The sequence below is a fragment of the Carcharodon carcharias genome, chromosome 2 (assembly GCF_017639515.1).
Source record: "Carcharodon carcharias isolate sCarCar2 chromosome 2, sCarCar2.pri, whole genome shotgun sequence".
In the NCBI taxonomy this organism is placed as follows: domain Eukaryota; kingdom Metazoa; phylum Chordata; class Chondrichthyes; order Lamniformes; family Lamnidae; genus Carcharodon; species Carcharodon carcharias.
Window position 1 is genome coordinate 12,379,099 of NC_054468.1, and position 72,089 is coordinate 12,451,187.

At 42.8% G+C, this 72,089-nt stretch overlaps 2 protein-coding genes and 1 pseudogene across 2 annotated transcripts in view; 1 reads left to right on the plus strand and 2 right to left on the minus strand.

Moving 5' to 3' along the window:
• The first annotated feature begins 1,109 nt into the window (after positions 1-1,109).
• On the plus strand, positions 1,110-25,243 carry mmp23bb (matrix metallopeptidase 23bb). Its single transcript, XM_041204275.1, has 8 exons — positions 1,110-1,472; positions 8,805-8,947; positions 11,089-11,225; positions 13,870-14,037; positions 16,135-16,299; positions 17,276-17,386; positions 20,209-20,338; positions 23,277-25,243. The coding sequence occupies exons 1-8, from the start codon at positions 1,323-1,325 to the stop codon at positions 23,488-23,490; spliced, it is 1,218 nt and encodes a 405-aa protein (XP_041060209.1). The 5' UTR covers positions 1,110-1,322; the 3' UTR covers positions 23,491-25,243.
• Positions 25,244-38,659: 13,416 nt separating this feature from the next.
• Positions 38,660-55,114, minus strand: LOC121274396 (annotated as a pseudogene).
• A 16,925-nt stretch (positions 55,115-72,039) lies between these two features.
• LOC121274431 (extracellular calcium-sensing receptor-like) overlaps positions 72,040-72,089 on the minus strand; it is a 16,366-nt gene continuing 16,316 nt past the window's right edge. Inside the window, exon 6 of the mRNA XM_041181764.1 lies at positions 72,040-72,089. This exon is cut by the window's right edge and continues 864 nt beyond it. Within this exon, the coding sequence (XP_041037698.1) occupies positions 72,040-72,089 (50 nt within the window).

Sequence of the window (72,089 nt, forward strand, 5' to 3'; positions counted from 1 at the left end):
CACCTTCTCAAGGGCAATTAGGGATGGCAATAAATGCTGCCCCAACCAGTGAAGCCCACATCCCATGAATGAATAAGTTAAAAAAAATAACCTTACTTGGTTGTTGTTTTCCAGATACATTCCAGCTTCCAACTTGATTGAGAAACCTCTGCAGCCACCGACTGGATTGTAGAGTAACAGATCTCCCTCTTCTAGCTTTTATTTATTTTACACATAAACAGAACCTATGCCCTGCCTCGTGTTTCAGATTAAATGAAATAATAAACTCCTGGGTTAACTGAAATGTATGGATTTCCCTAAATCAGTTCAAACGAGTATTCCCATACACATTCATCCTATCAGTTACATTTAAACAGGTCTTCCATTTCGAAAGCTCCATGACCTTGGCTAATAAAGGGACTTGAATACAATTAGGAGGAAGTTATGGTTATGGTGTTATGCACCACCTGCCCAATACAGCTTTTGACGTTCACCTCAACAGAACTTTAAATGAATGTTTCACCCACTCAACAGTGAGCACACTCATAATTGGAGTGATTGCAGATTCCAGGTTTGCACATAACGAGGCCCCACAAGGTAATGTGTTTCAGTGATGGTTGAGGCATAAATTTTGGCCAGGACACCAGGTGAACATCTTCTCCTTTTCTTCAAATAGTGCCATGAGAGGAGAAGCGGGACCTTGGTTTAGCATCTTGCCCAAAAAAAAAGCACCCCTGACAGTACAGTGCTCCCTTTGTGCTGCACTGGAGTGTCAGCCTGGATTATGTACTCTAGAGTGGGGCTTGAACCTGTAACCTTCTGACTCAAAGGCAAAAGTGATGCCCGCTTAGCCATGACTGAGTTACTTAAACAGTAAGTGCATTTGCAGAGTTAACACTAGTAACAATCGCAGAATCCAAAGCAATAAAAGTAAAATTTCACTTATTCAGTCACGGTAAAGCCCTTGTAATACAAATCACAGACAGTCACTGCTGTGCACTTTCACCACAAGGAGCAACAATTACCATATAAAATAAGAAGACAGAAGTGCTGTGCTGGCAGGAGTCTTCCCTTGGCGTCCTCTCCAGTTTCTTACAGCTGGTTTCAATCTGGGGAGGTGAGACTGAGAGGGAGACTGCCTTAGAGGGCTACCATCCACTCCTGACATTTTTGTGAATGTTACCCCTTTGTAACAAGGCTCAGAACAGAAATGTGCAAGAACTTGTTCCTAACTCACTGCTAATACAGACCCAACTGAGCATAGTCTCAGCAACTTGTGTAACATTTCTCTTTATGTTTACTTAAGGTCACTTTCCAGCTGTTCAGTGAGTAAAAAAAAAGAAATGTACAGGAAATCTTTAGGAACGAGTTATTGGTGCAAAGGGTCTGATTATGAAATATTTTCTTGGAGTTTCCCTTTGTTCCTGTTGCTCTGGATGTCCTCGCCGTTCCTCAGAGCCGCTGAAGCTTTTCCAACGTGGAAGATTGAGCTGGTAAGAACGAATTTTACAAACGTTTGCAAAAGAGATCCTTTGTTCACCCAGAAAAATAAACTATCAATCAATTCTGAGATAGAGAAATGTTAACATTTTATTGAGAGAAAGCTGCCACGTCAAGATGAAAGAATTAACCAAAATATTTTTTCAGAAATCTTAAAACCAGTTTGATATATTTCTTCCTTCTTATGAAAAATTGTTTTTATGGAATAATAAAGATCTCGCCTGGCCATGAAAGCTGGTTGAGTACTCTGCCCCTATTTCCAACTGCAACTTCAACTCCTGCTCATTTAAGATACAAAATAGGGAAATTTTACTGAGATGGTTCGATTCTGGCTCTGATAGTGACCAGAATAAATCTCTCCCTTCCGAAGTTTATGTCATTTCTCTCATTGGTTTCCACCAGTCTTCCATCAATAGCATTGTCAACCCTTCAGGGCTCTGCTCAAATTTCTCGAAATTAAATATTAATCTGCTGAACGCTGTTGTCAGCAAAGGGCAGAAGAAAAATTGTCAGGGCATTAAAAACTGTGTTCATTTTCAGTTATCTTTGAACACTTTTGTTTATTTGTTACAAAAAATATTGGAGATTGAAAGGAAGACTTGCATTTGTGCAACGCTTTCCACAACCTCCAGACATCTCAAAGCTCTCTACAGCTGATGAAGTACTCCTGAAGCTGTCACTGTTGTAATGTAGGAAATGCAGCAGCTAATTTGCATACAGCAAACTCCCACAAACAGCAATGAGATAATGACCAGATAATCTGATTGTTTGTTTTTATCTCTGATTATGTGATGTTGACTGGAGAATAATTATTGGCCCAGAACACTCCTCAGTTATCATTCAAAATAATACAATGGGCCCTTTTACCTCCATTTGAGCAGGCAGATGGGGCCTCAGTTTAACATCACATCCAAAAGACAGTGCAGCACTCCCTCAGTACTGCACTGGAGCGTCAGCCTGGATTTTTATGTTTACTCCTTGGAGTGGGATTTGAAGCTTAAACCATGTGACTCAGATTGGGGAAATGTTTAACAATCAAGAATCATTCAGTTGGGTAATGAAATGTCTGGACATTTTCTAATTAACTGGGTAGCTGAGTTGCTGTGACCACGGGCATATTGGGTGACTAGTGCTGGGAGTATGGAGATGGGATGGTTGGACGCAGGAGATTATGTGATGAAACCTCCAAGAATCCAGAGTTAGTAACCCCACCAAGGACATCGTGGCAAGGCCTTAGTTAAATCCCTGCAGCATTTCCACCCAAACTTTTAATGAAGGGCTCTAAATGCACAGGGAGGGCCGATACAGTTGGCTTGGAATTCAATATCCTGAAAACCAATTTTTAAACTTCAGCGGATGCAAGAAGCTGATGTTGATGGATCCCTTGTTTGTGCCAGAGAGGTACATCATGGTGCATAACAGCTGATCTGCTATCACCTATTTTTGTGTCCCTGCCATTTCATCCATCTAAGTCCTGGAAACTTTAAGTTATCAACAGAAAAGCTGGAAAACTATCAAGGGGAAGGGGGAGTCCATCATATGAGAACTATTTCACATTGAGACCCTTCGTTGGAGATTGGGTACTTAGATATCAGTGCCACATCAAAGGTTATTGCAGAAAATATAAGCTCATGAAGCAGGGGGTAATATGTTGGCATGGATAGAAGATTGGCCAGCTAACAGGAAGCAGAGAGTTGGCATAATTGGGTCTTTTCTGGTAGACAGGATGTGACAAGTGATGTGCCACAGGGATCAGTGCTGAGACCTCAACTTTTTACAATTTATATAAATGAATTGGATGAAGGGACCAAAGGAATGGTGGCTAAATTTGCTGATGCACAAAGATAGGTAGGAAAGTAAATTGTGAAGAGGACGTAAGGAAGCTACAAAGTGACATAGGCAGGTTAAGTGAGTGGGCAAAGATCTGGCAGATGGAGTATAATGTTGGCAAATGTGAAATCGTTCATTTTGGCAGGAAGAATAAAGAAGAAGCTTATTATCTAAATGGCGAGAGATTGCAGAGCTCTGAGATTCAGAGGGATCTGGGTGTGTTAGTGCCTGAATCACAAAAGGTTAGTATGCAGGTACAGCAGGTAATTAGGAAAGCTAATAGAATGTTATCATTTATTGTGAGGGGGATTGATTACAAAAGTAGGGAGGTTTTGCTTCACTTGTACAGGGCGTTGGTGAGACCACATCTAGAGTATTATGTACAGTATGGCTCTCCATATTTAAAGAAAGATGTAAATGTGTTAGAAGCTGTTCCGAGCAGGTTTACTAGGCTAATACTAGGAATGGTTGCGTTGTCTAATGAGGAAAGGCTGGACAGGTTAGGCTTGTATCCACTGGAATTTAGAAGAGTAAGAAGTGACTTAATTGAAACCTTTAAGATCCTGAGGGGTCTTGACAGGGTGGATGTGGAGAGGATGTTTCCTCTTGTGGGAGAATCTAGAACTAGGGGTCACTGTTTAAAAATAAGGGGTCGCTCATTTAAGACAGAGACGAGGAATATTTTTTTCTCTGAAGGTTATGAGTCTTTGGAACTCTCTTCCTCAAAAGGTGGTGGAAGCAAGCCTTTGAATATTTTTAAGGCAGAGCTAGACAGATTCTTGATTAACAAGGGGATTAAAGGTTATAAGGGGTAGGCAGGAATGTTGGGTTGAGGTTACATTCAGATCAGCCATGATCTTATTGAATGGGGAAGTAGGCTTGAGGGGCTGAGTGGCCAACACCTGCTCCTAATTCGTATATTCATATGTATGTTTGTACGTATATCAGCAATCGTGAGGCATTCCTTTGTACAGTGTTTCTTTAAGCTGAAGAAAGACATTTTGTTAAAGCTTTTCATCTTGCACTCAGCAGGGCGTTCGCAAGAACACCAATGTCAGGGGAAGCAACGACCCTATACTGTATGAGAAGAGATTGCTGATTGGTTGGCATGTGGATTCTAATTGGAAGAAGCATTGTCATGGACAATGCACCAATTAATGGTGACTGACAGTTAACTGCCAAGCATTGTTTGAAATTTAAACCAGGCAGTTTGACTTTGATTGCCCTGATGAAGGCAATGCCGTGACTTGACAGTACCACTACGCCACTGCCTCCCTTTTGAAATGGGTTATTGGTCTGTCATGAGAAGGCTTAAAGATTTGGTTGCTAATGTTGCCCATACCAGATGAATAGGTGCAGCCTGTTCCTATGTAACCCAGTTTACCTGACTAACCCACTTTCCTGGCCAGTTTCCCATCTTTTTTTTCCACCTTTCCCATCTACGGGCTGGTCAGATGGGCAGAGCAGAGTGGCAAATGGAATTTAATCCAGAAAAGTGTGAGGTGGTGCATTTTGGGAGGACTAACAAGACAAGGGAGTACACAATGAATGGTAGGGCCCTAGGAAATACAAAGGATCAGAGGGACCTTGGCGTCCATGTTCATAGATCCTTGAAGGCAGCGGGGCAGGTAGATAAGGTGATTAAGAAGGCATATGGGATACTTGCCTTTCTTAGTCGAGACATTGAATACAAGAGCAGGGAGGTTATGTTGGAGCTGTACCAGGTGTTAGTTAGGTCACAACAGGAGTATTGTGTGAAGTTCAGGTCGCCACACTATAGGAAGGACGTGATTGCACCAGAGAGGGTGCAGAGGAGATTCACCAGGATGTTGCCTGGGCTGGAGTGTTTCAACTATGAAGAGAGACTAGATAGGCTGGGGTTGTTTTCTTTTGAACAGACAAGGCTGAAGGGGATCTGATTGAGATGTACAAAATTATGAGGGGCATAGATAGGGTAGAGAGAAAGAAACTTTTCCCCTTAGTGAAGGGGTCAATAACCAGTGGGCATAGATTTAAGGTAAGGGGCAGGAGATTTAGAGAGGATTTGGGGAAATATATTTTCACCCAGAGGTGGGGAGGGGTTGGGGGGGGTTGTTGGTTGGTATCTGGAACTCACTGCCTGAAAGGGCGGTAGAAGCAGGAGCCCTCAGAACATTTAAGAAGCATTTAGATGAACACTTGAAATGCCACAGCATACAGGGCTACGAGCCAAGTGCTGGAAAATGGGATTAGATAGGGGCTTGGTGACTGGCGCAGACACGATGGGCCAAAGGGCCTCGTTCCATGCTGTAAAACTCTATGACTCTATGAATCAAATTGGCTGAAGAGTGGCATCTGTGATGCTGGGAACCTCTGGAGGAGGCTGAGATGAATCATCCACTCGGCACTTCTGGCTGAAGATTGTTGCGAATCCTTCAGCCTTATCTTTTGCACTGACGTGCTGGGCATCCTCATCATTGAGGATGGAGATATCTGTGAAACCTTCTCCTCCAGTGAGTTATTTATTTGTCCACCACCATTCACAACTGGATGTGGCTGGACTGCAGAGCTTAGATCTGATCCTTTGGTTGTGGAATCGCTTAGCCCTGTCTATCACTTGCTGCTTATGCTATTTGGCACGCAAGTAGTCCTGTGTTGTAGTTTCGCCAGGCTGACACCTCATTTCAGGGTGTGCCTGGTGCTGCTCCTGGCATGCCCTCCTGCACTCTACATTGAACCAGGGTTAATCCCCTGGCTTGGTAGCAATGGTAGAGTGGGGGATATGCCAGGCCATGAGTTTACAGATTGTGGTTGAGTACAATTCTGCTGCTGCTGATGCCCCACAGAGCCTCATGGATGCCCAGTTTTGAGTTGCTAGATCTGTTTGAAATCTATCCCATTTAGCACGATGGTAGTGCCACACAACACAATGGAGGGTATCCTCAATGTGAAGGCAGAACTTAGTCTTCACAAGGACTGTGCAATGGTCACTCTGTGTGGAGACTTCATGTGGTCCAGACTCAATTTTGAGGACTCCCAGGCGAATTCTGTCCTGACTGTATAGCACTGTGCCACCATCTCTGCTGGGTCTGTCCTGTTGGTGGGACAGGACATACCTAAAATGGTGATGGTGGCGTCCGGGACATTATCTGTAAGGTATGATTCCGTGACAATGACTATTTTAGGCTGTTGCTTAACTAGTCTGTGAGACAGCTCTCCCAATTTTGGTACAAACCCCCAGTTGTTAGTAAAGAGGATTTTGCCAGGGTCGACAGGGCTGGGTTTGCTCTTGTTGTTTCTGGTGCCTAGGTCAATGCCAGGTGGTCAGTCCAGTTTTATTCCTTTTAGGCTTTTTAGCCATTTGATGCAACTGAGTGGCTTGCTAGGCCATTTCAGAGGGCATTTAAGAGTCAACCACATTGCTGTGGGTCTGGAGTCACATGTAGGCCAGACCAGGTAAGGACGGCAGATTTCCTTCCCTAAAGGACATTAGTGAACCATTTGGGCTTTTGCTCGACAATCAGCAATGGTTTCATAATCATCATTAGACTTCTAATTCCTGATTTTTATTGAATTCAAATTCCACCCAGAACATTACCCTGTGCCTCTGGATTACTAGTCTGGTGACAGTACCACTACGCCACTGCCTTCCCTTTTGAAATGGCTTACTAGTCTGTCATGAGAAGGCTTGAAGATTTGGTTGCTAATGTTGCCCATACTAGCTGAATGGGTGCAGCCTGTTCCTATGTAACTGGTTACCAGACTAACCAACTTTCCTGGCTGGTTTCCCATCTTCCATCGTCCAAAACTTCGTGCTCATCCAAAACTCCACTCCCACTGCCCTAACCCACACCAAGTCCCATTCATTCATCACCCTTTTGTTCCCTGACCCACACAAGGACACTAACTCAAACTGCATGTGCATTTTAAATTGCTGGAGCAGGGGAGGAATCAAAATAGGAGCAACCCCCTGGAAAAGGGTCAACATCAGGTTTGGTGATCCTAACTAGTAGGTGTTGGAATGTAAGGACAATGCCTGGGGCTTGTTTAGCTAATCCACAGCACCAGGGTTGTTGTTATTCAACCTCATCTCCTAAACGACGGTGTTTTGTGCAAAGAAGAGTAGAACCAGTGAAGATGACCTTGCGCTTGAAGGGGGTAAGTTCAAAGTCAATCCGGAATGTACTGCTTGAGTGTATGATAGAATCAGATTCCTCAGTCACTCGGATGGATGGCTGATGGAGTATAATCTAAGGAAATGTGAGGTTGTCCACTTTGGTGGGAAGAATGGAAAAGCAGAATATTATTTAAATGAAGAGAATGGTGCGGTACAGAGGGACCTGGGTGTCCTCATACATGAATCACAAAAAGTTAGCATGCAGCTACAGCAAGTAATTCAGAAAGTGAATGAAACATTGGACTTCACTGTGCGGGGTTGGAGTAGATATGTAAGGAAGTCATTTTACAACTGTATAGGGTGTTGGTGAGACTGCGCCTAGAGCACAGTGCACGTTTCTGACCCCCTTATTTAAGAAACAATATGCTTGTGTTGGAGGCCGGTCAGAGAAGGTTCACAAGCTTGATTCCTGTGACAAAGTGGTTGCCTTATGTGGAACGTCTGAGGTGATTGGCGTTTCGAAGAACAAGAGATGACCTTATTGAAACATATAAGGTTCTGAGGGAGCTTGACAGGGGAGATGCTGAGAGGATATTTCCCTTTGTGAAGGAATCTAGAACAATGGGCACAGTTTCAAAATAAGGGGTCTCCCATTTAAGACAGAGATAAGGAGGAATTTCTTCCCTTAGAGGGCAGTTCATCTTTGGGGTTGTCTACTCCAGCGAGCAGTGGAGGTCAGTTATAGAATATATTCATCGCTGAGTTAGACAGAATTTAATAGACAAGGGAGTGAAGGATTATTGGGGCAGGCAGGAAAGTGGAGTTGAGGCCACATTCAGATCAGCCATGATCTTACTGAGGGCAGAGCAGGCTTGATGGGCTGAATGGCCTACTCCTGCTCTTATCTCTTATGTTGTTATGAAAAGGGATTTGGATAAATACTTGTAGGTGAGAAATTTTCTGGGTTATTGGGAAGAACAGGGGAGTAGATCTAATTATCTAGCTCTATCAATGAGACAGCATAGGCATGATGGACTGAATAGTGCTGTAAGAATTTTTAATCCAGAGAGCGGTTAGAATGTGAAGTTTGCTACAATATGCAGCAGCTGAGGTGAATAGCATAGATGCATTTAAGGAAAGCTAGATAAACATATGAGGGAGAAAGAAATAGAAGGTTGTGCTGATGGAGTGAGATGAAGTAGAATGGGAGGAGACTTGCATGGAACATAAACACCACAGTGAGCCTATTGGCAGAATGACCAGTTTCTGTGCTGTAAATTCTATAATTCTATGATTCAAACATTTCCATTTTTTCTCTTGTGGTCTGTCAGATTGACACGTTTCTTTCTTCACCACCTTTAATGGTTATTGAACTGAATCCTTTTGATTGTGTTTCTAGGAAGAAGGCAGAACTGCATTAAGAAAATCATACCAGATTCCTACTTCACCAGAGGAGCTGCCCAACACATTCCTGTCACGCCAGAAGCGTTACGCCATTAACCCCTTGCTGCACAAATGGGACCACTTCAACATCACATATAAGTGAGTGAACACAAGGCAGTAGCTAGACCTTACCAAAGATACAGATAAATTTATTCCTGGGTCAGTTCAGCAAATTAGCATCTGAACACTTTAGGAAAGATCAAATATTAAGCAGATGAACAATAATGGTGCACCAATACTGTCCTTCCATAATTGTGTTCATTAATATCCTCAAATTGCTCTCAGCAGTACAGCACTCATCAATACTGCACTGAATCCCAGTGTTACACATTGACAGTCTTGTCCCCACCAATACTGTATCCCAGCGTTACACAGTGACACACATGTTCCCACCAGAATTGTACCCCATTGTTATACAGTGACAGACCTGTACATGCCAGTAATGTACCCCAATGTTGTAGAGTAACAAACTTTTTTTATTCTTTCACATGTTGTGGGCATCGCTGGCTAGGCCAGCATTTATTGCCCATCCCTAATTGCCCTTGAGAAGTTGGTGGTGAGCTGCCTTCTTGAACCACTGCAGTCCCTGTGGTGTAGGTACACCCACAGTCCTGTTAGGAAATGAGTTTCAGGATTTTTACCCAGTGACAGTGAAGGAACGGCGATATATTTCCAAGTCGGGATGGTGAGTGGCTTGGAGGGGAACTTCCAGGTGGTGATGTTCCCATAGATCTGCTGCCCTTGTCCTTCTTGGTGTTAGAGGTCAGTGCTTTGGAAGGTGCTGTCTAAGAAGCCTTGGTGAGTTGTCGCAGTGCATCTTGTAGATGATACACACTGTTGCTACTGTGCATTGGTGTTGGAGGGAGTGAATGTTGAGGCTGGTGGATGGGTGCCAATCAAGTGGGCTGATTTGTCCTGGCTGGTATTAAGCTTCTTGAACGTTGTTGGAGCTGCACTCATCTAGGCAAGGGGAGAGTATTCCATCACACCCCTGAGTTGTAGACGATGGACAAGCTTTGCAGAGTCAGAAGGTGAATTACTCTCTGCAGAATTCCATCTCTGACCTACTGTGACCTGACCAGCCACACTGTTTATATGGCTAGTCCCAGTCCAGTTTCTGGTCAATGGCAACCCCCAGGTTGTTGATAGTGGGGGATTCAGCAATGGTAATGCCATTGTATGTCAACCTGTCCCCACCCAGTACTACACTCAGTGTCATACAGTGACAAACCTATACTCATCAGTACTGTACCCCAGCTTCACCTGCTGTCTGAACCTACTAGGATTGTGGAGCTTAATCTCTGTTTTAATGGACGCTTGGAAAATCCCAGGCAACGAACCCCTGATTTTCCAGTTGTGTACAGACATAAGCATTACATCTGATTTTCCTGCTCTACTTTTCAGGTGAGCAATACTCTCGATTGAGAGTTTGGGCCAACAACTCTGATTGAATGTATTCCTGGAGGTTTCATCTCTTCGTCTCCTGCCGCTGGCCAATCAAACAGTTTCTTTTCCCCATCTCCAATGCTTTTGTCGTTAATAAACAAAAACGTTCAAAGAAAATGGGGAAAAACACACAATGGGCTGGATTAACACTCCGCTGATGATGGGTTTGAAGGTGATTGGAGGGGAAGGGGCTCATTAAGTCCACCAAGCAGGCTGCCCACTTCCTACCATCCCTTTCCCCCACCACAAACAGACCAGCGGCCAACCTGCCTGCCAGTGGGCCGATTGAGGCCCTTAAGTAGGCAATTGATGCCCAGTTAAAAGGCCTCATCCTACCATTGCTGGGATTTAACCAGTGGTGGGAGACCATCCGACCAACCAGGCTGCTTTCCCTGCATGGGCTGTGGGAGGGTCACATCCTTAATGGGCCCACTGGACCAATCACAGGGTCCCCCCCATGGTTTTACAGTCCCCTGCTCCCCCCCCATCGAATATCCTCCCTCCATAACTCTCAAACCTCAGCCCCTCATCTCCCTCATGGGGGCCTTCCAGCTTGGCACCTAATGAAACCACCAAACACCGACCCAAATCTATCCAGTGCCAAACGCCTCTGTCCCAAAGTGCTGGACTGCTGCTGGCTTCTGGTTGGCCAGCAGCTCTTTGAGGCAGGACTTGCTATCCCCAAAGGATGGAAATTCCTCTTCCAGAAAGGTAAGCAGTGTGAGGCCATGGTAAACCAATGGATTACAGAGAAAATGCCTTCTACAACCTGAAACTCTTGCATTTCTCCACAGGATTGTACGGTTTCCAAGCACTCTGAATAAAGATGACACCAGGAAAGCCATTGCAATAGCCTTTGTAATGTGGAGTGATGTGTCACCTCTGACCTTCACAGAGGTCCCACCACAGAAGGATGCAGATATCAAAATTGGTGGGCACTGACTTCTATGAAAATTCCTTCCATTTCTTTTTATCCAAAGCTGTTTCTCTTTATGTGTTGACATTGCAACGTGACATAACCCCTCAATCAGCATCACAACAAACACATTATCTGGTCATTATCACATTGCTGTCTGTGGGAGTTTGCTGAGTGCATGTGGCGTTTCTTACATTGCAATAGTGATTTCACTTCGAAAGTGCTTCATTGGCTGTAAAGCACTTTAAGATATCCGGTGGTCGTGAACAGCTCAATAGACATGAAAGTCTTAGTTTCTTTCAGCTCCTCAGGATTATAAACCAGTGTTTGTAATGTGTTCTCATTTCCAGCATTAGTGGTGCAGTGGTTCTGTTGCTGGAACTAACACTTTTGAAGCTCTGGATGAATGATCCAGAAGAACGTACGTTCAAGTCCCACCCCTAACAGTATGATTTTCAATTCGAACTAAAGAGCTGTTGGATTGTTATAAGAACCCAACTGGATCATAAGTTCCCTTTAGGAAACAGAGCCTGCCATCTTTACCCAGTCTGACATCTATGTGACTCCTGCTTTGGCTCAAGAAGAAATCCTGTTCATCTTCTCCTGGCAGCTAGGGATGGGCAATAATTGCTGATCTTCCCAACAATGCCCAGGAACTGAGAACAAATAATAATAAAAATATGCCAAATTATGCTCAAGAGATTGAATCAAATTCTTATATTATCCCAATATGTTTTTTGAGTTAAGCTGAATGTACCATACAGAAGCAGGCTAGTTGGCCCAATTGGTCAATGCCAACATTAATGCTCCACACAAACCTTCTCCTACATTTTGGGATATTGGGTTAAATGTGCTGCTTCTGTTCTTTAGGGAAAATGTTTCAGGAAATGATACATTTGCAGCTCACCATTTTCAGTTTTTTCCCCTGCCCTCAAATTTATGCCTCAATTGTGAAACAGAATAGAACAGCCATTACATTTCCTGTGAGAATGGATCCAATCTTAACAAGTTTCAGTCAGATTACAGATTAAGAAGAATGTTTGTTTCCCCCCCCCCCTCAAAGCAGTGGGAATGAACCTACTCCCACCTCTGGAAAAAAAATCTTGCTTAACTCCTTTTCAGAAAAGCTGGAGAAACGTCTGCTTAATAACCAAATAGCAAGTTAGGGAAGTAGCAGTAAGCAGAGTTTGTAGAAGGCCCATGAATCCTTGGCTGATAAAGTATTGGAAGGTACCATAAAGCAGGTGGAATATGAAGCATCCAGTGACACAGCATAATTCTTTGACAGCTTCAGTTACACATCCAGTGTTTGTTCAGAATTCGTATCTCAGATCAGGAACTTTTCTATTTTCATTTTTTTTTATCTCCCAATTTTTCTCCCCTTCTCTTCTCTCCTGTTGGCTTGACTCCTTCTTTGGTTCCATCTTGTGCCAGTCACCTCATTAGTACCCTGGCTCCATTGCCTATGACACCTCTCCCACAATGAAGGTGGATGCTTGAGCATGTGGGACAACATTTTCACCAGGGTGATTGGGGCATCACAACCAAACCCGACGCTGTGCTTACCCGATGTCCACACACAAACACTTCCAGCAAGATGGGAGCAGGGTGCGATGATTAATGGTTAGCAGCAGGAGATTAATTGCAAGATTTCAACTCAATTCAGCCCATCTAAGCACATGCACTCATTTGAAACCTACAGGTTCCATATCATCAAAGCATCCCAATTGTTCATGGATAATCTCACCCCCAAATAGCTGTTGAGGTTGGAGGGGGTCTATTGAAAATTTCAATACTGAAATTAATAAAGCTTCATTAGGGAAGGGTATTCATCATAGTATTATAGAAGGGGGCTATTCAGCCCCCAGTGCCTGTGCTGGCTCTTTAAAAGAGCAGTCGTGTTTAGCCCTAATTGTCCACTTTTTGTCTGTAATCTTTTAAGTTCCTCATCCTCAAGGATTTGTCCAACTCCCTTTTAAAGTTATTTATGACATTATTCATTGTAGAATTATCTAAGCAACTAGATAGAATTAAGATCAGCCGCAATCCAACTGAATAACGGTACAGGGTTGAGGGACTGAATGGCCTCCTCCTGTTCCTAAATCCCCAGAACCCTAGTTGAAAGTCCATTCCATGTTCTTATTGTCCTTTAGAGAAGAACTTCCAGATGTTCATCCCAAAGTGTACTATTTTATTGTCCTACTGCCTTTCCTCATAATTCAATCTTTTGATCCCAGGGATCAGCCTCGTGATGCTTCTCTGCCATCCCCAGGGTCTGAACATCTTCACTGTATCACACCCAAACCCTTCCCCTTTTCCACCCTTGCTATTGGGAAACCCTGCACCAAGGGCCAATTTCTTGAGCCAATCCTACATGACTGCAGGGTTTGGTGGGAAGTAGCAGATGTGGGAGGAAGTCCTTAGTCATGATTGTCCCACCATCATGAGATGTGGGGCAGGCGTGATGGACCAACTAGTCTCCAACCTGTCAAATTCTGTATGATTGTATGTCAAAATGTTTCTCAAAATACTCCACACACCAGGTGTCCTCAACAAATGTTACAACATGAGAGGAAATAGTCTCCTCCAAATCATTCATGGAAAGCATGACCTTCAGGGTGATTGTGCATTATTAAAGCTGACTTTAAATGCATTTCAGGATTTTACACGTTCAATCACACCGACTGCTGGTTTGCCCCACTTCACCCCTGCTTTGATGGACTCAATGGTGAGCTGGGTCACGCTTTCCTGCCACCACTTGGTGAGATTCACTTCGACAATCATGAGTTCTGGATTCTGGGGAAGTCTCGATTCAGCTGGAAGCAAGGTATTGATGTTAAATGAAAGACTGCTGTTGAAAATGGGGAGCACATTTAGCTCTGAGTCAAAGGGTTATGGGTACTAAGCCTGTTGGAGGATGTGAACACACAATCCAGGTTGAAACTCTCAGTGAAGGAGTGCTGTCAGAGGTGCTGTCTTTCAGATGATGTATAAACCGCTATCAGGGTGACCGACTCTGGGGAAAAAAATAAGGAACACATTGGAATGGGGGCTGTATGAGGAGGAGATAGAGGTGATGCTGCCATGGCTGTGGGTACAGGGGGAGAGTGTTGCTGCCGAGACTGTGGGGGTGGAGTTGGGGAAGGGGCTCGTTGCTGCTGAGACAGTGGGAGCTTGACACTGAAAGGTGTGTGTAATCTGTGTGCATTATACCAAAAGATGAAAAATAGGGGACAAAGGCTGTCCCAGGACCAAACAATATGGGACACAGGACGACCACCTCAATATGGACAGTCCTGTGTAATCAGGGACAGTTGTTCCCGACTGTGATCTCCATCTACCCCCTCAGGTGGATATAACAGATCTCATGGCACTAATTCAAAAGGGAGTTCTCCTTGGTGTCCTGATCAAAAGCTATCCCTCAGCCAACTTCACCAAAAAACAGATTATTGTGAAGCTCTTGGGTAGAAACAGTAAGATTCCGCCACATTCAGTAAGAAAAAGAACTGTTGCACGTGCTGTTAAAGTATGGATTCTTTTCACTCCCTCTGCTGGTACATGTGTGTATGGTAGTCTCAAGTGGACAAAAAGCACAATGCAATTTTCAATAGACCACAATTATCTGGTCATCGTCACAGTGTAGCCTGTGGCAGCTTGTGCACGAATTTGCTGCTGTGCCTTTTACATTACAGCAGTGACTACACTTCAACAATACTTCATTGCTGTAAAGCACTTTGAGACATCCTTGAACTTGTGAAAGGGGAGAATCGCAAGTTCTTTCTTTTGTCATGGCTCTAAGTAACCACAACCTTTTGTAGCAGAAAGAAATAATGAGAACGATGAGTAAAGCTGTTCTGTTTTGCCCGGCAGCATCCCCTTCATGTTTACTTTGTTCCATTTTCAATTGCTGCTTTCTGGCAGCGGCAATGCAGTCAAGTGACCAAGCTCGAAGGAGATGGCCCCTGAGGAGATACAGCTCCAGATGGGACAAGGAGCATCAGGAAGATTAGGAAGCATGAGGAAATAATCAATGAGATATTGAAAGCCGTGGGTAAATTTACCAAATTCAGAGCAGATGGGGGTTAGCCAGTCTTTTCTAGTAATTGAAATAGGTGTTTAATAGGGTTGTACAACAGGAAGAGTTAGAACAATTTTCACTATATTGACTTCATATCGATGGAATGACATTAAAACTAGAGCTAGGCTGTTCAGGCAGCACTTCATCACACAAAGGGTAATGGAAATCAGGAATTATTGAGGTTGGGGGTTAACTGAAGATCTCAAGACTGGGAATGATGTTTTTTTGTTGGGAAATGCTATTAAAGGATATGAAACCAAGGCCCTACTCTTCTAAAAGTGATGGGCCAGAATTTCAAAATGAAAAAGAAAATTGTTTCATCACAAGGAAATGCAACTTTAGCATTGTGTGATAATTGGTCCTCTCCTGGATCAAACCATCTTACCCCTTAGTGAACTTGGATTCCATTGGGAAAGCTGGAGGGAATTTTCAGGGTAGCTCAGCAACATCCCAAGATAACCTTTTTTGCTTGCACAAAATGTACAGAGGCAGGCTGACCCTCCGCAATCAGAAATTGGGCCTCAATTTAAAAGCCCAAACGAGAAACAGCACCTGAAAGTGCGTCAGTCTCTCAGTAATTCACTGGGAGTACCAACCTTGATTATGTGCTCATGTCTCTGGAGTGGGACTTGAACCCTCAACCTTCAGATTCAGAGGAGTGAGTGGTATCACTGAGCAATGGCTGACACTAACAGGTGGGTTTGTGAGATTGATCTATCGTGAAGTGATCAACCTATTGGACCTAAAAGGATTCTCCCGCTCTTAAAGGATCGTCACTGTTTATCAGTTAATCCTGGCCCTCTCTGTCTTGATCTGTTGAATAGTTTTACTCTGTTCTGTTGACAGGTGTTTGGCTAAATGACTTGGTGCAAGTTGCAGCTCATGAGATTGGACATGCACTGGGGCTTATGCACTCCCGCAATGAGAGTGCGTTGATGCATCCCAATGCAACTTTCACCGGGCAGCGAAGAATCACACAGGATGACATCTGGGGAATCCAGCGACTATATGGTATGATTACTATTGATTATAATCTGGTGTTCACTACCTGCTTCAATCAGAACTTTCAAAGGGGAATTGGATAAATATTTGAAAAGGAGAAATTTGCAAAGGCTCTAGGGGAACGAGCAAAGGGGGAGTAGGAACTAATTGGATAGTTGTTTCAAAGAGCCAGCACAGACATGATGGGCCAAGTGACCTCCTGTTCTGTAAGATCCTGTCTTCATGGGCCAAATAATAAGACTCTTCATGAATCAAGAAAGGAGAAACTTCATTTCTGACCTTAAAAAGTGTGAGAGAACAATATTGTAATTTCACAACATCTGGAACCATATTTTATTGCTGCAGCTATCACTCACCTGCTCAGGTACGGCATGCTGAGAATTACAGATGTGCCCCTTCCCATGTGGTGAGTGAGACAAATGGTGGCTTCATTTATAGCTGTTTGCTCTGTATATGGTATTGCTGATAATACAAATATGCCAGGGTAATAAGTGTTACTCAAATATTGGTATTTATTTCCAATGTTTTCACAGAATTAACAGCAGCGAAGGAAGCCATTTGGCCCTTCATGCTTGACCTGGCTCTCTGAAAGCTATCTAATTAGTCCCTTTCCTCACACCATTTTAATTTGTTTCTCTTCTAATTGTTTTAAAAAAGAGGACTTGGTAAGAAAATGACCCTGTGTCCTGCTTCCATCACTGTTTTCTCCTGAAGGTGTGACTTCTTCCTGTGCCAGGGTTGCACAGCCAAGGACGTTGCCCAAGTCACTATTCTCCACGTAGGTGCATGCCACAGGGGGATTCACATTCTAGCCAACACTCATAAACCCTTCCCCATCCTCTGTGCACACCCACTTTGGGTGGGGGGTGGTTGGGCTGCAAGATAATGATTCGTGGAGGTAACCTGGGGTGATTTTCCACTCTCTGTCCTGGTATATTCATTGCAATATGCCATCCTCCAATAATGCCCTCCCTTTCCCCTACAGGTTGCATTGATAAGAAGAGGCTGTGTGATCCCTGGGCACGAGTTGGATTCTGCAAGAAGCGACGCTCATTCATGAAAAAGCATTGTCCTAAAGTTTGTGACCTGTGTTTTGGTGAGTTTCAATCCTGCCTGAGTTCTGCAATGATAATGACACTTCCATTTTTAAAATTCATTCACGGGATGTGGGCTTCGCTGGCTGGGCCAGCATTTATTACCCATCCCTAGTTGCCCTTGAGAAGCTGGTGGTGAGCTGCCTTCTTGAACCGCTGCAGTCTGTGTGGTGTAGGTACACCCACAGTGATGTTAGGGAGGGAGTTCCAGGATTTTGACCCAGTGACAGTGAAGGAACGGCCAATATATTTCCAGGTCAGAATGGTGAGTGGCTTGGAGGGGAACTTGTAGATGGTGATATTCCCATTTGTCTGCTGACTTTTTCCTTCTAGATGGTAATGGTCTTGGGTTTGGAAGGTGCAGTTGCAAGACTCCTGGTGAGTATTTGCAGTGCATCTTGTAGATGGTACACACTGTTGCCACTGTGCGTCAGATGGGGAGTAGATGTTGAAGGTGGTGGATAGGTACCAATCAAGTTGGCTGCTTTTTCCTGGATGGTGTCGAGTTTCTTGAGTGTTGTTGGAGCTGCACTCATCCAGATAACTTGAGAGTATTCCATCACATTCATGACTTGTGCCTTGTAGATGGTGGACAGGGCTTGGGGAGTCAGGAGGTAAGTCACTCATCGCAGAATTCCTGACCTCTGACCTGCACTTGCAGCCACAATATTTATATGTTTGGTCCAGTTCAGTTTCTGGCCTGGCCATTAGAGCAACTATCATAGAGACAGAGTTCCTTGTTTTGCAAAGCTATGGTGCTCGTACCACTATGGATGGCATTCAAGTCCCTGCCATTGCTGGAAGAGGGATGGGAGAAATGGCAGAGAACAAATACCTACGTAGACTGTGGAAGACCCAAGCCTAGCAGCAATTTGAGTCGGGCCTTTGATGATACCTTCATTTGGTCAGGTGCTTTTCACTTTGGAAGAGGAGCAGGCCATTCAGCCCATTAAGCCTCTGCTTTCATTCAATTAGATCATGGCTGATTGATATCTTGACTCCGTGTACCCAATGTAATTATTAATAATCTTTCCTAACAAAAATTTATCAATCTCAGTTTTTGAAATTTTAAACTTTTGAAAAGAAAGTCTCAGCAGCACTTTGGGAGAGTTCCCACTTCCCACAACCCTTTGAGTGAAGAAGTGTTTTCTGACATCACCCCTGAATGGTCTGGCTCTAACTTTAAGTTTCTAGAAGCTTGTGTTGGACACCTCCTACCAGAGGAAATAGTTTATCCCCATTTACCCTATCAAAATCCTTTAATTATGTCAAACATCTCAATCAGATCAGCCTTTAACCTAATATACTCAAGAGAATACAATCCTAGTCTATGCAACCTGTCTTCATAATTTAATACTTTTAGCCCCCATATCCTTTTGGTGAATCTATGCTGTACTCACTCCAAGACCAATATATTCTTCTAAAGGTGCAGTGTCCAGACAGAATAACAAGTCTAACTGGACCTTTCCAGAACTTCCACTCATTTTTATTCCCGCCCCCTTCAGATAAATGTCAAGAGTCATTTGGTAGTACAGAACTTGAGCATTGCATGTGAAGAGAGTGCTGGTTGGCAAGTGGATTCTGATTGGTAGAGGCGTTACCATGGAGAATGCACCAGTTATGGTGGCTGACAGTTAACTGCCAAGCATTGTTTGAAATTTAAACCAGGCAGCTTGACCCTGATTGGTCAATTCATTGCCTTGAGGAATGAGTCAGTGAATGGCTGTCATTTATTTTGTTTACCTGAAACAGGTGCAATATGTGTATATGTTCTTTCTGTCTGCAAATAAATATAAATTGTGTATAATAAATTGTATATAAATTGTATAAATTAAATATTTATACAAATTTCCCCTTATACCGATATTCTTGCGAAATTTCCTGATGAGTGCAAGACAATAAGCTTTGACATGTTTCGTTTTTCAGCAATAAATGTCAACATTTAATTAATCTTTTCAATTATTTTTGTCCACTAGCTTTTGGTCACTTCTATACTTAACTCGTAAATCTATCTGCTCCTCCATAGCTCCTGGGTTCTGTCAATTAGAAAAATACTCAGATCTATCTTTCTTATGTCCAAACTACTGTCTGGAGTTGCCAACTCTAATTCCATTTTTCCTGAAGCTTTCACCATATGATCTCCCTTCTCGGACTGTTCCACAGGCAAATTGCTCCTGCCCATGGGTTTCCCAACACCTCTAATCTCACAGTGCACCCATGTCAATAGGAATGGTTCTCCATTACCTGATTGGATGACTCCTGTCAGTCAAAAACATTTTCCCCCAGTCTCCAATATTTGCAAAACTAATAAACAATCAAAGAAAATTTAAAAATGAAAAAATGAAAAAAAAAACATTTTCTTTTAATGTTTCCTATGACTTTTCTCGTGAGTGTTGCAACACTGCCCTGGAGGTTAATCTTCAATTACTGGACATTCCAGGACAATCCTGGAGGTTTAACAATCCCACCAATGCAGCTGGAGGACAACTCAACTTCTCTGTCCCAACCCACCTAAACCCCACTACAACCTCTTTGACATCGAGATCAGCAGGAGTCAAACAGCCAAAGTATATTGAAAAAGAGAAAATGAAAGGCTTTCATTTTAACCTAAAACAAATATGTTTCATGGAGCAACTAAAGGAGAATCATGGTCATCTGCCAATTCACAAAATTCTTTTTCTGGCTTGGGGATACTACATTCTCCATAACAATGACAGTTCCATTTTCAAATAAGATGGAAAATAGAATAATGAAAAGTTAACTTAAGTTGCTGACAAAGTAGGCAGCTTTGACTCGGTAAGAAATTTTTCTCATTTGCTTTCAGAACCACCAGATGCAGCAATTACAACCACTGCTCTACCTCAAAATATCAAGATGAAATATGTATCCAAAGGTCGTATAGTGACCTTCCGATGTGGAAAGACTCTCTCACATACAACTCCTCTTAATGTCAGGTGAGCTTCATTGAATCATTGTCACGTAATCGCCTAGCTATATTCATGTACCATTATTCAAAGGATAGCAGGGAATTCACCCAGTGTCCTGGTGAGCAGTCCTCTCTTAAACAGTGGTAGTACAACAATGTGGGTTTAAATAGCAGCTCTAATGTAATACTGGTGCAATACTGTGGTACCTACTTGGGCGTGATGTTATGCACAGTCTCTGGCAATAAAATTGTTGTTCATGTGTGGTACTCTCACCTCTGAGTCAGAAGGTTGTGAGTTTGAATCCCACACCAGAGACTTGAGCATGTATCTGTTGGATCCAGTGCCCTGGTTTGTTGGGTCTAAAGAATCTGGGTTACACACTTGTTTCAGGGTGACCGATTTGGTACCAAGATAGAGAAGATCAGTAGATCGTTCTTGGCTACACTTGTGTGCTTACAACTCAAAACTCTATCTTTACTCTTCAGACTATAACTCAAGACTACTGACTACAAAGGTAGCCCACACTACTCTGCTATTAGGTATCAAAGTCATGTGATCTTACAATACAACATTTGTCTTAAAGGCATATTAGACATCAGATTACCACAATGTCATAGATTGACGTTCTAGTGCAGTGCTGAGGGAATGCTGCACTGTTGGAGCTTTTGATCTTTTGGATGAGACGTTAAACCAAAACCACATCAGCACCCTCAGAAGGACATAACAGATCCAACCATACTGTTTTGAAGAAGAGCAGGTGCCCCGTGCAATGTTTATCCCTCAACAAACAAGCTAAAATGGATGATCTGGTCATTATCAGATTGCCATTTGTGGGATGTTGCTGTGTTCAAATTGGCTGCTGTGTTTCCTACCTTACAACTGTGACTGCAAAGTACTTCATTGGCTGTAAAACGCTTTGGAATGTCCTGAGGTTATGAAAGGTGCTAAATAAATGCAAGTCTTTCTAATAATTACTTCTAAAACACAAATTCAGTGAAGCTGCAAAGTAGGCAGTAACAGATTGGTTCTACATGCGTATTACGGATCATTCAGGAAGTCCATTTGCTGTGGCAGTATGCACCTATTCATGTACGTTGTTGCCCGGAGCTATGGATAGTGATGGTAGAGGCTCCAACTTTCTTTCCATCACATGGCTGCCCAGGAATCTCTCCCATGCTTACCACCCACTGTTGGCCTGTGTTGGATAGATTTTCAGATTGATGGCAAATTGTTTGGCCTTGTTGTGAACACTTCTTCCTTGGCCTTGGCCTTGGGTTAGGACTCAAAGCCAAAGTTTCTGACTCAGAGGCAGGGCACGACCCACTGCACCACAAGACCTCCTCATTGGGTCTATAGCTGGCATGATATTCCTTTCCATTGGAGTGTATAATGGGTGGGAAATTTGCCTCTGACCATTTTGTGTCCCTGTCGGATTTCAATTTCAGTCCTCTGACCTGCAGTTCACGTGGATATTGAACATCCTGTGGTACTATTCTACTTGCATTCTACCTCGTTTTAAAAATCAACAAAAGATGAGCAAAAAATAAAGAGGAAGGAGAAAATAAACTTTGAGGGAAACAGACAGCAACAGCTTCTTTAAATATATAAAAAGGAAGATAGAGGCCAAAGTGAACATAGGCCCCTTAGAGAATGATAATGGGAAACCAGGAAATGGCAGAGGAGCTAACTAAATACTTTGCATCAGTCTTCATGGCAGAAGGCACTAATAGCATTCCAAAAATCAAGGGGCAAAATAGGGGGTAGGAAATAAATACAACAATTATCGCTAGAGAAAAAATACTAGAGAATCTAATGGGGCTAAAGGCTGATAAGTCCCCTGGACCTGATGGGTTGCATCCTAGGATATTAAAGGAAGTAGCTGCAGAGATAATGGATGCACTGGTAGTAATCTTCCGAGAATCCTTAGAGTCTGGAAAAGTCCCAGAGGATTGGAAAACTGCCAATGTAACATCCATGTTCAAAAAGGGAGGGAGACAAAAAAAAACAGATACTTATAGGCCAGTTAGCTTAACATCTGGCATTGGGAACATGTTAGAGTCTTTTATAAAGGATGTAATAGCAGAACATTTAGAAATACGTAATCTAATCAAGCAGAGTCAGCACGGCTTCATGAAGGGGAAATAATGCCTGACAAATTTATTAGAGTTCTTTGAAGAGGTAACAAGCAGGATAGATAAAGGGGAACCAGTAGATGTAATATATTCAGATTTCCAAAAGGCGTTTGATAAGGTACCACACATAAGGCTACTTAATAAGATAAGAGCCCATAGTGTTGGGGGTAGTATATTAGCATGGATAGAGGATCGACTAACTAATAGAATACAGAGAGTTGGGATAAAGGGGGCATTTTCAAGATGGCAATCTGTAACTAGTGGAGTGCCGCAGGGTTTGGTGCTGGGGCACAATTATTTACAATATATGTTAATGGCTTGGATGAGGGAAGTGAATGTACTATCGCCAAGTTTGGAGGTGACACAAGGATAGGTGGGAGGGCAAGTGGTGAGGATGACACAAGGAGTCTCCAGAGGGATATGGACAGGTTAAGTGAATGGGCAAAAACATGGCAGATTTGGAATATAATGTGGAAAAATGTGAGTTTATGCACTTTGGCAGGAAGAATAGAGGAGCTGAATATTATTTAAAGGGAGAAAGACTGCAGAAAGCTGCATGATCTCATTGAATGGCAGAGCAGACTCGATGGGCCAAATGGCTTATTTCTGCTCCTATGTCTTATGATCTTATGGCCAAAAAAAACTTCCAAAAAAAACCAGGTAAACGAGCCAAACATTTCATTACTTTTTATGGAATCTTGTTGTGTAAAATGGATGATTTTTTTTAGTACTTGATATCACCTGCAATTCCTTTTTGTGTGATAGGCTGCTATATAAATGCAAGCTCTTCCTCCTCCTGCTACAACAATTAACATTTGGTTTGTTTCTTTCAGTTGGTACAAGGATGGGGAATTGTTAGCCAATTCAGTGCCTGGATACTTCGTTGTGAAAGACCAGGACCTCAGCATTGTGGCAAATGAGTATAACGAGGGTCTGTACACCTGCCAAATCCAGCGGAAAATGTTAACGCTTCAAGCCAATTCTTGGTGGATCAGGGTCAAGGAAGACAATGATATTGCTGAGCCAAAAGGTGTCAACTCCCACTGAGGATGAGTGTGGCAGCATGGAATCATTCCAAGCTATTGTAAAACATGTAAATATGACCACAGAGGACAATGATCTAGCTTGACCAATTGCTTGACAAAGTCAATGGCCAGTCACTTAGCAACATCACTGATTCCCCAACCGGATGGTCACGAGTTTGAATCATAATGCTACCTGAAATTATATATTTAATCAGCTCCAAATGAATTCTTTGAGGTAGTTGGTGAGCGTCTTGAGGAAAATGTTCCCGTTTGGGAAGGAAAGGAAACAAATTCTGCTCATCTTGCTCCAGAGGCAGGTGGGTGTTCAAAATATTGAATCAGTGAAGATTTATATATCTTGACTAAACTTCCCTCCTCTTGAAAGCTGAGAGAAGGATAATAAAGGAGTTAGGTAGACTCTGTCAAAAAGAAGGGAATTTGTCAGGTTAATACATTTTTTCATGCTATTACACCAGAATAAGAATTTATCTCCCTTTAATAATTAAGCAAATAATGAACTGCCGAACTCACAGGCTCCAGACAATGCAATAATAAATTGGATGGGAGGTTTACAGGATCCTCCCCAATTTTCTGCTCATTTAAATGAATGAATGGGAAATTGAGTGTGGCTCCATTATAGATGCCCACTTTTAGTTCTACTTTTTATCCCAAGCACAATTAGGGTTGTCAACCGGTAGGGTTGGCCTGGAGTCTCCAGGAGTTGAACATCAATCTACAGGACACTGCCATTTGCAACCCTGGAGAAAAACCATCGGGACATTAAAAAAGATTTTTTTGGTCATTTCCTTTGAACATTTCTTTTTACCAGATATAAATATATTGAAAATGGGAAAAAAGGCTGTTTGACTCACAGTCAAGCATCATCCAATTGGGTAATGAGTCTTTTTTGCTTAGGAAAACAGTAAAGACATTGCATCACAAGGATGGATGTGTTGGCCGACTAATGACTGGAGAATGGGGGCAAGTCATGGAATGAAATCTCCTGAAGTAAATTTAATCACAGTTGGCAACCCTAAGCACAAGATACTGCAATAAATCTGATCCATGTTTCAGTCATGAGTTTGAAGTGGAATAAGCTCTAAAGACTGTTACAACACCTCTTTCACTCATTGGTTGTGTCAATATTTAAACTCATGGAGTCACCATGAACAACCAATGGTATGAGGTGGCTGTACTCGCTGGTGTAACTGTGCCAATTCATTAATGTTCTGTCTATAAACATTGACTTACACTGAAGCAATATGATCATTGGTATAAACACAGAAAGTACTGGAAATCACCAAGAACTTTGGTGAGCCCTTCGGCTCACTGATCACATTGTTCCAGAATACCAACCATGCATCAATTCATTAAACATCCTACAGTTTCATAGTGAGTGCTGTAGAAAGAACGGGGCCGAGATTTAACATCTCATTCAAAACACAGCACCTCAACACCGCATTGCAGTGTCAGCCTAGATTATGGATATAGGTCTCTGAAGAAAGATTTGAGCACAAAGCTTTCTGACTCAGAGACTAACATGCTACCACTGAGCCACAGCTGCAGATAATTTCTCTTAGTCAGTTGAATGAGTGATGGCCTCTAGTGAGCAGAGTCTGTAGAGTTGTGACTTTTTCTCTCCTTCTCAAAGTACCTTTGCCAGCAATCGTCCATCCATTAATACTCCCTGAAGACTGCAATCTAGCAATGTTGTCCAATACTTTAGCATGTGGCTAATTGTATTTCTGATTCTTAAATAAAAGTAACATACACTGCTTTGGGGCTGTGATCTGATGACTCAATATTTGCACGGTGTAAACATGTGAACCCTCGTGCATTTGTTGGTAAAATGATGAGATGGAAAGCAGAGTGTGCAAATGTTGTTTTGATCATTATGAGTGCTTTCCTTCTTTGGTTGCTGAATAGTGATGGGTGTTTGTCAAGTAGATATATACATGGACAGGTACATTTACCTGCACTGTGTGAGCGTGTATAAGGCTACTAAGATGATGCATGTGTCAAATGTGTGAGAATAGTGTTGCTGTAGCCACACATGCAGTTAGTCAGTGATTTTTGCTCAGTAACACACTGATCTAACATCAACTATTAAATTACATTTAAATCAAATGAATGCAACAGTCTTGGGCACATTTCATGTTGAATTAGTTGGCTAATTATTCACATCAACATGAGATGACAGTCTTGTCTTGGACTTGGGGTGATACAAGGTAGGAATAAACTGTCTCCCATAAAGGAATAAGGGAAAAGAAGAGGGTGATTGAGAGTCTGGTGCAGCAAAAACAAAGATCTGGTGGCAGATCACTTACCCATTCTATAATGCAGTGATGCATACCTTAGGGATTTAGGACATTGCTTCAGGAGATAAAGAAAGAGTTGGTGTTCCAAGTAAACTACTGAGAATTAATTAAGTGGAATATAGATATATCTCTTTGTTGTTAAGATATTGCTAAGTTGCTACCTTGCCAATTTAAGATATAAGTAACACACAATATAGGAACCTAGAAATTGCTGGACGAGAAAAGACCAAGGTCCATCCAGTCCACCTTCCACAATCCTAGTAGTCACATGGTACATGTGTCAGCTGTGGCTCAGTTGGTCACTCCCTGAATCACAAAATTCTGGGTTCAAGTCCCAATCTAGGGCTTGAATGTAAAAATCAAAGTTGACACTCTAATGCAGTACTGAGGGAGTGCTGCTCTTGTCAGAGCTGCTGCCTTTCAGATGAGGTGTTTAACTGAGGTCCCAACTACCAGCTCAGGTTGATGTAAAAGATTCTATTATTTTGAAGAAAAGGAATTATCCCAGGTGTCCTGGCCAATATTTATCCCTCAATCAACATCACAAAAAGCAGATTATCTGGTCATTATCACATTGCTGTTTGTGGGAATTTGCTGTGTGTGATGTTGGCAGCTACATTACATAGAATCATAGATTGATTACAGCACAAAAGTAGGCCTTTCGGCCCTTCTTGTCCATGGTGACAGTGACTACACTTCAAAAAGTGCTTCATAGGCTGTAAAGTGCTTTGAGACACTGGTGGTCATGAAAAGTACAAATAAATGCAAGTCTTTCTTTACAATGACAATAGAATTATTGGCTAACCATAATAGTTAATTGCTAACAATTAGTCTACAATTGATCCAGGCATACATCTTATTTCTGATGCATAATAATGATATAGATCTTGGTGTGCAGAGGACACTTTCAAAGTTTGTGGATGATACGAAGCTTGGTAGTGTGGTAAACTACGAGGAGGATGGTATGGAACTTTAAGAGGACAAAGGCAAGTTGGTGGGGTGGGCAGATAGGTGGCAGATGAAGTTCAACACGGAGAAGTGTGAGGTGATGCATTTTGGTACGAAGAACATGGATAAACAATATAAAATAAGGGGTGAAATTTTGAAGGTGGTGCAGGAGCAGAAAGATCTGAATATATATATGCGTAGATCACTGAAGATGGCAGGATAGGTAGAGAGTGCAGTTAATAAAGCACATAGTATCCTGGGCTTTATTATTAGGGGCATAGAGTACAAGAGCATGGAGGTTATGCTGAATTTATATAAGACACTCACTAGACCTCAGCTGGAGTATTGTGTACAGTTCCAGGCGCCACATATAGGAAGAATGTGAACACATTGGAGAGAGTGCAGAAGAGATTTACAAGAATGGTTCACAGGTGAGAAACTTCAGTTACAAAGATAGATTGGAGAAGTTGGGACTGTTCTCCTTGGAGAGAAGAAGGCTAAGAAGATTTGATAGAGATGTTCAAAATCACGAGGGGGCTGGACAGAGTAGACAGGAAGAAGCTGTTCCCACACATAAAAGGAGCAAGAACGAGAGGGCACTGATTTAAAGTGATTTGCAAAAGAAGTTAATGTGACATGAGAAAAATCTTTTTCACACAACGAGTGGTTTGGGTCTGGAATGCATTGCCTGGAATTGTAGTGGAGGCAGGTTCAGCTAAGGCATTCAAGAGTTTGAATAGAAAGCATTTGAATAGAAACAATGTGCAAGGGTAGGGGGAAAAGGCAGGTTGATGGCACTAGGTCATAATGCTCATTTGGAGAGCTGGTGCAGACATGAGGGGCTGAATGGCCTCCTTCTGTGCCATTAAAATTCTGTGATTCTAAGACAGATGTCCATTTATGGAGCACCTTTTTACATCTTGCCTGTAAGTCCCATTATATGCCATGAATTGACTGTTATGCAGGCAAATATGGAAATCATTTTGTGCACTGTAAATATGCTAAAGATGAAAGAATCAATGAAAGACCAATGGCCATCCTTTATGGTGGTGATGGTTGAGGGAGGCCAGGACATTCCACTCCTTTGCATATTGTCCTGGGATCTTTGCCCTTTCCCGAATCAGTCAAACAAGACCTTGGTTTAACATCTCATTCAAAGTAACCAGTGGTGGAATCTTTTCTACATGTGAGGGTGAAGGAAAGCTCATTATATTGTCAGCTGGGTTGTAAAGGGTCTAAAGGAGGTGTAGCACCTCTCACAGGTGGGCTCACCACATTGTTTAGAGTAGCTGATCCTGTATTGGTCCTCACTTTCACCCAGCTCTCACCTGTGGCTTGAAGTAATTGTTAGCACTTGGCAGCGGCCACATGCCAGTGAAATGCTTCAAGAGATGGGTCAAACCAGGTGAGGTTAAATGTCAGGTCTCCTACCCTCAGCGACTCAGGGTTTTGTCTACCCTGGCACGTGATTACTGATTTTGGTGGATTGGGACCAATCTGTGTTCAAACAGTCTGGCAGGCAGGTCAGCACTGTGTTGTGGATTTGCATAAAGCTCGACAAGACACAGAAGACATTCTGGTCACTCACTGCATCTGGATCTGTCACTAGCCATCTAGACTTGTCTTACCACTGAACCAAGATTTATGGGATGTGGGTGTCGTTGGCTAAGCGCATCCCTAACTTCCCTTGAGAAGGTGGGGTTGATCTGCCTCCTTGAATTGCTGCAGTCCCTGTGGTGTAGGTACACCCACACTGCTGTTAGGGAGCGAGCTTCAGGATTTTGACCCAGCGACAGTAAAGGAACAGCAATGTATTTCCAAGTCAGGATGGTGAGTTACTTGAAGGGGAACTTCCAGGTGGTGGTGTTCCCATCTATCTGCTGCCCTTGTCCTTCTAGATGGTAGCGTTCGTGGGTTTGGAATGTGCTACTGAAGGAGTCTTGGTGCGTTTCTGCAGTGCATCTTGTAGATGGTGCACACTGCTGCTAATGTTCGTTGGTGGTGGATGGAGTGAATGTTTGTGGAAAGGTGCCACTCAAGTGGGCTACTTTGTCCTGGATGGTGATGATGTGCAACTGTCCCTCAATATAGTCCAATTCACTAATTCATGTTCACCATCTTTTTATCATCTGGCATCCAACATCTAACTGTCACAAGCCCTGTGGTGATGGGCAGGTAACATGGAAGCAGGTGTTGATTCATTGGGAGCTGTAACCATGAACTGGCACAGGCCATAGGGTCATTTCTCACTGGAAGGAAAGAGAAGTGAAACTCTGCAGCCCCCCTGAGCGACCAAGCACCCCTTTTCAGACCACATTGCTCACCTCCTTAGCATGAGGAGGGCAAAGGTGCCCTAAACATTGTCTGCTTCATCTCCCTGGCCAGCCGGCAGGGGTCTCTCCAATATGGTCGGAAGTCAACTTCAAAAAAGAATGTAAAGTTGACACAAATCCCCATTGGTGCATGGATATGTGCACCCTCATGGACAACTCCACAGCTGACAGACCTGAGAGAAGAACTGCTCTTGTTGGCAGAGAGCTGGTAAGGTACAGTGTCCAGATTGCTGCTGCCCTCAGTGAGAGGGTCAGCTGAGGAAGATCAGCTCAAGGAAATCGGCGCAGGTTCTCCATATTCTCTTGGACAGCCGTGGAAAAGAACTGTTCAAAGCTGGTGTAATCAGATCAGCCATGACCTTACTAAATGGTGGAGCAGGCTCGAGGGGCTGAATGACCTACTCCTGCTCCTTGTTTGAATGTTTGTACACTTTGCTGTCATGAACTATCTCATCAGTAAGTTGACTTGCCTTCCGAAGAGTGTTAATGATCTTCTGATAGAGTTTAAACTCCCCCTTCACGGCAACAGGCAAGCAACTCTCATCAGTATATATGACATAACCATGACCAACCCTGGTGAAGCCAAGAGTAAATTCTCTGATGACCTTCGATCCTTGATTGCTACTGTGCCAAAGTCAGGCAAGATAATCATTCTTAGTTACTTGAGTGCAAGAGTTTGTACAGGTCAACAGATGTGAGTAGGGTCATCAGAAAAAGATGGGGTTGGCAGATGCAGTAGCTATCGTCTGCTCTTGCTGAACGTGTGTGCTGAACATGAGCTCTTCATCACCAACACAGTTTTTCACCTCCCTAATCACAACAAGACATCTTGGATGCATCCCCGTTCTATGCATTGGCATCTAATTGACAATGTCATCACCAGGCAGGAAGTGCATGAAACAAAAGCCATGTGAGGCACTGACTGCTGGACTGACCACTGTCTTATCATTTCAAAGCCAAACATCAAGATCTATCCCCCTAGATGTTCCAGGGCATGAAGGTCCAGAAGTGTCTCGATGCTTCATGGTTCAAACAGGCAATGATGAAGGACCGTCTGTCAGAGAAACTCGAGAATCATCAGTGTACAGTGAAAATGGATACTCACTGCATGGAGGATGACTAAACCAGCTTTTAGGGATCCAGTGTACTCTGCTTTAGAGACCATTTCCCTACCTCTGGGTAAGCATCAATGTTGGTTTGATGACAACATTGATGTAATCTATTAACTACTGAAGGAGAAACATTGCCTCTACAGGGCAGGGTTTACCTGAATGACAAGTCATCACTTTCCAAGCATGATGCCTATCAAAACATCAGCAAGACTATCCAGTGTAAGCTCAGAGAGATGTAATTCACTTGACTGAATCACAAAGCAGATGAGCTTCAGCCATATGCAAACCACAAAGACTGGGAGAGTTTCTATGACCCCCTGAAATCTGTCTACGGGCCTTGGACTACTGGTTCGTCAACAATCCTCAATGTCAACAGGTCAACATTGCTCACAGAAAAAGCTCAAATTCTAGAAAGCTGGGTAAGGTGTTTTAACCACATCCTCAGTCAGTCTTCATCCATTAATCGAAGAAGCAATCAACAGGCTGCCATGGTTGCCATCAACTGCTCTCTCGATGATCTTCCCATGCTATTAGAAATGATGAAAGCAATAAAACTCCTAGCTAGGGGCCAAGCTGCAGGAGCTGCTGCTATCCCAGCTGATGTCTACAAGGCTGGAGGTCAATGGCTGGTCAAGAAGCTCACTTTTTCAGTCTATGTTGGGACAAGGAACTATCCTACAAAAATACAAGGGTACTTCCACTGTCCACCTGTACAAGCAGAAAGAAACTTGCCAATCTTGTGACAATCATAGAGGAATTTCACTCATCTCCATCACCGGCAAAATCTTTGCCCGAGTTCTTCTGAACCATTTAGTGCAACACCTCAACCGGGGTCCTGCTGCCACAGGGTCAGTGCGCTTTCACAAAAGCTGACCAAGGTTTTTGACACAGGCGGCCATTGAAGGTAGTGGAGAAATTTGGCTGCCCTGAGAAATTCACCACAATGGTTTGACAGTTCCATTATGTCATGATCACACATATATAGGGTGATGGTGAGTCTTCTTACCCAATTCCAGTCACTAATGGTGTTAAACAGGGCTGTGTGCTGGCACCAACCCTATACAGCAGTTTTTTCTTTGTCGTGCTCTCTGTTTCCTTCCATGATTATGATCCCTATTGAATTCATATATCACATAGAATGTTGCTCGATCTGAGATGACTCTAGGAAAAGACTAAGGTCTCCAAGAACATACTTCACAATTTTCTGTTTGCCAATGACTGTGCACTAGCTGCTGGTTTAGAACTGGATATGCAATGTACCATGAACTTGTTTTCCAATGCATGCGACAACTTTGGCCTTACGATACCAGTCTGCTCTAGGAAAGCCCTATCTCAAGCCCAAGATTTCAGTCCATGATCAGAGCCTGTTAGCAGTGAACAAGTTTACTTATCTCGACAGCACTCTCTCTCTCTCTCTCTCTTGAGAGCTCTCTATATTGATACAAGATACATGCAAGATTTGCCAAAGTAAATGTAGCCTTTGGCAGACTTTGAATATCAGTCTGGGAACAAAGAGGAATAAGTCTGCCTAGCAAACTGAAATACCATAGAGCAATAGTCCTGCTCGCTCTGCTCTATGTGTTTGAGACTTGGACTGTGTACCAGCATCATGTCAAGAAGGTCAACCATTTTCACTTGAGCTATCTTTGGAAGCTTCTGAAGATCAGATGGCAGAACAAATAGCAGGCACTGAGGTGTTCACCAAGCTGGCATGCCAAGCATCTACACCATATTGAGACAGTGACAACTGAGTTGGGCTGGTCATGGAGCCAGAATTCTTGATACTTGCTTACCAAAGTCCATCTTCAATGGGGAGCTTGAGTCTAGGAGGTGTTATCATTGTGGTCAAAGGAAGCGCAATAAGGACACACTGAAGGCTTCACTTAGGAATTTTGGTATTGATTTCAAGTCCTGGGTGAAGCTTTCCCAGATCACTGCATCCGGCGCAACCTAAAAAATAGCGCTGCCTCCTCTGAAAGCATATCGAGGCAGAGAGAAAACACAAAGAGAAGAAATCCTGAGCCAGCAAAGCGTCCTGTCCTATTTGCTGCAGAACCTTGTGGGTGCTGATCAGCCTTAACAGTCACCCTCGTACCCACCGGAATCCTATCAAACAACCCAGATGATGAACATGGTCACCTTTGTGCTGAAGGATGAGAAAGAAGATATTGTCAGTTACTAAGCTCTTTTTTTCAACATTGATAGTCTGAAACCATTAGAGACCATGAAAGATGATTTCACTTTCTTGCTGCACTAAACATTTAATAGTTACATTTTTCAGTGTCAACAATTATGGTAACTATGCTTATTTCTAACTGAATGCTCTGCAGCATGGCTGCGTTGAATAGGAAAGAAAAAAATATTTGAATCTCTGCCACATCATCAATAAAAAGTGGCACTTTTAATCTCTCCCGAAGGGTATCTCAGCCGTCTAATTCATTTATTCATAGCCTTTGTTGATGTTAATACAACATTTTACCTATTAAAGATACTTCAACCTTCATTGATTTTCTTGTAAAGAGATTCTCTGTCTTTGAACAATTACGAAACACGTGAACATGTGTTTCTATAGGAAAAGTTATTTTGGAAGAAATTGACAAAGGAAAATGTGTCAAAGTAAAGAATATTTCTGATAAGATAAAGACCCGCCTAGTGTTTGTTGCCTTTATTTTACTGCACCAAAAATGCAGTTGTGTGCAGCAATTGGTGATTTGCTAATTAAATCAGTTCTTCAAGTATAAGATCTACGAATACCAGATTTCCCTCCCTCTGTCATCTGACGGTGCTGACTCAGTTAGTTGAATTTTACTATTTCTTTAGTCCTTCAAGATGAAATAGTAAGAGAGTTGTAAAAAATGATTTCCAGTCCCGTATTAAGACTCAATATTTACAACTCATAGGTGCATATTTGTCGAAAAAGCTGCCGATTCACTGGTCTAGGGTATGGCCCTGTTTTTTTAATTTTTGGAGGCTGAGAAAATTTAAGTCAGTTAGGCCTTTATGCATAAAGAACAGAACTGGGATTTTGGGTGAAAAGAGCTTGCAGGCTAGATTTTGTCAATGAGTTGTGTCTTGGACGCTGCTGTCCAGTACAGTACACAAAAGGTGTACTTTGAACTATTTTCTGAGCGTTGTCATTAGGGCTCATTGTTACATGTAACACATAAATGTTGCATAACTATGGCAGGCATGTTACATTGTCAAGTTATTAAAATATTTTTAAAAAACGAAACCAAATTACTTGGGTTTTAATGAAAGGTGCTTTTTTTCTTTGAAAATTGTGTGCAAAAAAATCAATATTGGGCAGAAATTGTTACTTCTGAATAATTTGATATTGTACTTTCAAATTTTGCAATATCCTTGTAGGATCAGCCATTAAGTAGATGGACGATAAGAAGACAATTTGAGGATATGACCCAGATTTCATACAAATTTCTTGCATGTTTTACACTTAAAGCTAGGCAAGCCATAACCGTAAGTATTTACCTAGAGCTGTAGTACTGCTACATGTGGAAGCATGGACAGATCTTTTTTTCTACTCGAAAATGTATGATTTATTGACTTGTACATAAGCAATTGCACTGAGAAGTTTACAGTTAATAGCCCCATTTCCCCTCTTCATATACATAGGACTAAATAAAAAAAATATATATTTTTTAGCATCACGCAATGTACTTTTATGGAAGCATAAGAGCAATCACTTGTTTCATGACATGGAAACTCCATGCCCAGAGAATGCTATAAGTAATGTGTGGCAGGATAACTGATGAAGTTCCCAAGTTTCCAACTATCATCTGAACTTATATGGAAATGATTACATATCTATCTATTTCCTAGCTTGTTTCCAGCAAGTATCTAATGTGAAAAAAATGTTCGTAGTGCCTGGAAAAAGGGTTGTAATGTGTGGGCATTTCATTAAAAATTATTACCTTATTACAAAAAAAGCCACCAAGAGTAATTAATTAGACTTATTAGCACCCAATTTTTGGTAGCTGTGAATGCCCTTAAAGTTCCAAAATGGCATCCATGGCACACATGCACATGTGGTGCAGGCATTGGCACTTGTGCAGTGAATGTCTACCCAGAAAATGCAAAAGGGAGATCCATCATGGAAATGTGTTCATAGGACATAGAAAAGTCTGTAGCATGTGAAGCATGATGATTCCTTATTATTAAATGGACTTTTGATCCAGTGCTGTCAAATGTTCAGCAGAAGGATGGGACTCCACCTATTTAAAGGGATCATCAACTACTTACAAGTTGGTAGCTTGGTTGATTTTATTCTGGTTGCTGCTACCATTCCACAAGTATTTTGTGCTTTCTGTCATCATTTCAAATTGCAGCAATCTGAAGGAGTTGGTGTGGCAAGCTAGTGCACTAGAATAAAGCGGAGGATGTGCAGAGTAGGACAAGCTGCTGGAAGAGGGAGGAAGGGAGCGGAAGGGAGGAGGGAACCTAGAAGGTACCTTTCTGCCTGGGCTATCTGTGATAAACTCTTCTGACTGTGATACCGGGAACAAAAATCCCCATTCACTGAAAGTCCTACAATTCCCATTTCCTGTGTCAGTGACCATCATGACATCAGCTTGACCATTTCCAGCATTTTCTGTTTTTATTTCAGATTACCGGCATCCGCAGTATTTAGCTTTTGTATTTTTAATGGGATTGTTGATAGTCATCTTATCCAAAAGAACTCCTGCTCTGCTCCTTCACTATTGTGCTTGAGTGACTAGGGCAAGATTGAACTTCCAACCTTCTGACCCAGAGGGCAGAGTGCATACACTGAGCTACAACTGAATGAGGGTTTCCACTCCTTATCCTTGCCATCTTCTGGGGATGGCTGGAGGGGTGGGGGGGGTGGGTGATGTAGTGGGGAATGTTTGTCATGAGTGAGAGAGCTTTAATTTATATTTGCGCTCTATAACAATGAAAGAGCAAGAGACTTGCATCGATATGACACTTTATCATGTTTCTTAGGGCACCTTTAGGAATTTCAGACTGAACCTATATTAAACCCCCCATAGGTTCAAGAGGGGTAAGTCCCACTGGAGACAGAACTTTCACAGCTGTGCTGCTTTGATTTTGGTATTACTTGGAGTATAAGTCCACTGCAATGTCTTCGCAAGCATGTATCCAGGAAGCACACAACTCTCTAAGAAAAAAACAAAATACTGTGGATGCTGGAAATCTAGAGCAAAAACAAAAATACCTGGGAAAACTCAGCTGGTCTGACAGCATCTGCGGAGAGGGATACAGTTAACATTTTGAGTCCAAATGACTCTTCATCTGAACAGTTCTGATGAAGAGTCATTCGGACTCGAAACGTTAACTGTGTTCCTCTCCGTATATGCTGTCAGACCTGCTGAGTTTTCCCAGGTATTTTTGTTTTAGCACACAGCTCTCTCCCCAGCCAGGAGTTTACATTAGGGGAGGAGCCAAGCAATGAGAGTGGGTGTTGTGCTTGCCTGGGATACAAAACTGTAGCTAATGATTTCAGATGGCGGTGTAGATGCATTCGCCAAAACATCTGGAAGAACTTCACATGTATAGGCAGATGCAACAGTTATTTTTTGCACAGCAAGGTCCAACAATCAGCAATGAGATGAATGGCCAGTTAATCTGTCACTTTTAAGCATTGTCTGAGGATGGAATATTGGCCAGGACACCAGGAGAACTTCCTGCGGCCCCTCCAATAACTCCCTTAGATCTTTAAAATTCAGTTCAAGCCAGTTTAACAATTCATCTGCAAGACATTCCCTCTAAGGCAACAGCACTCCCTTATTTAAAGCACTTGCAACTTGGAATGAGACTTGAAGCCAATCTACATACATGAACTAGAAATTCTTTCTACTATTTTAATACATTAATATAATTGTACATTCCTGATTCCAGGGTCAGGAGTTTCAGTCACATTTCTATCCAGGCACAGAAACAAGCTAATTTCATACCTGTCCTATATTGGCCCTGGGCTCAGCAATGATTCAGATTAAAATTCTCATCTTCATGTTTGAGGTCTTTTATGGTCCTGCTCTTTACCTGTTACATAATCTCTTTCAGCCCTATAACACCACCTCTGTACTTTTTATTCTTTTGTCTTTGACCTCTTATGCATTCTCCTTTCCTCTGGTGCACTACTGACAACTATGCCTCAAGTCATCTAGGTCCCAAATTCCAGAACTCTTCCTAAAGCCCCCTGACTCGCCTCCCTCTATCACGACCCTAACTAAAACCCTCATCTTTGACCAAATGACTGACGACTCCTCCAATTTTCAGCTTCCTTGGCCCTGTGTTTGTTCTTCACGGTGTCTTGGAAATTTTTTTATGTGAAATGTGCAATGTGCTACTGTTTGTTGGTAGAAAGAGGAAAAGGAAGATTGTATCATGTCTCTTATTTCACAACCTCAAGACATCCCAGAAGTACTTTATAGCAAATCAAGCACGTCTTATGTGCAGTCATTGTTGTAATGTGAATGCAGTAGCCAATTAGCACACAGCAAGATCCCGAGAACAGCACAAGAGTGCACGAATTAGGAGCAGGAGTAGGCCATTCAGCCTTTGAGCCTGCTCTACCATTGATTTATCAAATGTGATAATAACCAGATAACCTGTTTTTAGTGATTCTTGGCTGACAAATAACTATTGGCCAAGAGAACTTGCCTCAGTTTCTTCACAATAGTGCCACAGAATCTTTTATGCTCATCTGAAAGGGCAAGTGAGGTCTCGGTTTACTGGCTCATCTGAAAGATGGCAGCTCCAACAGCGCAGTGCACTGTCAGTACTGCACTGAAGAGTCAGTCTGCACCTTGTGCTCAGATAAAAACTTAGTTTGGAACCCAAGAAAAAAAAATTAATTATAGTGTGAAAGTGAATTGTTTTAAATTTTAAAACTGTTTTCTTAATTTTCTGTTTATTTGTTCTTAATTTCAGTTTTTAGGAAAAGTACATTGTGGAAAGATTGTTTATTTTCATCAGGTATTTAGATCTACAAAGCAGACATAATAGAATGGTTTAATTTATTCAGTACAATATGAATTCAGCATACACAGGCTTGAATTCAAACATCTGCAGTGTAATGAATTCATGTGTCAAATGCTGATTTGTCAGTTTCATAACAGAATTGTTCCAGTAAGTATTTTATGAAACTAATCATTACAAAAAAGCTTCAGAGAAATGGCAAGAGTGAATCCCACAGATGAGCATCCGTTCTAAACAGCTAAAGGGCCATTTAAACTATATACTGCACTAAGACGGGATAACAATTAAAGGTTGAACAATTTCTTGTGTTAAAACAGCAGTGCCAAGGTCAGATTGTACTCAAGTTTTGGCCTCCAGTTTTGTTACCAAGACCATTACACCCTTGAAGCAATTCTGAGAAAATCCACAGGGCTGATGCCAACAGATTACTGCACACAAAGGATAGAATAGAGGAGCTGGTATTTGCTAGTCTGGGTAGAATGCAATTGTGGGAGAGGAGAAATTTATTGAAGTTTATTGTAATATAGAAAAATAGAATCGGAGCCAAATCAAGAAAGCTAGATCTGGACATGGTTCAAATTAATGCAAGACATGGTAAGGGTGGGAGTGAAGAAAACTTTTTTCCTACAAAAAGTGATCAACATTTGGAAAAGATTTGCAAGGAAAAGTAAAGGAAGTGCCTTTCAAGAGCCTATTGAATTACATGTGCTCTGAAGAAGAGTCATTTGAAACATTAACTCTGCTTCTCTCTCCACAGATGCTGCCAGACCTGCTGAGTTTTTCCAGCATTTTCTGTTTTTATTTCAGATTTCCAGCCTCAGCAGTATTTTGCTTTTATGTAAATATAGTTACAATTTTCAGTTTACTTCTAATATAATTACACAATTACAATTGAACGCATGCATACCATGTTACTTACTATAAGGGCAATGACCCGGTGATTTGAAAACACACACAAAATTCTAAAGCAGTTGTTATTTTACCAAGATATTTATCAATACAAACTGAGAAGGCTCTTAAAAAACACACAGGATCTTTGGTTTTAGAAATAGAGGCATAGTGTACAATAGTAAGGAAGTTACGCCAAACCTTTATAAATCACTGGTTAGGTCTCAGCTGGGATACAATAAACTTGTTCAAAATTATGAAGGATTTTGATATAAAGTAGTTAGTAGGATTTTTTTTTTTAACTACAGTTAGTGGGTTGGTAACCAGAGGGTGCAGATTAAAGATCGCTGGCAAAAGAGGCCTACAGGCAATGAGGAGAAATTTGTTAGGGCACCGAGTTTATATTCCTGAATTAGCTGCCTGAAAGGGCGGTGGAAGCAAACTCGATGCTAACTTTCGGAAATGAATTGGGTAAATGCTTAAAAAAAGAAACACATTTACAGGGCTAAAATGGCCTTTTGCGCTGGATGACCCTACAAAACTACTTAAATTATCGAAAATTTTTGTTTCCCACAATTTACTGTGCTTGTAACATGAAGGGCTTTTGAATTTTCTATTTATCTTGATGAGAAGCTCATGAAACTCTTTCGTGTGTTCTTTTCTGGTTTCAGTAGGATAATATAACACTTGGGGGCGAAAATACACAGTAACAAACCAAAGCTAGATGCTAAAATAGCGAATGCATGTACAGTGGCAGCGTATTTCTCCGAGACGCTCACATAAACAGGGAAGAAGGTGGCCCAAACCATGAGGAAGAAGACAACGAGGCTAAAAGTTATGTGTGTGGCTTCGTTGAAGCTGTTCGGGAGTTTCCGAGTGAAAAATGCAATGACCAGAGTTACACCAGCCAACAGAAAAATATACATGGAAACAATGCAAAAATAAATGACCGAGCCGACCTGACATTCCAAGCTGATGACATGTGGGTAACACTCTAAACATTTTTTTAGGGGAAAGGGGCGACTGTGTGATCCAGAAACTGCAAATTAAACACTGGATCGAGGTCAGGGTTAAAACACCCATCCGCTGGCGTTTGGGATTCAGCCATTTCACCAGGTTGTTTTTGTGAGAGACAGTCTTAAAGGCCAACAGTACAACCATTGTTTTGCCCAGAATACCTGAGAGGCACAGAGCGGATGTCACAGTAAATATTGTGAAACGCAGAATGCAGGACCAGGGCGTTGGTTGTGCGCTAAACGGGAGGGCGCTCAGGAAACAAAGCAACAAAGACAGCGGCATGAAGAAACTCAGCTCAGAATTATTAGCCCGAACCAGAGGGGTTTGTCTGTACTTGTAGAAAATGACAGCCGTTGCTATTGTTAAGCAGGCGCCGCCTACTGCGAAGGAGGTCAAAGCATCGCCTATCCCGTCTTGAAAGGAAAGGAATTCAACCTCCTTCAGCAGGCACTCGTTTCTGTAATGGTTCAGCCAGTACTCCGGTGGGCACCTCATACAGAATAGCGCGTCTGTTCAACAAGAAAAAGACACATTAATATTCTAGAAAATATGGCCTATGCCAAGCACATTTAAGACCACAAGATGTAGGAGCTGAAGTAGGCCATTTGGCCCATCAAGTCTGCTCCACCATTCAGTGAGATCATGGTTGATCTGATAATCCTCAACTCCACTTTCCTGCCTTTTCCCCATAACCCTTGATTCCCTTACTGATTAAAAATCTGTCTATCTCAGCCTTGAATATATTTAATGACCCAGCCCCTACAACGATCTGTGGTAAAGAATTCCACAGATTGACTACCCTCTAAGAGAAGAAATTCTTCCTCATTTCTGTCTTAAATGGGAGACCCCTTACTCTGAGATTATGCCCTCTGGTCTCCTACAAGAAAAAACAACCTCTCAGCATCTACCCTATCAAGCCTCCTAAGAATCTTATACGTTTCAATAAAGTGGCCTCTCATTCTTCTATATTCCGATGAATACAGGACCAACCTACTCAACCTCTCCTCATAAGAAACTCCCTCCATACACTGGATCAACCTAGTGAACCCTCTCTGGACTGCCTCCAATGCCAGTACACCTTTCCTTAGATAAGAGGACCAAAACTGTTCACAGTATTCTAACTAGTGCCTTGTACAGTTTTACCAAGACTATTTTTATTCTTCATTCCCTTTGAAATAAAGTCCAATTTTCCACGTACCTTACCTATTACCTGTTGAACTTGTATGCTAGCTTTTTGGCATTCATGCACGAGGACCCCCAAATCCCTTTGTGCTGCAGTTTTCTGCACTCTTCCTCCATTTAAATAATATTCAACTCTTCTACTCTTCCTGCTAAAGTGCATAACCTCACACTTTCCTACATTATATTCCATTTGCCAACTTTTTGCCCACTCACTTAACCTGTCTATATCTCTCTGTAGATTCTTTGTGTTATCCTCACCACTTGCCTTCCCAGCTATTTTTGTGTCATCCGCAAACTTGGTGATAGTACATTCATTTCCCTCATCCAAGTCATTAATATATATATTGTAAATAATTGTGGTCCCATCACTGATTCCTGTGGCACTCCACTAGTTACAGGTTGCCATCCTGAAAATGCTCCCCTTATCCCAACTCTCTGTCTTCCATTAGATAGCCAATCCTCTATCCATGCTAATATACTACCCCAACGCTATAGGCTCTTATCTTATTAAGTAGCCTTATGTGCAGTATCTTATTGAATGCCTTTTGGAAATCCGAATATATTACATCTACTGGTTCCCCTTTATCTATTCAGCTTGTCACCTCCTCAAAGAATTCTAATAAATTTGCCAGGCATTATTTCTCCTTCATGAAGCCATGCTGACTCTGCTTTAGATTACGCATTTCTAAATGCTTTGTTATTACATCCTTTATAATAGACTCTAACATTTTCCCAATGATGGATGTTAAGCTAACTGGCCTATAGTTACCTATTTTTTGTCTCTCTCCCTTTTTGAATAAGGGTGTTACATTGGCAGTTTTCCAATCCTCTGGGACTTTTCCAGAATCTCAGGATTCTTGGAAGATTACTACCAGTACATCCACTTTCTCTGAAGTTACTTGCTTTAATATGCTAGGATGCAACCCATCAGATCCAGGGGACTTATCGGCCTTTAGCCCTAATAGGTTCCCTAATGCTTTTTCTCCCGTGATAGTTATTGTATTTATTTCCTCCCCACCACTTTTGCCCCTTGATTATTTTTGGAATGCTATTAGTGTCTTCTACCGTGAAGACTGATGCAAAGTATTTATTCAACTCCTCTGCCATTTCCTGGTTCCCCATTATTATTTCCTCATCCTCTTTCTGTAAGGGGCCTATGTTCACTTTGGCCTCTCTCTTCCTTTTTATATATTTAAAGAAGTTCTCACTGTCTGTTTTTACATTACTTGCTAGTTTACCCTCAAAGTTTATTTCCTTCCTCTATTTTTTTTTGGTGGTCATCTTCTATTGGTTTTTAAAACTTTCCAAATCCTCTGGCTTACCATTAATCTTTGCCACATTGTATGTTTTTTCTTTCAATTTGATACAGTCCTTAACTTCCTTGGTTAACCATGGCTGGAAGCGGAGAGATTTATAAGTCAAGTACAGAATTAATTAGAAACTTGCAGATAAGTACAAATAATAATTATAAAAGGTTAATGGAACATTGGACTTTATCTCAGTGAGTGGAATTCGGCTTGCTGTAATATGACCCCGAACTTACATTCAACCTGACACTTTGGGCCGACATTTCCGCCCGTCGCGGGGGGGGTGGTTAGATGGGGGCGGGCGCGAACCTGATCGGCGCCCCCGATTGGGGATGCGCCGCCATTTTACATGGGTGGGCCAATTAAGGCCTGCCCATCGTGACGTGCCTGGAAGCGCCATGTGCTCCCTGTGTGGGTACGGTGGGGGGGATTCCCTGAGCGGTACCCTGCGCTCTTTCACTCACGCGCGCAAAAGAGCGCAGAGATATCTCTGAGGCATCTCAGTTTAAGGTTTTAAAATTTAAATAAAGGGAAAAAAAACTTTTTAAAACATGTCCCCTCACATGACAGTGTCACACGACCTGGGACCTGTCAATGAATTTTTTTCAAAATTTTCCATTTAATTTATAAATCCTTCATGAAACCTCATCCCGCCCGTGGATGAGGTTTCATGAAAAATGCAAAGGCCTCTGGGCTCTTCGCCTGCACCCCCCCCACCCACCCCCCCCGACCTTAAGGTTGGACGGGCAGCTCAGTTAAGTTCTTTAATTAGTTTGTAACAGGCCTCAATAGGCCTTTGACAGTTCAGCAGGTGCACACCAACTCCACTGTGCGCCTGCCGAACTGAGGATCAGAATGACGCCCGCCCGATGCCACCATGCGCCATGTTTCACGTTGGCAAGCGAGCCCTGCCCCCTGCTCACCGACGGGAAAATGCTGCCCATTAATTCTCCACTTTGACCCCACTCTTGCCTTTCTGTCCTTGACCTGAGCCAATGAAGTTCAGTGCAAATTCGAACAATAACGCCCATCTTTTGACTCAGCACTTTACAATCTTCTGGACTCAGCACTGAGTTCAACAATTTTAGATCATTACCTCTGCCTCCATCTTGTTTGTTTTTTTATTCATTCATGGGATGTGGGCGTTGCTGGCTAGGGCAGCATTTATTTCAGAGGGCATTTTAAGAGTCAACATGTCGGCCAGATCAGGTAAGAATGGCAGATTTCCTTTCCTAAAGGGCATTAGTGAACCAAATCGGTAATGGTTTCATGGTCAGCAGACTTTTAATTTCAGATTATTCAAATTTCACAATGTGCCGTGGTGGGATTCATCTCTGGAATACTAATCAGTGACAATACCAATACGTCACCTCTGTTGGTTCAGTTTTTCTCATTTTTTTCCTTATTCTTTCCCTATGTACTTGGACAGCTGCTATCCACCCATTTGCACCTCATCTGGACACATTTTACTTTACCCATTGCTGCAAGACTTTGGTTAATTAATCTCTCCTGCCCTCCACCTAATCACAGACCTTCCCTTTTGTTCTTTTACATACCACCCCCTCCCTCCCTGCCCCACCCCTTCGCATGCTTACGTTTCTATCTTTCCTGAATTCTGATGAAGGGTCATTGTTGACCTGAAACATTAACTCTGTTTCTCTCCACAGATCCTGCCTGACCTGCTGAGTATTTCTAGCATTTCCTGTCTTTATTTCAGATTTCCAGCATTTTGCTTCTGTCGCACCTCTATGAACTTTGGGTTAGGTCCTGTTAGAGTATTGCTTTCAGTCTGAACACCACATTTCAGGAAGGACAGGTTGGCCTGGGAGTGAGCGCAGAGCAGCTTCAGCACAATAATGCGATCGCTCAAAGGATTAAATTATGAGGCCAAATTGCATTGACTAGATTTGTATTCCTTTGAGTATAGAAGATTAATGAGTGATTAATGTAAGGGGCATGATAAAGGTGTTTGCAGATGATATAAAGATAGGCCGTGTGGTTAACAGTAAGGAGAAAAGCTTTAGACCACAGGAAGATATAAATGGCCTGGTTAGTTAGGGACAGAATGGTAGAAAATGGAATTCTATCAGGAGAAGTGGGGTATTGCATTTTGGGAGGTGCAACAAAGCAAGGGAATATAAGATCACTGAATGGTATGGCACAGAAGGAGGCCATTCGGCCCATTGTGTCTGTACCAGCTCTCCAAATGAGCAATTCACCTGGTGCCATTCTCCCGCTTTCTCCGCATAACCCTGCACATTCCTCCTTTGTAGATAACAATCTAATTCCCTTTTGAATATCTTAATTGAACCTGCCTCCACCACACTCTCAGGCAGTGAATTCCAGACCTTAACCACTCGCTATGTGAATAAGTTTTTTTCACATATCGCTATTGCCTCTTTTCCCAATTACTTTAAATCTGTGCCCTCTTGTTCTCAATCCTTTCCTGAGTAGTAACAGTTTCTCCTCATCTACTCTATCCAGACCCCTCATGACTTGTAATACCTCTTCGAAATCTCCTCTCAGCCTTCTTTTCTCCAAAGAAAACAGTCCCAACTTCTCCAATCTGCCTTCAGAACTGAAGTTCCTCATCCTCGTGAACCATTCTTGTGAATCTTTTCTGCACTCACTCTAATGCCTTTGTATCCTTCCTAAAGTGTACTGCCAAAAACTGGACAGAATATTCCAGCTGAAGCCGAACTAGTGACTTATAGAAATTCCTTGCTCTTGTACTTTATGCCCCATTAATAAAACCGAGGAAATTGTATGCCTTACTAACCGCTCTCTCAACCTGTCCTGCCACCTTCAATGACTTATGCACATACATACCCAGGCCCCTTTGCCCCTGTACCCCCTTTAGAGTTGTACCCCTTATTTCATACCCTCTCCATGTTCTTCCTATCAAAATGAATCACTTCACATTTCTCTGAGTGACCACTGCACAGTCGTTGTGGAGACGAAGTCCTGGCTTCACATTGAGGATACCCTCCATCGTGTTGTGTGGCACTACCATGTGCTAAATGGGATAGATTTCGAACAGATCTAGCAATTCATGATTGGGCATCCATGAGGTGCTGTGGGTCATCAGTAGCAGCAGAATTGTACTTGAACACAATATGTAACCACATGGCCCGACATATCCCAACTCTTCCATTACCATCAAGCCAGGGGATTAACCCTGGTTCAATGAAGAGTGCAGGAGGGCATACCAGGAGCAGCACTAGGCACACCCTGAAATGAGGTGTCAACCTAATGAAGCAATGACACAGGACTACTTGTGTGCCAAACAGCATAAGCAGCAAATGATAGACAGGGCTAAGCAATCCCACAACCAACGGATCAGGTCTAAGCTCTGAGTCCTGCCACATCCAGTCGTAAGTGATGGTGGACAATTAACTCACTGGAGGAGGAGGCTCCACAAATATCCCCATCCTCACTGATGGAGGAGCCCAGCACAGCAGTGCAAGAGATAAGACTGAAGCATTTGCAACGATCTTCAGCCAAAAGTGCCGAGTGGATGATCCATCTTGGCCCCCTCTGGATGTTTCTCTAAGCAGAGAAGTGAAAAACAAGGGGACATAGGTTTAAAGTAATTGGTAGAAAAATTGGAAGGGAAATGTGGAAACATTTCTTCAGCCAGAGGGTGGTAAGGACCTTGGAACTCATTGCCTGAAAGGGTGGTAGAAGCAGAAACTCATCATATTAAAAAAAAATTTGGCTGTCTATTTGTAGAGCCAAGACCCTGTCGGTCCATGGACCTAGTGCAGGGATTAGTCAGGGTAGCTCTTTGTCAACCAGCATGAACACGATGGCTCAAATGGCCTCCTTCTGTGTTGCACATTTTCTAGGAATCTATGATTTTATGTTCTAATTCGTGTTTAAGGTGGTTAAGGGATTTAATAGGGTAGATGGAGAGAATCTATGTTCCATGGTGGGGGAGTGCAGAACAAGGGCCAGAAGCTTACATTTAGAGCCAGGCCAATGGGCAAAGTTAGGAAACACTTTTTCACAGAGGTTAGTAGAAATCTGGAAGCGTTATGGAATCAATGTGAGTAAATGCAGTTAAGATACAGATCACCCACCATTGACCTAAAATAACAATGGGACAGACTTGAGGGGCTGAATGGCCTACTCCTGTCTCTTTGTTCCTAATATCAGTTAAAAGTTCATGTAATGATTGATACAAACCTGTCACATTGCTAATATCAGGAGCTTGGCATTGTACACAGTCAAAGCAACAAATTGACTCTTCAGCTCTTATTGCTTTCCTTGTAGCAGGTGGGCAGCTCTCCGAACATATTCCCCATGACACCTTAATAAAAATAAAACAAATACAGACCATTACATTGCGTTTGGCTGAATTACTTCAAATGTTATCAATACAGAAAAGACAACTGGTTGGCAACATGAGATTTTCTCATTTTGGATTCTTTTCTAATTTTGTACCTATTTACACCTCCGCTGGACCCAAATTTTGTCTCCATACTTGTTCCACTCTTGCCTTTAGTCATTTAATCACTACTGACCTTCACTTCATCACAATGGTTTCTTTTTGTTATCGTCCCTTCAGCTTTCCCTTGCTCTTTTTTCTGAAAAGGTATTCATCCCTAACATCTTCCAGTTCTATTTCTCTCTCCACAGATGCTGCATTCTCTGTTTCAATTTCTGATTTCCATTTTCTGCAGTATTTTGTTCCATTATCCGTGTAGATTCCCTAATATAGGCTGGAGAAACAATGCTACTGGGCAGATGTCACTGTTTGTTCATGCCTCTGGGTTAAAACCCTTCAACTCCCTACCTAACAGCACAATGGGAGTATCTTCACCAAACAACTGCAGTAATTTAAGAAGGCAGCTCACCATCACCTTCTCAAGGGCAACTATGAATGGGCTTGCCAATGGTGCCCACATCCGAGAATGAATTAAGAAAAGGAAGGAGCAATTGATTCCTGATTGATTCAGTTTAGAGATAAAGATAGATTAAGTGACCCAAATTCTGTATCAAAGCTCTCCCTTAACTAAAAGCAAAATATTGCATGTGCTGGAGTCCTGAAATAAAAACGAAGTGCTGGAAAATCTCAGCAGGTCTGGCAGCACCTCTGGAGAAGAAAGCAGAGTTAATGTTTCAAGTCCAATATGACTCTTCTTCAGAACTGAAGAGATGTAGAAATGTGTTGGGATTTATGCTGTTGAAAAAGGAGGGGGAGGGGCAGGTAGAGCAAAAGAGAAGTTCAGGGATAAATTAGAGGGCGAGGGAGATTAAATGACAATGGTGTCATGGAGCACAAGGCTCCCTTAACTGGTCGAGAAGTTGGGCTCAGATTACATTCACGTGAAAGGGGATGGATTTAAATACCTAAACAGTAGGTTATGCACCAAAAAGTGGAAGAAAGTTGAGTTAGTCAGAGCCTGCAATTGGAGGATAGGAGAGGGGAAGAGTTAAGGTGGAGAGAGTTAATAACTGGCAGAATGTTTATGCAGGTGGTTGGAAGAGGATGAGAAAGTGTGGACCAGAGAAGGAGAGAGGAGATAGATAGAAAGAGAAATAGAGAAGAGAGGGAAAGCGAAGGAGATAAATAAAAAGAGAAAGAGAGGGAGGTTGGGGGAGGAAGAGGAGGCATGAATGATTGAGATGGAGAAGAGGGAAGGTGAGCTGAAAATCGGTGAAGGAGAAAGAGGAGAGAATGAGATTCTTAACAGGAACTTCTTACTTACTATTGATTTGAGGCTACATTTCAACTTTAAAATTCTCATCCTCGTTTTCAAGTCTCTTCATAGCCTTGTCCCTACCTATCTGTGCAATCTCCTCCAGCCCCTAACCTCCCCCCCACCCCCCCAAGATCTCTACACATCTCCAATTCTGCCCTGAAGAAGAGTCATACGGACTCGAAACGTTAATTCTGTTTCTCGCTCCACAGATGCTGTTAGACCTGCTAAGTTTTTTCAGCATTTTCTGTTTTTGTTTCAGATTTCCAGCATCCGCAGTATTTTGCTCTTATTCCAACTCTGCCCTGTTGTGCAAGCTGATTTCCACCAAGGAAAACTCTGGAATTCCCTCCTTAGATCTCCACTTCTCCTGTTTTAAGCTTCTAAAAACCAAACCTTGGATCACCTGTCCTAACACGTGGCTTAGTTGTCAAACTTTGTTTTGAAAGGGAATGACCTTGGGGCCTTTTACTAAGGCCTGATATCAATGCAAGTTGTTTTAGTATGAAAGTTTCTCCCATTTAAAGCCTGGCTCTCCCTTTCAGCACTTCAAACTGCCCTGCATTGATTTCAGAAGCGACTGTTTAAAATAATGAGTAGAGGCTGGGAAACACTTTATTCACTATAATGGAGAGACTTTTGCTTGTTCAAGATTACCTCCTTCTGGCCGCCGGTCCGGACAATATCTTGCTCACTTATCTTCAGCTCCCGGCCTAAAGGCTCTGATGTGTCATATTTCCCAATGGTCACCATGTCAATGGTGCCACTGGCGCTTATCTGCCTGTTTACCAGCTCATATTTTTGGATCCAAATTCCATCTTTGTGAGAATGAATGCCCATGGGCTTCAATGTCTTCAAGTAATTAAGTAGCTTTAAAAAGTAATCGGGTTTTTTGGGTGGGGTCAGGAGGATGGTGTAGTGGGAAAGAGAGAGAGAGCGTAAAATGTAAATAGCACACACATGAAATGTGACTCGTATGATCCCAAGATAAATAGGGATGAATGGGTTGTGAGACCCCTCTAGCCCCATCCAACTAGAAAGAACAGACAATATTAATCACAAAGCAATTTATACAACAAATCTTTGGTATGGCTGATGTATACAGTCTCTTAAAGAGCTTCCAACTTTTACGAATATAAAATGGAGCTTCAACTGATAGGACCCGGGGAACTGCTGGAAGCAAAATACTGCAGATGCTGGAAACCTGAAATAAAAAAAAGAAAATGCTGGAGATACTCAGCAGTTCAATAGCATCTGTGGGGACAGAAACTGAGTTAAACTTTCAGGTCATGACCTTTCAGCAGAACTCAAGTACCAATTGGTTCACCTTCCGCCATCGTTGGCAGTCCCACGAAGCTGTTGGCTTCAGTTCCTCCCCAACCACCAGTCATCGGGAAACCCCCAGAGATGACAGCAGGAAAACCCCAATCCCCACTGGTCACCTTATTCCTGGAAAGAATCTTACACTCGCCGCATGTCATGACCCAGTTTACTCGTATACTGGATCCTACAATTTTGTTTTCTGAAAGAAAGTTGTATAATAATGGATGGAACCTTCTGCCCAAAGAGAGCATTCCACAGACTGAATACTCACTCACTGAAGTACTCTGCCTGCAGGATATTGAGCGAACAATTCCATCATGTATGAACACTCTGAAGAAGAGTCATTTGGACTCGAAACATTATCTCTTTCTCTCTCCACGGATGCTGCCAGACCGCTTGAGTCTTTCCAGCACTTTATTGTCATAATTTCAGATTTCCAGCATCCCGCAGTCATCATGTATGAACACTTGGTCACCGAAGGAATTTTCTAACCAATTCATTAACTGGAACCATTTCACTAGAAAGACCCAAGAGAGGAAATGGGTCCCTGTGGAGGGATTTACATGTCGGTCCACTTGGCAGCTCTTGGATGCATCAGGAGCACAATGTGTAACTTGGAAGACAGGTCTATTTAATGAGGTAACTTTAATCTTTCTTATCTGCCACGATTTGAAATCAGACATTTTGGGGCAACTGTCATTTCCACACAAAAAGATGCTGTGAAGGGCACGCGCTGTGACATATATATTTGCCATTTTAACACTCCACCCTGCTCTCTCACCCACATATCTGTCCTTGGCTTGCTGCATTGTTCCAGTGAAGCCCAACGCAAACTGGAGGAGCAGCACCTCATCTTCCGACTAGGCACTTTACAGCCTTCCCGACTGAATATTGAATTCAGCAACTTTAGGTCTTGAACTCCCTCCTCTATCCCCACCCCCTTTCCGTTTCTTCACCCTTTCTTTTGTTTTTGCCAATAATTTATATAGATTTTTCTTTTCCCACCTATTTCCATTATTTTTAAATATTTGTAAATCTTTTATGCTCCCCCCACCCTCACTAGAGCTATACCTTGAGTGCCCTACCATCCATTCTTAATTAGCACATTCGTTTAGATAATATCACCAACTTCAACACCTCTGTGTTCTTTTGTTCTTTTGTCTGTGACATCTTTTGATGATCTGCTCCTATCACTGCTTGTTTGTCCCTACAACCACACCACCCCCCTCCACTTCTCTCCCCCCACCCAACCCCCCACCCCCCCACAACACACACACACACCTTAAACCAGCTTATATTTCAACCCTTCCTGGGATTCACCTAGTTCTGTCGAAGGGTCATGAGGACTCGAAACGTCAACTCTTTTCTTCTCCGCCGATGCTGCCAGACCTGCTGAGTTTTTCCAGGTAATTCTATTTTTGTTTTATGACATATATATATACCGCCTGGTACACACGGTAAGAAATCCGCAGTTGGGAGGTGTCGGTATGCGGGTTGTCCGCTTCTTGTAACAGCTCATTCCCGGTGCTCTGTCGAAACCCGGGATCCCCGGGCGGAAGGGAGCAGCGGTAGGTTTCCTTCCCAAAACTCAGCCAGCAGAGGATTCCCGGGCCAGAGCCGGGGGAATGGGGGGGATGGAGCTGGAGCAGGAATTCCTTTAACCCCGGGAATGTCGGCCTTCCGAGGGGGAAGCGAGCGTTTTCGGCCGGGGGACAGGAACGGGGAGTGCGATCCAAGACTCACCGCCGGTCCACTGGACGCCGGTCACATTCTGACGGATGCTCTCCCGCAGCCGGACCTGCGTGCTGGCCAGGGTAGCGAACGGGACGACCACCTGGGTGGTGGCCGGTTTGACGCTGTCCACCACCTGGAGGACCCTCTCCCGAGGGGCGAGTCGCTGGGTATGGTTTGGAATAGCGTCGCCAAGTCCAGGTCCCCAAAACAGTGGCACGTGGCAGAGAAGCTGACCTGAGAGGGGGTTTTGTGGGGGGGGGTAATAAAATGGGACAGAAGCCGGGCATCAAAAATCCACCGTGGATACTATATCCTCACCCCTCCCCCCGAGAGGCTATTTTAAATCAGGAGTAGCCATGCAAGGCTCATCAGCACCTTCTGAAGGATTGGGTAAGGGACCTGTAATTACAGCCACTCTTCATGGATTGAAGGGCATGTGGAGAAATGATACAAGTTTTTTTTTAAAAAATCCCACATTTCACCACTAAACTGAGACGTGAATTCGCCGCAACGAAAGTAGGAAATGTTGGGGACAAAAACTCAGTAGGTCTAACATTGGAGAGTAAAACAGAGTCAACGTTTTGAGTCCGTATGGCTTCTTCTTCAGAGCGCGAAGTGAATTGGCCAACCTCGTTTGCTCTGTGAGTAATGTTCTCTTCCTTTGTGATAAACTTTTTGCCTTTAGTCTTGTGTGCAGACAGCACTGGGTCATTCAGCCCCCCGGATCAGTTCCTCATTCTTCGAGATCACGGTTGATCTGTATCCTAACTCCATCAAGCTGCCTTGGCCACACATCCCTTCATATAAAAAGCAACCCCCTTATGATCGTTGGCTAGCAAAAAAATCTATCGATTTCAGATTTAACCGAGCTAACGTCGACCGCTTTTTGTGGGAGAAGTTTTCTAATTTCTACTTCCCTTTGCATGAAGGAGCATTTCCTTAACTTCTAATTGACACCTCGCTCTGGACTCCCCTCCAGCCTGCCCCATCTTTACATAACTTGAAACATTTCTATCAGAATGCCTTGTAATCTGCATTGCTATGGTGAGGATGGGCAACATTTTCCGGGCTTTCTTTGTATTGGTAATACCAGGCAGCAACCTGGTGAAACTAAAACAGGAGATGTTAGACATTTGTAGAATCAGAGAATGGTTCCAAAAGGGAAGGAGGCCATTTGGCCAGCTGAGCTTTAACAGGCCCGGCCACACCTGCGAAGAGACAAACAGGAGTTAACGTCTCAGATCAACAACCTTTCGTCAGAACTGGCAAATGTTATAGATTTTAAGCAAGTACAGAAGCAGGAAAAAGATAGAGGTGGAGTGCAGGAGAAGAATGAAGAATTGGAAAAGTCTGCACAGGATGGAAGGCAGAAGTTAATGTGTGTTGTATCCCTTCAAAAGCCTTCAAATAGTAGAGCCCAGTAAAGCACAAAGTATTCAAAATTAGGTCTTAATATAGTTTCAGGAAGGCTCAATGTTATCTTGTGGCTTTTATATCTATCTGAAGTGATAAAACCTAGAATTCCATTAGCTTTTTTTTTAAAACAAAACAAGCTATATTAACCTGAGGTGCTGCCTTTAATAAAAACAGTAAATATTGGAAACGCTCAGAGGCATCTGTAGAGAGAGAAACAGTTAAAACATTTCAGATTGATGATTCCACAAACTATAAATAGTTACCTTTTTAATGGAATGTATGTATTTTTTTTAATCTCTTAAAAAATTCACAATTCCACTAAGTGAAGAAAATTGAGTCAGAGGAAAACTCACTTTCAATAGTACCATGGGATCTTTTCGATCCGTCTGAGACAGCAGGAGAAGCCTCAGTCAAACATCTCATCCAGAAATTGACACCTCTAACAGTGCAGTACTCCCTCAATACTAGACTAAAGAGTCAGCCTAATGTGTGTCAGGTCAACAAAAGGGGATTTAAACCCATAACCTTCATTATTTTGAGGGAAAAATATGATCGAAGAAACAAACTAACATACCCAATTATTTTGTCTCACTGGTGTTTTAATATGAGTGGTGAATGAATTACTTTTGTGCGACATTGTAAACGCAATATTGAGAGATTTCAAGAAAAAATTGCATCTTATTTAGCATCTTTTCTAATCTCAGGACATCCCAAAGCATTCTACAGCCAATGGAGCACTTGTGAAGTGGTCACTGGTGTAATGTAAGAAATGTGGCAGCCAATTTTCACACAGCAAGATCCCAATCAGCAAAGTGGTAATGAGCAGCTAATCTGTTTTTGACATTGGTTGAGAGATAACTATTGATCAGGATACCAAAGGAACTCCACTGTCCTACTTCGAAATAGTGAAGTAGGATTTTTGCATGTCCACTAAAGAGGGCGGACAGGAACTTTGGTATAATGTCTCATCCAAAAGACAGCATCTCCCATTGCAGCCTTCTCTGAGTGCTGCACTGAAGCGTCAACCTAGATCTTGGGCTAAGCCCGATGGAATGGGACTTGAACCCATAACTTCCCCGCTCAGAGGAGAGAGTGCTTCTGCTTAGCCGCAGCTAACACAGCTGTATGTTACCTTTACACTTTAAAGTACGTCAACTACTAATAATTTAACACAATATAATTTCAGACATTAGCCAAAAAAGAAACAAATGAGAATGCCAATATCCTACCATTGGAATGTGAAAAGGATGAGTTAGAATTGTTTCTGTCAGTGATCTGACAAATCCAGCATCGGCAAATATAGCAGGGACTTCCGAAGTGACTGTACAGTTGGAATCAGGAGTGGTTTCATCCTGGGTGCTGATGAGTTCCATGACTGCTTTCACTGATAGGGTGTCACTACTGCACCCGTCATAAATCTTATACCCCAGTGCGACATTGGGAAGCAACTTTACACTTCTATTTATCTCTTCGATAGCAAAAATCATGGTCTGTGTGAGGTGAAATTCTCTTAAATTAAAACTGTGGAATGTACAGAATGAGATTGTTATGACAGGATGTCTCAATCACATTTGATGCACTGTTGGCTTTTCACTGTGCTAATTTGCTTCCATCAAAATAATTTGATGAATGGAAGTATTTTCTGGCTGGAATATTTTTAATATATTACATATCTTTACACGTTTAACTTATTACAACAGTGAATGGTTTGCGTGGAAACTATTCTATGTTTTCCAAACTTCCTTAAACATGCTAATGTGGAGCTGCAACTTGATTTAAGTTTAGTGGAATGAGTTGAGCTCGCCCAGTGTGTCGTTTGCACAAGTTGAATGAAGTACTGTTTTTAGCCTGTGTGTATTCTGCAGTACTAAATGTTAGCCAGGGTGACTGGCTGCTGAAGGAGTTTCGAGACAGGAGCCCCTAACGCTCTCCTAGAGAAGGGTGACTGGCTGGAGATGGGAGCCTGTTACTACCAGTCAGTGAGGGTCACTGGTAACCAAAGACTGAGCTGCATTCCAAAGGCATTAGTTCTGACCTATGAGCCAATTACACCTTTTAAGTCTGATTACGATATCTGCTGCCATGAGCCTAATGATTCAATCTCCATTTTGAACTAGAGAAAAAGAAAAGCACCTTTTAAAAATTCCATTCTGGTAACTGCATGAAACATCAACAAAAACTCAACCTAAACAAGGAAGCTTGATAGCTTATGGTAAAAAGACTCCACTTTCACCTAAAACCTGGGGTGTACAAATACACATACATGCACACAAAGATACACACACACACACACACAAATTATGTACATGCAAAGAAACGCAGACACACATATACATAAGCACAAATACACACGTATGTGTTGAAACAAAGGCTATCATTGAATTTGCTGCACTGTCTCTGGCTACAACTGGATGCATTAAGAAGAAATGAGATGCCCTCCTCCCATTCCAAAAATTTGGCCTCAGTACTTTTCAGCACAGGACTCTTTCATCACCCCTCAGAGGTTCTCTCAGAGCTCTTAGCCCATTTTGTGAAGATGAACTCACTTTTCACACTCTGGTGATTGTGGTTCAACTGTAAAGGAATGAGGCTCCGGCTGTCACATGAGGTGATAGTGGAAGTGGAAGATTCCACCCATGATTATGTGCCCATCCTTATATAACCTGGGTAAATTAAACTTCTCTCAAAGTTTGCAGACTGACTGGCTTGTTCCCCACCTAGGAACAAGGGAGAAATAGCCCCACAATAGAAGGTAATACATCATCACAGAGTCACTGGCAAGAATGACTCTCCAGGAACAGGCACCAGCCCATGTATATACTTTACACGTCCCAACCAGTTGGGTGATGCTGTGATGAGTAAGTCAGCAGTGGGAGAGAAATGCTGGAATAGTTCCAAAAATAAAGAAACACTTGTTCGGAATTATGGGTGGCCTCAGGAGAACCAAGTAACACGCAACATGAACCAAATCCACCCAATTGCCTCCGTGAATAGCAGCTGCACATGTTAATTATAAACTTGGCCACAAATACAGAATCCCAGTATCTCACAGACTGTAGCTAACAGTTTCAGAGTGGGGCCATGCAATTCATCAGGGCCTTCTGCATAGAATCATAGAATTTCAGGGCACTGAAAGAGGCTATTAGGACCATCATGTCTTTGGTCCAGCTCTCTGAACTTAGTACCCTGCCCTTTCACGATATTTTTTGCCCTTCTTTGCAGTAACATAGGTGCATTTTGGTAGAGGTAATAAGCATACTGCTTGGATAAAAAGAGTCCAAATGGTGTAAAGAAGCAAAGAGATGTAGGGGTACAGATGCACAATTCATTAAAAGTAACAACACAGATTAATAAGGCCATAACAGACAAACCAAGCACTGGGGTTCATTTCTAGAGGAATCGAAATGAAAAGCAGGGAAGTTAAATATAGAACTGTGGTAGACTACACTTGGAGTATTGCGAACAATTCTGTTTTCCATATTAGAAAAAAGGATATCGAGGCACTGGAGAAGGTCCAAGAATATTCACAAAGGTGAGACTAATACTTTATCATTAAAGGCTGTACAGGCTGGGCACTTTTCTGTAGAAAAGAGAAGACTGAGGGGCGACCTAATAGAGGTCTTTAAGAGTATGAGAGTGGGTATATAGGGTGGATGTTGCGAGAGGAGTCCAAAGCTAAAGGTCATATAAGATAGTCACTAATAAATCTGATGGGAAATTCAGGAGTAACTTCTTCACACAAAGAATGGGGCGAATATGCAAACTTTACCACAGGGAGTATTTGAGGCAAATTGCATAGATACATTTAAGGGGAATTACGGTAAACACAAAAGGGAGAAAGGAATAGAATGATATGTTGATAGTTTTAGATGGAAAGATTGCATCCAAACACAGAGCCTGGACTGTGAGCAGAATGGATAAGGGGGAACCAGTAGATATAGGGTATTTTGATTTTCAAAAGGCATTTGATAGGGTGCCACATAGAAAGTTACTGTACAAGACAGAGCCCATGGTATTGGAGGTAATAGCATGGATAGAGGATTGGCTAACTGACAGGAAACAACTCACAACCCTCTGAGAGAAAAAAATTCTCCTTATCTCCATCTTAAATGGGATACCCTTCGTTTTTAAACTGTGTCCCTACTTCTGGTCTCTCCTACAAGGGGAAACATCCTTTCAGTATCCATTCTGTCAAGCCCCCACAGGATCTTTTTTGTTTCAATAAGATCACCTCTCAATCTTCTAAACTCCGATGGATACAGGCCCAACCTGCCCCACCTTTCCTCCGTTGCCCCTTTGAGCCTGCTGCACCATTCAATAAGATCATGGCTGATCTGGTTGTGGTCTCAACTCCACTTACTTGTCTCTGTTCCATAACCCTCGACTCCCTTGTCTATCAAAAGTCTGTCTAACTCAGCCTTGAATAAATTCAATGGCCCAGTTTTTAAAATGTTGTTTCATGCATTGCTATAATGAAATCATTCACAGATCTATGGGAATCTTTAGCAAATGCATAGGCAAAATAAAAGAGCCTAGCAAAATTTAGCAAGCGATTTCCTCCCCCAAAATTTAGCAAACAAACTGCAGAGGAGAAAAAAAAAACTTTGTGCAAAGCACTTTGTCACGTGCTCCAGCTGGGGGGCTGACACTGGCTGCCTTCTGCGCCAACTGGCATCACCTGTTAGCAGTGATTTAGCCTGGCCCGGGATGGTTAACAACTCTGGCTACCAGCGGCCAATGGCAGCATGCCTGCCTATTGTCATAAATACACAACCAGTTCATTTATGTTCTTGAGGGAAGGAAGCCTGCTGTCCTTACCATAAATGTGGCCTATATGTGACTTCAGTTGCACACAAAGGTGGTTGAATCTCAGATGCCCTAGCAAGCCATTGAGCCCTACCACAAGCTTCTCAAGGCAGACGGAAATGGATAGTAAATGCCAACTCCTCCACTGATGCCCACATCCCAAGAATGGGGAAAAAAAATCTTTCTTGAATTAATATCAAATCAATATTGAAATTAGTAATCACTGCCTGAACACATACCTTTATGTGATGAACAATTATACATTGCCATGAAAGGTGACTTATTGTAGCCATACCCTGACTTCAGTTGTAGATTCAGACCACACTGGCAAACTCTGATTGCAGAAAATGCTGACAGAATGTTAGAAATCCCAACACATTGGTAGACCAAATCCAAAGCAATGTTTATAGAATCATGGAGTCATTCAGCACAGAGGAGGTCATTTCAATCATTGTGCCTGTGCTGGCTCTTTGAAAGAGCTATTCAATCACTTCCATTCCCCTGCCCTTTCCTCGTAGCCCTGTAGATTTTTCCTTTTTGGGGTTTTTCCTGTTAAATATTATTATTGAATCTGCTACCATTGACCTTTCAAGATGTTTCATCTTTCAGCTTGATCAGTGTGGTAATAAAATAACTGATTGCAGAGACATTGAAATGTAAATGGAGAAAATGCTCTGGGATAGATTTTTAATTTACTGTCCAACATTAATCCACTGTTGCTGAACAAGTGCCAGTTAGAAAACAATATGTCATTTAAACGAAGAGAGACTGCAGAACACCACAGTACAGAGGGATCTGGGTGTCCTGATACATGAATCACAAAAATGCTGCATGCAGGTACAGCAAGTGAATAGGAAGGTAAATGGAATGTTGGTGTTTATTGTGAGGGAAATTGAGTATAAAAGTAGTGTATAAAAAAGTGTTGCCACAGGGCCTTAGAGATACTGCATCGGGGTACTGTATATAGTTTTGGTCTCCTTGCTTAAAAAAGGATAAAATTGCTATGGAGGCAGTTCAAAGAAAGTTCACTTGGCTGATTCCTGGGATGAAGAGGTTGAAGGAAGGTTGAACAGGTTGGGCCTATGCCCATTGGAATTTAGAAGGATAAGAGATGCTCTTATTGAAATATGTAAGATCCTGAGGGGGCTTGACAGGGTGGATGTTAAGAGGATGTTTCCCCCTGTGGGAGAAACTAGAACCATGGGAACACAGTTTAAGAATATGATGTCTCCCATTTAGGACTGAGATAAGGAGAATTTTTTTTCTCTCAGAGGGCCATTAGTGTGTGGAATTCTCTTTCCCAGAGAACTGTGGAGGCTGAGTCATTGAATATGTTCAAGGATGAGTTAGATAGATTTTTGATCAACAAGAGTCTCGAGGATTATGGGGGACAAAAGAGGACAGTAGAATTAAGGCCACAATCAGATTAGTCATGATCATATCAAATGGTGGAGCAGGCTCAAGGGTCAAAAGACCTAATCCAGCTTCTAATTCTTGTGTTCCTGTGTTGTGTTTAAGCTGTCTGATTTTAATTTCTATTTAATTGATATTAACAGAGCACAGATCAGGTTCTACAAAGGGTGGGACATCTGCTCTGTCTGGCTAGTTCCCAAGTTCTTTTTTTGTTATTTCAGGAGATGTGGGCATCGCTGACTAGGTCAGCATTTATTGCCCATCTCTAATTGTCCTTAAGAAGGTGGTGGTGATCTGCCTTCTTGAACCGCTGCAGTCCATGTGGTGTAGGTACACCCCCAGTGCTGTTAGGGAGGGAGTGCCAGGATTTTGACCCAGCGACAGTGAAGGAACAGTGATATATTTCTAAGTCAGGATGGTGAGCAGCTTGGAGGGGAACTTGCAGGGGGCGGTGTTCCCCTGCATCTGCCACCCTGGGTCTTCTAGGTGGTACAGGTCATGGGTTTGGAAGGTGCTGTTGAAGGAGCCTTGGTGAGTTGCTGCATTGCATCTTGTAGATGGTACACACTGCTGCTACTGTGCATCGGTGGTGGAAGGAGTGGATGTTGAAGGTGGTGGATGGGGTGACAATTAAGTGGGCTGCTTTGTCCTAGATGGTGTTGAGCTTCTTGAATGTTATTGGAGCTGCACTCATCCAGGCAAGTGGACAGTATCCTAGGTGCTGAAGTTTGAAATTACTCCCCAATATGCTTTGCAGAACTTTTAATATTAGTGTCATTTTTCTCCTGTTAGGAGTAAATGATGTATTGCTAATGATGCGTTGCTGACCCATAGTGCAGGACTCCACAGAGATCAGAAGAGTAGGAATTGTGAAGTTACTGAGGCCAACTTGAGTTTTATAAACTTTAGGATGGTTGAAAGAGTGTGGGAGGTAAGGAGGATTTTGTAGTTTTTTTTGGGGGGGGGTAGGTGAGGTGGTGAAATTGGTTTGCATCAGCACCACAAAACATGATTATCGTGAATCAGCAGCTGATTTCTCACCAGTCCCCAGAAACTCTTTCCACTGAAGTTCACAGAAATAGTTCAAACTCTTTTTTAGGGACTCAATTCCTCACCTTAATGTTATTTAACTTGGATTGCAATTAAAAATCTTGTCAATATTTTCCAAGTCAATAGATGATAAAAACTGGCGATGCAAAATTGGCTGCAGATTCATAAGGAGGACTCCAGCCGCTGGGGCAAGTAAGTTCACCCTCTTGAAATTTTGGGAAGCAATGAATTTGAGTGCAAAACACCGTGGATGCAATTACTTTGTCAAAGTGCCTCAGACAGCTCAGTTGCTAATTACACTACGATGTAGAACTAGGAAGGTCCAGATATGATCTCCAGTTTGTGTTGATTTGGATGATCTCAGTTACAGCATTTGTGGGAGCAATATAATTAATTTCAGCAGCTCGACACTAGATGGTGGTGAGCTGCCTTCTTGAGACACTGCATTCCATGGGTGAAGGTACTCCCAGCTGTGCTGTTAAGGAGGGAGTTCCAGGGTTAAATTTATGCAGCCTTTCGTGACTACCAGATGTCCCCAAACACTTTCCAGTCAGTGAAGTATTTTTTGAAGTGTAGTCAATATATGCCCATAAAAGACTGGTGTGTGACTTGGAGGGGAACTTGGAGGCAATGGTGTTCCCAAGCTCCTGTTGCCTCCCAGCAGGTGGAAGTCATGATATGAGACATATTGTCAAAAAAGACTTGGCAAGTTGTTGCATCTTGTAGATAGTACAGAGTACAACTGCAGGGTGCTGGTGCTGGAGTGAACGATGTTTGAGGTGGTAGATGGGCTGCTGATGAAATGGACTGCTTTGTCTTGTATGGTGTGGAGCTGTGTGAATGTTGTCACAACTGCGCCCATTCAGGCGAGTGGAAAGTAACCCATCACACTCCTGACTTGTGCCACATCAGTGGTGGTGAGGGTTTGTGGAGTCAAAGAGCTGTATAATACGTACAGTCACAATGGGCGGGACTTGCATCCCGAAGTGGGTGGATTTCTGTCCGCCACTCCTACCCGCACCCCCCCACAACCCCGACTAACACTGCACACCATAAAAAACAGCAATGGATCAATTTTGGACCTGAGGGTGGGTTTCAAGTCTGCGATGTCGAATGCCCATTGGTCGTATGCCCAATCTGAGCTGGGGGGTGGGATGTCCGGTGTCCACAGTCATTGAGCATGACCCAGAAGGAGGTCACTGCACCCTGGCGCGGGGCACTACCAGGTGACCCTGCGAATGTGTGAACCTGAAAGGCAAAAGCAATCTTTTTTTCAGAGAGAGTGTCAGGCATTGTTTGAGATGAGTGTGATCCTTCTGTAAAGTGTCTTTAATTCTGCAGAGGCTCTGAGTTGTTTCTTGCCATTGAACACAGGTGGCATAAAATCTGATCATGAACATGATGTCAAGATCTTAACAGCGAGAAGCTGTTTAGTTGTAGCATGTTTCCCTCCTTGGATGGCTGAGATAAGGGAGCGAGGGAAGAGGCAGAGAAAAAGGGCTAAAACAGCCTCATGTTTCAATGATGAATCCCTCCATGCTGTCATCCAGGCTGTGCCTACCAGGCCATATTCTGGCAGATGGGAAGAGGAGACCTCCCTCAGCTTGGGAGGAGGTGGCCCCTAGAGGTCAGCAGCATGGGTATCACAGCTTGAGCCTGGAGTCAATGCAGGATGAGGCTAAATTACCTCTTGAAATGGACAAGGGTGAGTAATTCCTCACTAGGAGAGGGAGACTGAGGCCTGACATGCTTACATGAATTGTAGATGTGTGGTTTATGTGTTCAAAGCAGGGAAACTTTCTGGTAGAAGCATTGTGAGTTTGCCAGGAATGTTTGCAAAGTGTTATATCTCAGAATACACATGCTATTCATGCTGTTGAACATTGTGACCTTGTACACCCATTGAAAGCTCTCAACTGCCAAGTAACATCCTCTTTCTGTTTGTCCCACACAGGTGAACGTTCTTCTGCAGAACATGCCAGACCTGTGGGACCAACAATTGCTTCCGAGGAGGCAGGAGAACCCTTGGAGGGTGCAGCATCACATCCTGTCCCTGCACCAAGCACCAAAGCAGATACTAGCACCTTGGCCGGGATTAATATGTCAGGACAAGGGCAGGCACAATCTGGTAAAGGCACTTCACATTCGCATGTGCAGCTGCTGGAGTGGTGGAGCAGGCCTCAGGCAGTCAGAGGAGTGTTCGAGGTGATCCAGGGACTGAGTCCGAGTCAGATAATGAGCTTAGAGTCATTAGTAAGGTGGCAAATGCTGGATGTCCAGCGTGAGGTGTGTGGAGATTTGGCGGGTATACCAGAGGGGTTGCGTGCTCTGGCCTGGACTGTGGAGGTGTCCATCCAGACCATGTGCACTGCAATCACCCACTCTCCAAAGCGCCAAGCTTCCTCCGTGGACAGACTGGTCACTGTCCTGAAGAGGCAAACTGAACGTATTGCTGGCGCAATTGTGGCTATGCACTCTGAGCGGCACACCACCACCCTGGCTCTGAGCTCAGGGGCCCAGAGCAGGGTAACAGAGAGACTGGGAGCCTGGACACTGGACATCTGGAAGCAACTCTCAGGGCACTTCTGATGTGGGCAGCATCTCCTCCATTCAATGGGCATGGTCCTTGGTGACTGCTGCGGCTGTAGTAGAAGGATCTGGTACCTAAAGGGTTAACATGGGACTGAGTTCAGTACCGCCTGCACAGTGATCTAAGTGATCTAAGTCCAGCCTAGAGCTAGGTAACAACATCTAAGGACCTCATGCAGAGGTTCATTCAATGTATAAGTGCTCATGAATTTTTATTGGTAAAATATAGTTGACTTGTCGGTATTGGACGCAGGGCAGGATGCCTCAATGCCTGAGGACTTGGAAATGTTGAGTGTTCTCAGTGATCTCATCTTCCACAGGGAATGAAGTTGAGACACATGCAGTGCATGCATCTCTGAGGCTGAGAAATCCTGTTCTATTGGAACCTCTGCCTTATCAAGACATCCCTTGTGTCATGGCCATCCATGCAGTCATGTCAAAGGGCTTGCATCTCTATGTCGGGGTGTTCAGTCATCTCGTCTTCACCCTCATCATCAGATGAAATGTTGTTATCAGGCACCCCTTCTTCCTCAAGGGCAACCCCTCTCTGAATGGCGAGGTTATGGAGAATGCAGCACACAATGACCATGAGTGACACTCGTGATATTGCGCACTGCAGTGCTCCTCCTGATCTGTCAAGGCATCTGAATCTCATCTTCAGTAGCCCAGTCACCTGCTCTATGATGACCCCGGTACTTCTGTGGCTGTCGTTGTAGCTCCTCTCTGCATCTGTTTTAGGGACCCTCACTGGAGTCATGAGCCATCTCTTCAAAGGGTAATCCTTGTCACCAAGAAGCCAACCATCCAGGGCATCAGGCCCATTGGACATATCTGGTGCCTGGGAGTTCCACAGAATGTATGAATTGGGGCTTCTGCCTTGGTGCCTCGTGCACACCTGCATAATCCATCGATTGTGGTCACAGACCAAGTGGACATTCAAGGACTGATAGCGCTTCCTGTTAATAAGTGTGCAAGGCTGCCCTGCTGGAGCCTTTGTGGAGATGTGAGTACAGTCAATCACTCCCTGCACCCTGGGGAAACCTGTGATCACCGCAAAGCTTCTGGTCTTTCAAGTTCACTCTTGCGGTCTATTGAGAATGCGATGTACTGACCTGACCTCCTGAACATCGCATCTGTGAAGAGCTTAACACAATGTTGTGCAGCATGCGGTGTAATGCCACTGAGGTCTCCACAGGCAGCTTGAAAGGATCCAGCGGCAAAGGAATTCAGCACAACAGTCACCTTTACACCCACTCACTTTGGGTGACCACCAACGCAGTTGGAAGAGATCTCCCCTGCCAGCATGTCACAAAGAGAGCTCACTGTGGTTTGGAGAACCTGACACTCCTCTGTCATTGTGCTGACATCTGAAGGTAGTTCATTCTCTGCCTTTAAACTCGATTGGCAACATAAGTCCTTCTGTGCCTCTGTTGAAGCATCTTTATGCTTGCATCAGTTTCTTGCTCTGGCACAGGTCTCACACACCACCAGCACGTCTTGAACCTCAACATCCCTCTTCCTCCTCCTCCCTCCTCCCCCTTCCTCCTCCTCCTCTCTCCTCCCTTCCCCTCCCTGGAGGATGTTTCTTTTTCATTCATGGGATGTGGGTGTCACTGGTTACACCAGCATTTATTGCCCATTTCTAATTGCCTTTGAGAAGGTGGTGGTGAGCTGCCTTCTTGAACTGCTGAGTCCATCTGGTGTAGGTACACCCACAGTGCTGTTAGAGAGGGGGTTCCAGGACTTTGACCCAGCGACAGTGAAGGGATGGCCGATATATTTCCAAGTCAGGATGGTGAGTGTCTTGGAGGGGAACTTCCAGGTGGTGGTGTTCCCATGTGTCTGCTGCCCTTGTCCTTCTAGGTGGTGGAGGTCATGGGTTTGGAAGTGTTATGACACAGCAGTTAGTAAAAGCTGAGTTATTTTAAAATCCCAGAGGGAAACTTTAAACAACAGTCATAACCTATATTTTCATTTGGTGTGTTTTGAGTTGCAGATCTAAATTCAGGAATAAGACCACCAGTTCCCGAGAGGTTTAATATCAAACTAAATGAAACATTTATTAAGTTACAACAAAGTTGCTACAAATTACTACTATCATAACTTTAAGAAATTCCCAAATGAATCTCCACTAAGGCAACAATAATCAATAGACTTAACCAGACACTAGGCAAAGCATTTTGCACCTTACAAATTTAAAATGAGTTTCCTTTCAATTTGGGTCTTTGCAGACAGTTGTAGGCTTACAGGCTTATAGGCTTAGATCTTACATGTCTCTGACCTGCACACACAAAAACTCCTTTCTGTTATACCCATTATATATACCTGTTATACCTTCTCTTTTGAATGTAAATTTTCATTGTGTCACCAGGCCCTTTGAATCCCTTTCATAGTACCAATTTTATTAGTAATATAAACATTGCTTGGTAACTCCTAGCTGGGTGCAAGATTTCATTCCCACTCTATTCAACAAAATGCAAATGTACCCTCTAACTACTGTTTGCACCTCAACTACTATACATCAAAGCACCCAGACTAGCTGGCTTTAATCCAATTAATACATACACAGACTAAACCTCTATTTAAAAATAATAATTTCCAATAACATTATGTACATTAACATCTCTTCCTGACAGGAAGGTGCTGTCTAAGGAACCTTGATGAGTTTCTGCAGTGCATCTTGTGGATGGTACACACTGCTGCCACTGTTCGTCGGTGATGGAGGAAGTGGATATTTGTGGATGGGGTGCCAATCAAGTGGCCTACTTTGCCCTGGATAGTGTCAAGCTTCTCGAGTGTTGTTAGAGCTGTACTCATCCAGGCAAGTTGACAGTATTCCATCACACTCTTCACTTGTGCCTTGTGGACAGACTTTGGGGAGTCAGGAGGTGAGTTACCCGCTGCAGGATTTCTAGCCTTTGACCTGCTCTTGTATCCACAGTATTTATATGGCTAGTACAGTTCAGTTTCTGGTCAATGGTAACCCCCAGACTGTTGATAGTGGGGGATTTAATGATGCTAATTGAACATCAAGGGTCGATGGTTAGATTCTCTCTTGTTAGAAATAGCCATTGCCTGGCACTTGCATGGTGCGAATGTTACTTTTCGCTTGTCAGCCCAAACCTGGATATTGTCCAGCTCTTGCTGCATTTGGACATGGATTGCTTCAGTATTTGAGGATTCGCGAATGGTGCTGAATATTGTGCAATCATCATCGAACATCCCCACTTCCGATCTTATGATGGAAGGAAGGTCATTGATGAAGCAGCTGAAGATGGTTGGGCCAAGGACACTACCCTGAGGAATTCCAGCAGTGATGTCTTGGAACTGAGATGATTGACCTCCAACAACCACAACTACCTTCCTTTGTGCTAGGTATAACTCCAATCAGTGGAGAGCTATCCCTCTGATTCCCATTGACTTCAGTTTAGCTAGGGCTCCTTGACTCCACACTTGGTCAAAGGCTGCCTTGATGTCAAGGGCAGTCGCTCTCACCTTACCTCTGGAGTTCAGCTCTTTTGTCTATGTTTGAACCAAGGCTATAATGAGCTCAGGAGCTGAGTGACCCTGACAGAACCCAAACTGGGTGTCAGTGAGCAAGTTATTGCTAAGCAAGTGCCGCTTGATAGCACTGTTGATGTCCCCTTCAATCACTTTACTAATGATCGAGAGTAGACTGATGGGGCGATAATTGGCTGGATGGATTTAACCTGCTTTTTGTGTACAGGACATATCTGGGCAATTTTCCACATAGTCAGGTAGATGCCAGTGTTGTAGCTGTACTGGAACAGCTTGGCTAGGGGTGCAGCAAGTTCTGGAGCACAAGTCTTCAGTACTATTGCTGGAATATTGTCAGGACCCATAGCCTTTGCCGTATCCAGTGCCTTCAGCTGTTTCTTGATATCACATGGAGTGAATCAGATTGGCCGAATTGGCATCTGTGATGCTGGGGACCTCCGGAGGAGGCCGAGATGGATCATCCACTCAGTACCTCTGACTAAAGATCGTTGCTGATAGTTCAGCCTTACTTTTTGCACTGATGTGCTGTACTCCCCCATCATTGAGGATGGGAATATTTGTGGAGCCTCCTCCTCCAGTGAGTTGTTTAATTGTCCATCACCATTTACGACTGAATGTGGCAGAACTCCGGGGCTTAGATCTGATCCATTGGTTGTGGAATCACTTAGCTCTGTCTATCACTTGCTGCTTTGGCATGCAAGCAATCCTGAGTTGTAGATTCACCAGGTTGAAACCTCATTTTTAGGTATGCCTGGTGCTGCTCCTGGCATGCTCTCCTGCACTCTTCATTGAACCAGGGTTGATCCTCTGGCTTGATGGTAATGGTAGAGTGGGGGATATGCTGGGCCATGAGGTTACAGATTGTGTTTGAGTACAATTCTGCTGCTGCTGATGGCCCACAGCACCTCATGGATGCCCAGTCTTGAATTGCTAGACCTGTTCCAAATCTATCCCAAGATGATAGTGCCACACAACACGATGGAGGTATCTTCAATGTGAAGGTGGGACTTTGTCTCCACAGGGACTGTGCGGTAGTCACTCCTACTGATACTGCCAAGGACAGATGCATCTGTGGCGGGCAGGTTGGTGAGGATGACGTCAAGTGTGTTTTACCCTCTTGTTGGTTCCACACCATCTGCTGCAGACCCAGTCCAGCAGCTATGTCCCTTAGGATTCAGGCTGTTTGGTCTGTGGTGGTACTACAGAGCCACTCTTGGTGATGGACATTGAAGTCCTCCGCCCAGAATACATTTTACAACCTTTCCACCCTCCAAATGGTGTTCATATGGTGGAGTACTGATTCATCAGCTGAGAAGAGTGGGGCTGGAGGGGAGGCAGTACATGGTAATCATGGACAAGGCTTCCTTGTCCATTTTTGACCTGATGCCATGAGACTTGATGGGGGCCAGAGTCGATGTTGAGGACTCCCAGGGCAACTCCCTCCTGACTATATACCACTGTGCCACCACCTCTGCTGGGCTTGTCCTGGGATAGGACATAACCAAGGATGATAATGGTGGTGTCTGGGACATTGTCTGTAAAGTTTGATTCCATGAGTATGACTATCTCAGGCTGTTGCTTGACTAGTCAGTGGGACAGCTCTCTCAATTTTGGCATGAGCACCCAGATGTTAATAAGGAGGACTTTGCAGGGTTGACAGGGCCAAGTTTGCTGTTGTTGCTTTTGGTGCCGAGGTTGATGCCAGGTGGTCCATTTGGTTTCATTCCTTATTGACTTCCTATCAGTTTGATAAAATTGATTGGCTTGCTAGGCCATTTCAGAGGACCGTTGTGAGTCAACCACACTGCTGTAGACCTGAGGTCACATGTAGACCAGGTGAGGATGGCTGATTTCCTTCCATTACTGAACCAGGTGGGTTTTTACAACAATCGACAATTCCAGATTTTTGTTGATTGAATTGAAATTCCACCATCTGCTGGGCAGAGGTGTTCAAACTCGGATCCCCAGAGCATTCCCCTGGGTCTATGGATTATTAGTCCAGTGACAATATCACTACCTCTCCAAGAATAAGCATAGACATCAAGCAATAGACAAAAATAATCAATTGCACAACCAACATATCAGATCTAAGCTCTGTAGCCCTACCACATCCAACTGTGAATGGTGTTGGATAATTAAGCAACTCACTGGAGGAGGAGGCTCCACAAATATCCCCACCCTCAATGATGGGGGAGCCCAGCACATCAGTGCAAAAGATAAGGCAGAGGCATTTGCTACAATCTTCAGCCAGAAGTGCCAAGTGGATGGTCCCCAGCATCACAGATGCCAGTCTTCAGCCAATTTGATTCACTCCATGTGATATCAAGAAATGGCTGAAGGCACTGGATACTGTAAAGGCTATGGGCCCTGACAATATTCTGGCAATAGTACTGAAGACTTGTGTTACAGAACTTGCCATGCCCCTCGCCAAGCTGTTTCAGTACAGCTACAACATTGACATCTACCTGGCAATGTGTCTTCCATGGAGACCACTATGCCTATGTTTTCCTGACCGAGTAAGCTAAGGTGCAGTTGAGGGTCTAAATTCACCTCCCAGCAGGAAAAATGATGCCTCCTAACACCCAGTGTATCCCCTGGAAACATAGCTTTCTATATCAAGCACTGCCAGCAGTCACAGCACCCTCAACTGCTGAGTTCAGACTAAGGACACAGCTGGTTACTTTAATCCCAGCCTTACAACCATTCAGTTCAAAAATCGAGATCCCCACCTGGCGTGAATCACTCTCGCCAAGTGTTTTATTGCTGCCACTATGTATTACTTCAGTCAATTGGGACATTAACAAGATATAAAATGCAATTTATTTGAATTTGAATAAGTCGCGAGGGCTCCCAATTTCTAGGCCCACCGGCCTGCTGTATCATTCCGTTTGGGCATGATGATGTTGGGAAAGCAACCTGACATCATCACGCACCATAATGCGTTGGCACGGGTGCGGGGCAGACTCCTTTTTGTTATGTATTATTCTACCCAAGAGTTGAGCCACTCACCCACTGCAGAATACCCAGCCTCTGACCTGCAGTGTGAGTTACAGCATTAACCCTCTGCATCCATTAACCTTTGCATCCACTCTTCTCCTTTATGAGCCTCCTTAAAACCCATCTTTCTGAACAAACGTTTGGCCATCTTTCTTAATATCTAGCATAAATACGCTACAAGATGTTGTAGTGATACACTAAATAATTTTGTCAGGGCTTATCTCAGTTCTTTAAAACACCCTAAATGAGTATTTAAAGATTTTGTTAATGATGCTGAATAGAGGAAACTTCAGGAAGGCAGCTCCCATATTGTCACATTTAGTTAAAAAGAATGGAACTCCCTATTTAACAAGATGATAGGAGGACCTTCACCACCTGCCTGCAGTGGTTCAAGAAGAAAGCACACTACCAATTTCTTGAGGGCAGTTAGGGATAGGCAATAAATACTGGTCTTGTCAGCAATGTCCACTTCCCAAGAATGAATTCAAAATAAAGAAAAGGAATTCTTATTCCACCTTTGATGATGACTAAAAGAAGCTTTATGTGACAACCTGCATGTCTCACATGGCATGGTATAAATATAAGTGCATTGGCATTCACCCGCTGTGAATGGAGTATATGATGCTGAAAAATGCTGCATTTCAGCACTGTCATCTCCTCCCGATGCACAGCGGCAAATACAACAACATTTTAGTTGCTAATATTTCATTGTATAGGTGATTTTGAACTAACCAAAATAAGATCAGTTGAAAGCTGCTGATTTAGAAATGCTCGAAATGGTGGTAATGTGTTCTGAAACATTTCTACATGTAAGTTTGAAATTAATTTTGGTGATATCAAGATGATCATTTAATGTATTTGTGAAATATTCCTTTTACACAAAGGGCAGTAGAAATCTGGAATCTCTGTAGATGCTCATGGTCAGTTGGATCTTTCAAAACTGAGGTCAATAGAGTAATGTTGGAGAAGGATATCAAGGGGGAGGCAGTGGCATAGTGGTATTGTTACTGGACTGGTAATCCAGGATAATGCTCTAGGAGATCCAGGTTTGAATGCCACAGCAGTTGGTGGAATTTGAATTCAATAAATAAGTCTAATGGTGAAACCATTGTTGATTGTTGTAAAAACCCATCTGGTTCACTAATGCCCTTAGGGGAAGGAAATCTGCTGTCCTTATCTGGTCTGGCCTACATGCCAGATCCACAGCAATGTGGTTGACTCTTAAAATGCCCTCTGACAAGGGCAATTAGGGATGGGCAATAAATGCTGGCCTAGCCAGTGATGCCCACATCCCATGAATAAAAAAAAGTGAAGGTGGATAAATAGACACAGATCAGCACGCTCTGATGAAACAGTGGAGCAGCATTGAGTTACTGAATGGCTTACTTCTGTTCCTAATACTTTTCATCTTCACATGGCATTCCTCAGTCCTAGATTTATATTTTCACACTTAAACAAGGTTTAACACCTGTGTTAAAATAATTAATATAGAATGCTATATGAAGATGAAAAGATGAATTGGATATTCAGGGTTTGAAATTATGATGAGAAAATTAGTTTAAACTACTAAGCACACTCAGATGCAATTACTTTACCTGTTATTTTAACAGAGGTGTTTGAATTGATGGACATTTTCATTAAAACAGTGGTTAAAGAATTGCACACAAATCTGTTAAGTGTACCCTGATACTTTGAAGGCAGGGTGACATACATTTCTACAACGCTTTCCATTAACTAAGCACTTTACAACCAACAAGTACTTTTGAAGTGTAGTCACAAATTTAATGTTGTAATTTGCCCAATTACTTTTTTCCAACTTCTGCCTCCATTAGGCATTGTTAGAACTTTTTTATTTGGAACGTAAAGGTTTCATACTGTATCCCTTCCATTACTTAGTCAAGCTGTGTTAAGTCAAACATTTCTGGTTTGGATGTATAACCATATTGGTGTAGTTACTAATATCGATGTGTTCAGACTGGCACTGCATCTTGTACATGAGTTATTGGAAATTTTTGCTGTATGTAACTTATTTTTGGCAACGGTCGATTTAAAGTTTTTCTTTTCGGATGTGAATATCAATCCCATACTGTGCAGGCCAGTGAGACCTTGTAAACGTTCAACATACCAATCAGTTTGAATATCATTTGTGTTTGATTTTTTTTCCAATGTGTTTTCAAATATCATAAAGGAAGATTTCGCTTTGAGGGGCAATGCTAGAATGACTTGATAGGGTACATGCAGAGAAACCATTTCCTCTGCTGGAAGGATCGTAAAATTAGAGCTGGGCCAATCAGGAAGGAGATCAGGCAGCACTTTTTCATATGAAGGGCAGTGGAAATCTGGAATTTTTGGCCTGAAAAGGTTGTGAATACCAGGATAATTGGAACTTTCAAGACTGAGATCAATTGATTTTTATTAGGGATATGAAGCAAGTGTGACCAAATGGAGTTGAGGTTCAGATTGACCATGTTCTAACTGAATAGGTTTGAGGGGCAACTGTTACTCTTCCTGTTTCCTTCATCTCCATGTGTTAGTGACACGTTAAAGAGCAGGTGAATTTCCTTTGGTCATAATGAATTGGTTACCTACTAATGACATTGTAAATATATTGTGATGACTGTCACTGTAAGATCTGTTCAACTGAGTAGGGGGTTACGTGATTTGTTCAACCATTGTCTGGCTAGCGTGTGGGGGAATAAATTCTAGGGAGGGGCTCCCTAGGAAAAAATGGCAGTATGAGGGTGCAAGCAGCCATGGAAGCTCTCATGTAAATAAAGTTCATTTTGTTTGACTAATCAGCCTCCCAGAGCGCGTTTCTACACACATTAAAACTGTTTTCTCTGGTCTTTATTAGCTGGTCTAAGCCGAACAGCGAGATTTCCTTTTATTATTATTGATAGCAATATCTGAGGGCTGCTCTTTTCAAATCATTTTCTGAAACTGTTGTAAGACAAGCGGAGATCTGCTCACTTTATTTACAATGCTCCAAATGCATAAGCCCCAATCCACAATATTTTGGAATAAATGCAAAGCACACAAAATCTCTGTGCATTTCACGAATTTATTGCTAATGTTGTAAATGCCAGGTGGAGAATATGAGTTTTAGTTAATCATGAAAACAAGAACACACTGTACATTTCATAATCGATGTAAATGCTGCATGAGTCGTTACAAGGAAAGTTACTGTGAATAACATTTTAAACCTGTACATGAAATCTCATGTTTCCTTACTAATATACATTTCTTTCAAGTTCAAGCTCAAAGGTTAGACAGGCTAGGCTTGTATTAATTGGAGTTTAGAAGATTAAGAGGTGACGTGATTGAAACATATAAAATCCTGAGGGGTCTTGACAGGGTGGATGTGGAGAGGATGTTTCCTCTTGTGGGAGAATCTAGAACTAGGGGTCACTGTTTAAAAATAAGGGGTCACTCATTAAGGACAGAGATGAGGGACAAAATTTTATGTCCCCTCCCACTGGCAGGATTTTTCAGTCCCCTCATCCGATGTCAATGGACTTTTCAATGACTCACCACATTTTCTGCCACTGCCCCCACCACGAGGGGACTGTAAAACTCCGCCCCAGGAGAAATATTTTGGGTCTTTGGAACTGTCTTCCTCAAAAGGCGGTGGAAGAAGGCCAATGAATATTTTTAAGGCAGAGGTAGATTCTTGATAAACAAGAGGTGAAAGGTGATAGGGGGTAGTTGGGAATGTGGAGTTGAGGTTACAATCAGATCAGTCGTGATCTTACAGAATGGCGGAGCAGACTCGAGGGGCCGAGTGGCCTACTCCTGCCCCTAGTTTGTATGTTCGCATGTAATTTAAATTGATATTTCTCTGAGTGTTGCAACAAAATAGCCCAAAGCTGCAACTATTTGATTAGGATAAAGCATTGGACAGAAATTATAAAATTACGTAGCCCCACTTCTGGAGAACGTTCAGAGGGTTTTTGTATTCGATCTACGCATTAAATATTTCTTTGTGTTTT

Excerpts from the sequence above, each read along its gene's own strand:
- mmp23bb (XM_041204275.1), top strand. The coding sequence starts at position 1,323 with ATGTACAGGAAATCTTTAGGAACGAGTTATTGGTGCAAAGGGTCTGAT. Across the intron at positions 11,226-13,869 it reads GGATGCAGATATCAAAATTG|GATTTTACACGTTCAATCAC; the intron begins GTGGGCACTGAC and ends AATGCATTTCAG. Across the intron at positions 14,038-16,134 it reads TCGATTCAGCTGGAAGCAAG|GTGTTTGGCTAAATGACTTG; the intron begins GTATTGATGTTA and ends TTCTGTTGACAG.